Source organism: Pimephales promelas, chromosome 24 (assembly GCF_988280905.1).
Source record: "Pimephales promelas chromosome 24, fPimPro1.hap1.1, whole genome shotgun sequence".
In the NCBI taxonomy this organism is placed as follows: Eukaryota; Metazoa; Chordata; class Actinopteri; order Cypriniformes; family Leuciscidae; genus Pimephales; species Pimephales promelas.
The window spans coordinates 13,604,976-13,677,064 of record NC_142792.1 but is presented as its reverse complement, the minus strand read 5'-3'; the positions used below and the strand labels follow the sequence as shown (position 1 = coordinate 13,677,064).

At 39.3% G+C, this 72,089-nt stretch overlaps 2 protein-coding genes across 2 annotated transcripts; both read right to left on the bottom strand.

The window, feature by feature from the left end:
- Positions 1 to 24,309: 24,309 nt before the first annotated feature.
- Positions 24,310 to 34,591, bottom strand: cdpf1 (cysteine rich DPF motif domain containing 1). Its single transcript, XM_039668333.2, has 8 exons — positions 34,335 to 34,591; positions 27,378 to 27,489; positions 26,067 to 27,210; positions 25,652 to 25,965; positions 25,477 to 25,574; positions 25,220 to 25,348; positions 25,004 to 25,125; positions 24,310 to 24,801 (listed from the first exon to the last, which is right to left on the bottom strand). The coding sequence occupies exons 1-3, from the start codon at positions 34,442 to 34,444 to the stop codon at positions 27,064 to 27,066; spliced, it is 369 nt and encodes a 122-aa protein (XP_039524267.2). The 5' UTR covers positions 34,445 to 34,591; the 3' UTR covers positions 24,310 to 24,801; positions 25,004 to 25,125; positions 25,220 to 25,348; positions 25,477 to 25,574; positions 25,652 to 25,965; positions 26,067 to 27,063.
- Positions 34,592 to 34,679: 88 nt separating this feature from the next.
- On the bottom strand, positions 34,680 to 49,946 carry pparaa (peroxisome proliferator-activated receptor alpha a). The gene is made up of 6 exons (XM_039668330.2): positions 47,770 to 49,946; positions 46,590 to 46,747; positions 41,722 to 41,860; positions 38,340 to 38,539; positions 36,474 to 36,942; positions 34,680 to 35,918 (listed from the first exon to the last, which is right to left on the bottom strand). The coding sequence occupies exons 1-6, from the start codon at positions 47,996 to 47,998 to the stop codon at positions 35,674 to 35,676; spliced, it is 1,440 nt and encodes a 479-aa protein (XP_039524264.2). The 5' UTR covers positions 47,999 to 49,946; the 3' UTR covers positions 34,680 to 35,673.
- Between the last annotated feature and the right edge of the window lie 22,143 nt (positions 49,947 to 72,089).

Here is a 72,089-nt window from a genome sequence, read left to right as displayed (position 1 = left end):
AAAAAAACGACAGTGGTACCCCTTACGTTTTTTTTTTCTGGTCAAAATTTTGAGTTTCGATATCTCAGCTCTGGAAGGGTCTAGAGCCTCCATTGTTGCACTCAGGTCTAAGTCTCACGGCCCTCTATCAGAATCCAGAGTTTTGAGAAGATTGGGGATACTTAATTTTTTGCCCCAAAAAAAAAAAAAACGACAGTGGTACCCCTTACGTTTTTTTTTCTGGTCGAAATTTAGATTTTCGATATCTCAGCTCTGGAAGGGTCTAGAGCCTCCATTGTTGCACTCAGGTCTAAGTCTCATGACCCTCTATCAGAATCCAGAGTTCTGAGAAGATTTGGGAAACTTAATTTTTCACCAAAAAAAAAAAACGACAGTGGTACCCCTTACGTTTTTTTTTCTGGTCGAAATTTTGAGTTTCGATATCTCAGCTCTGGAAGGGTCTAGAGCCTCCATTGTTGCACTCAGGTCTAAGTCTCATGGCCCTCTATCAGAATCCAGAGTTTTGAGAAGATTGGGGATACCTAATTTTTTGCCCAAAAAAAAAAAACGACAGTGGTACCCCTTACGTTTTTTTTTCTGGTCGAAATTTAGATTTTCGATATCTCAGCTCTGGAAGGGTCTAGAGCCTCCATTGTTGCACTCAGGTCTAAGTCTCATAACCCTCTATCAGAATCCAGAGTTCTGAGAAGATTGGGGAAACTTAATTTTTCGCCCAAAAAAAAAAAAACGACAGTGGTACCCCTTACGTTTTTTTTTTCTGGTCAAAATTTAGAGTTTCGATATCTCAGCTCTGGAAGGGTCTAGAGCCTCCATTGTTGCACTCAGGTCTAAGTCTCATGACCCTCTATCAGAATTTGGGAAGATTGGAGAAACTTAATTTTTCACCCAAAAAAAAAACGTAAGGGGTACCACTGTCGTTTTTTTTTTCGGGCCGAATTTTTGAGTTTCGATATCTCAGCTCTGGAAGGGGCTAGAGCCTCCATTGTTGCACTCAGGTCTAAGTCTCATGGCCCTCTATCAGAATCCAGAGTTTTGAGAAGATTGGGGATACTTAATTTTTTGCCCCAAAAAAAAAAAACGACAGTGGTACCCCTTACGTTTTTTTTTCTGGTCGAAATTTAGATTTTCGATATCTCAGCTCTGGAAGGGTCTAGAGCCTCCATTGTTGCACTCAGGTCTAAGTCTCATGACCCTCTATCAGAATCCAGAGTTCTGAGAAGATTTGGGAAACTTAATTTTTCACCAAAAAAAAAAAACGACAGTGGTACCCCTTACGTTTTTTTTTCTGGTCGAAATTTTGAGTTTCGATATCTCAGCTCTGGAAGGGTCTAGAGCCTCCATTGTTGCACTCAGGTCTAAGTCTCATGGCCCTCTATCAGAATCCAGAGTTTTGAGAAGATTGGGGATACCTAATTTTTTGCCCAAAAAAAAAAACGACAGTGGTACCCCTTACGTTTTTTTTTCTGGTCGAAATTTAGATTTTCGATATCTCAGCTCTGGAAGGGTCTAGAGCCTCCATTGTTGCACTCAGGTCTAAGTCTCATAACCCTCTATCAGAATCCAGAGTTCTGAGAAGATTGGGGAAACTTAATTTTTCGCCCAAAAAAAAAAAAACGACAGTGGTACCCCTTACGTTTTTTTTTTCTGGTAAAAATTTAGAGTTTCGATATCTCAGCTCTGGAAGGGTCTAGAGCCTCCATTGTTGCACTCAGGTCTAAGTCTCATGACCCTCTATCAGAATTTGGGAAGATTGGAGAAACTTAATTTTTCACCCAAAAAAAAAACGTAAGGGGTACCACTGTCGTTTTTTTTTTCGGGCCGAATTTTTGAGTTTCGATATCTCAGCTCTGGAAGGGGCTAGAGCCTCCATTGTTGCACTCAGGTCTAAGTCTCATGGCCCTCTATCAGAATCCAGAGTTTTGAGAAGATTGGGGATACTTAATTTTTTGCCAAAAAAAAAAAAAAACGACAGTGGTACCCCTTACGTTTTTTTTTCTGGTCGAAATTTAGATTTTCGATATCTCAGCTCTGGAAGGGTCTAGAGCCTCCATTGTTGCACTCAGGTCTAAGTCTCATGACCCTCTATCAGAATCCAGAGTTCTGAGAAGATTTGGGAAACTTAATTTTTCACCAAAAAAAAAAAACGACAGTGGTACCCCTTACGTTTTTTTTTCTGGTCGAAATTTTGAGTTTCGATATCTCAGCTCTGGAAGGGTCTAGAGCCTCCATTGTTGCACTCAGGTCTAAGTCTCATGGCCCTCTATCAGAATCCAGAGTTTTGAGAAGATCGGGGATACTTAATTTTTTGCCCAAAAAAAAAAAACGACAGTGGTACCCCTTACGTTTTTTTTTTCTGGTCAAAATTTTGAGTTTCGATATCTCAGCTCTGGAAGGGTCTAGAGCCTCCATTGTTGCACTCAGGTCTAAGTCTCATGACCCTCTATCAGAATCCAGAGTTCTGAGAAGATTGGGGAAACTTAATTTTTCGCCCAAAAAAAAAAACGACAGTGGTACCCCTTACGTTTTTTTTTCTGGTCTAAATTTTGAGTTTCTATATCTCAACTCTGGAAGGGTCTAGAGCCTCCATTGTTGCACTCAGGTCTAAGTTTCATGGCCCTCTATCAGAATCCAGAGTTTTGAGAAGATTGGGGATACTTAATTTTTTGCCCAAAAAAAAAAAACGACAGTGGTACCCCTTACGTTTTTTTTTCTGGTCGAAATTTAGATTTTCGATATCTCAGCTCTGGAAGGGTCTAGAGCCTCCATTGTTGCACTCAGGTCTAAGTCCCATGACCCTCTATCAGAATCCAGAGTTCTGAGAAGATTGGGGAAACTTAATTTTTCGCCAAAAAAAAAAAAAAACGACAGTGGTACCCCTTACGTTTTTTTTTCTGGTCGAAATTTTGAGTTTCGATATCTCAGCTCTGGAAGGGTCTAGAGCCTCCATTGTTGCACTCAGGTCTAAGTCTCATGGCCCTCTATCAGAATCCAGAGTTTTGAGAAGATTGGGGATACTTAATTTTTTGCCCAAAAAAAAAAATGACAGTGGTACCCCTTACGTTTTTTTTTCTGGTCGAAATTTAGATTTTCGATATCTCAGCTCTGGAAGGGTCTAGAGCCTCCATTGTTGCACTCAGGTCTAAGTCTCATGACCCTCTATCAGAATCCAGAGTTCTGAGAAGATTGGGGAAACTTAATTTTTCGCCCAAAAAAAAAAAACGACAGTGGTACCCCTTACGTTTTTTTTTTCTGGTCGAAATTTTGAGTTTCGATATCTCCGCTCTGGAAGGGTCTAGAGCCTCCATTGTTGCACTCAGGTCTAAGTCTCATGGCCCTCTATCAGAATCCAGAGTTTTGAGAAGATTGGGGATACTTAATTTTTTGCCCAAAAAAAAAAACGACAGTGGTACCCCTTACGTTTTTTTTTCTGGTCGAAATTTAGATTTTCGATATCTCAGCTCTGGAAGGGTCTAGAGCCTCCATTGTTGCACTCAGGTCTAAGTCTCATGACCCTCTATTAGAATCCAGAGTTCTGAGAAGATTGGGGAAACTTAATTTTTCGCCAAAAAAAAAAAAAAAACGACAGTGGTACCCCTTACGTTTTTTTTTCTGGTCGAAATTTTGAGTATCGATATCTCAGCTCTGGAAGGGTCTAGAGCCTCCATTGTTGCACTCAGGTCTAAGTCTCATGGCCCTCTATCAGAATCCAGAGTTTTGAGAAGATTGGGGATACTTAATTTTTTGCCCAAAAAAAAAAAACGACAGTGGTACCCCTTACGTTTTTTTTTCTGGTCGAAATTTAGATTTTCGATATCTCAGCTCTGGAAGGGTCTAGAGCCTCCATTGTTGCACTCAGGTCTAAGTCTCATGACCCTCTATCAGAATCCAGAGTTCTGAGAAGATTGGGGAAACTTAATTTTTCGCCCAAAAAAAAAAAACGACAGTGGTACCCCTTACGTTTTTTTTTTCTGGTCGAAATTTTGAGTTTCGATATCTCCGCTCTGGAAGGGTCTAGAGCCTCCATTGTTGCACTCAGGTCTAAGTCTCATGGCCCTCTATCAGAATCCAGAGTTTTGAGAAGATTGGGGATACTTAATTTTTTGCCCAAAAAAAAAAAACGACAGTGGTACCCCTTACGTTTTTTTTTCTGGTCGAAATTTAGATTTTCGATATCTCAGCTCTGGAAGGGTCTAGAGCCTCCATTGTTGCACTCAGGTCTAAGTCTCATGACCCTCTATTAGAATCCAGAGTTCTGAGAAGATTGGGGAAACTTAATTTTTCGCCAAAAAAAAAAAACGACAGTGGTACCCCTTACGTTTTTTTTTCTGGTCGAAATTTTGAGTATCGATATCTCAGCTCTGGAAGGGTCTAGAGCCTCCATTGTTGCACTCAGGTCTAAGTCTCATGGCCCTCTATCAGAATCCAGAGTTTTGAGAAGATTGGGGATACTTAATTTTTTGCCCAAAAAAAAAAAACGACAGTGGTACCCCTTACGTTTTTTTTTCTGGTCGAAATTTAGATTTTCGATATCTCAGCTCTGGAAGGGTCTAGAGCCTCCATTGTTGCACTCAGGTCTAAGTCTCATGACCCTCTATCAGAATCCAGAGTTCTGAGAAGATTTGGGAAACTTAATTTTTCACCAAAAAAAAAAAAATGACAGTGGTACCCCTTACATTTTTTTTTCTGGTCGAAATTTTGAGTTTCGATATCTCAGCTCTGGAAGGGTCTAGAGCCTCCATTGTTGCACTCAGGTCTAAGTCTCATGGCCCTCTATCAGAATACAGAGTTTTGAGAAGATTGGGGATACTTAATTTTTTTCCAAAAAAAAAAAAAACGACAGTGGTACCCCTTACGTTTTTTTTTCTGGTCGAAATTTTGAGTTTCGATATCTCAGCTCTGGAAGGGTCTAGAGCCTCCATTGTTGCACTCAGGTCTAAGTCTCATGGCCCTCTATCAGAATCCAGAGTTTTGAGAAGATTGGGGATACTTAATTTTTTGCCCAAAAAAAAAAAACGACAGTGGTACCCCTTACGTTTTTTTTTTCTGGTCGAAATTTAGATTTTCGATATCTCAGCTCTGGAAGGGTCTAGAGCCTCCATTGTTGCACTCAGGTCTAAGTCTCATGACCCTCTATCAGAATCCAGAGTTCTGAGAAGATTGGGGAAACTTAATTTTTTGCCAAAGAAAAAAAAACGACAGTGGTACCCCTTACGTTTTTTTTTCTGGTCGAAATTTTGAGTTTCGATATCTCATCTCTGGAAGGGTCTAGAGCCTCCATTGTTGCACTCAGGTCTAAGTCTCATGACCCTCTATCAGAATCCAGAGTTCTGAGAAGATTGGGGAAACTTAATTTTTCGCCCAAAAAAAAAAACGACAGTGGTACCCCTTACGTTTTTTTTTCTGGTCGAAATTTAGATTTTCGATATCTCAGCTCTGGAAGGGTCTAGAGCCTCCATTGTTGCACTCAGGTCTAAGTCTCATGACCCTCTATCAGAATCCAGAGTTCTGAGAAGATTGGGGAAACTTAATTTTTCGCCAAAAAAAAAAAAAAACGACAGTGGTACCCCTTACGTTTTTTTTTCTGGTCGAAATTTTGAGTTTCGATATCTCAGCTCTGGAAGGGTCTAGAGCCTCCATTGTTGCACTCAGGTCTAAGTCTCACGGCCTTCTGTCAGAATCCAGAGTTTTGAGAAGATTGGGGATACTTAATTTTTTGCCCAAAAAAAAAAAACGACAGTGGTACCCCTTACGTTTTTTTTTCTGGTCGAAATTTAGATTTTCAATATCTCAGCTCTGGAAGGGTCTAGAGCCTCCATTGTTGCACTCAGGTCTAAGTCTCATGACCCTCTATCAGAATCCAGAGTTCTGAGAAGATTGGGGAAACTTAAATTTTCGCCAAAAAAAAAAAAAACGACAGTGGTACCCCTTACGTTTTTTTTTCTTGTCGAAATTTTGAGTATCGATATCTCAGCTCTGGATGGGTCTAGAGCCTCCATTGTTGCACCCAGGTCTAAGTCTCATGGCCCTCTATCAGAATCCAGAGTTTTGAGAAGATTGGGGATACTTAATTTTTTGCCCAAAAAAAAAAAAAACGACAGTGGTACCCCTTACGTTTTTTTTTTTCTGGTCAAAATTTTGAGTTTCGATATCTCAGCTCTGGAAGGGTCTAGAGCCTCCATTGTTGCACTCAGGTCTAAGTCTCATGACCCTCTATCAGAATCCAGAGTTCTGAGAAGATTGGGGAAACTTAATTTTTCGCCCCAAAAAAAAAAAACGACAGTGGTACCCCTTACGTTTTTTTTTTCTGGTCGAAATTTTGAGTTACGATATCTCAGCTCTGGAAGGGTCTAGAGCCTCCATTGTTGCACTCAGGTCTAAGTCTCATGACCCTCTATCAGAATCCAGAGTTTTGAGAAGATTGGGGATACTTAATTTTTTGCCCAAAAAAAAAAAAAACGACAGTGGTACCCCTTACGTTTTTTTTTCTGGTCGAAATTTAGATTTTCGATATCTCAGCTCTGGAAGGGTCTAGAGCCTCCATTGTTGCACTCAGGTCTAAGTCTCATGACCCTCTATCAGAATCCAGAGTTCTGAGAAGATTTGGGAAACTTAATTTTTCACCAAAAAAAAAAAACAACAGTGGTACCCCTTACGTTTTTTTTCTGGTCGAAATTTTGAGTTTCGATATCTCAGCTCTGGAAGGGTCTAGAGCCTCCATTGTTGCACTCAGGTATAAGTCTCATGACCCTCTATCAGAATCCAGAGTTCTGAGAAGATTGGGGAAACTTAATTTTTCGCCCAAAAAAAAAAACGACAGTGGTACCCCTTACGTTTTTTTTTCTGGTCTAAATTTTGAGTTTCTATATCTCAACTCTGGAAGGGTCTAGAGCCTCCATTGTTGCACTCAGGTCTAAGTTTCATGGCCCTCTATCAGAATCCAGAGTTTTGAGAAGATTGGGGATACTTAATTTTTTGCCCAAAAAAAAAAAACGACAGTGGTACCCCTTACGTTTTTTTTTCTGGTCGAAATTTAGATTTTCGATATCTCAGCTCTGGAAGGGTCTAGAGCCTCCATTGTTGCACTCAGGTCTAAGTCCCATGACCCTCTATCAGAATCCAGAGTTCTGAGAAGATTGGGGAAACTTAATTTTTCGCCAAAAAAAAAAAAAAACGACAGTGGTACCCCTTACGTTTTTTTTTCTGGTCGAAATTTTGAGTTTCGATATCTCAGCTCTGGAAGGGTCTAGAGCCTCCATTGTTGCACTCAGGTCTAAGTCTCATGGCCCTCTATCAGAATCCAGAGTTTTGAGAAGATTGGGGATACTTAATTTTTTGCCCAAAAAAAAAAATGACAGTGGTACCCCTTACGTTTTTTTTTCTGGTCGAAATTTAGATTTTCGATATCTCAGCTCTGGAAGGGTCTAGAGCCTCCATTGTTGCACTCAGGTCTAAGTCTCATGACCCTCTATCAGAATCCAGAGTTCTGAGAAGATTGGGGAAACTTAATTTTTCGCCCAAAAAAAAAAAACGACAGTGGTACCCCTTACGTTTTTTTTTTCTGGTCGAAATTTTGAGTTTCGATATCTCCGCTCTGGAAGGGTCTAGAGCCTCCATTGTTGCACTCAGGTCTAAGTCTCATGGCCCTCTATCAGAATCCAGAGTTTTGAGAAGATTGGGGATACTTAATTTTTTGCCCAAAAAAAAAAACGACAGTGGTACCCCTTACGTTTTTTTTTCTGGTCGAAATTTAGATTTTCGATATCTCAGCTCTGGAAGGGTCTAGAGCCTCCATTGTTGCACTCAGGTCTAAGTCTCATGACCCTCTATTAGAATCCAGAGTTCTGAGAAGATTGGGGAAACTTAATTTTTCGCCAAAAAAAAAAAAAAACGACAGTGGTACCCCTTACGTTTTTTTTTCTGGTCGAAATTTTGAGTATCGATATCTCAGCTCTGGAAGGGTCTAGAGCCTCCATTGTTGCACTCAGGTCTAAGTCTCATGGCCCTCTATCAGAATCCAGAGTTTTGAGAAGATTGGGGATACTTAATTTTTTGCCCAAAAAAAAAAAACGACAGTGGTACCCCTTACGTTTTTTTTTCTGGTCGAAATTTAGATTTTCGATATCTCAGCTCTGGAAGGGTCTAGAGCCTCCATTGTTGCACTCAGGTCTAAGTCTCATGACCCTCTATCAGAATCCAGAGTTCTGAGAAGATTGGGGAAACTTAATTTTTCGCCCAAAAAAAAAAAACGACAGTGGTACCCCTTACGTTTTTTTTTTCTGGTCGAAATTTTGAGTTTCGATATCTCCGCTCTGGAAGGGTCTAGAGCCTCCATTGTTGCACTCAGGTCTAAGTCTCATGGCCCTCTATCAGAATCCAGAGTTTTGAGAAGATTGGGGATACTTAATTTTTTGCCCAAAAAAAAAAAACGACAGTGGTACCCCTTACGTTTTTTTTTCTGGTCGAAATTTAGATTTTCGATATCTCAGCTCTGGAAGGGTCTAGAGCCTCCATTGTTGCACTCAGGTCTAAGTCTCATGACCCTCTATTAGAATCCAGAGTTCTGAGAAGATTGGGGAAACTTAATTTTTCGCCAAAAAAAAAAAACGACAGTGGTACCCCTTACGTTTTTTTTTCTGGTCGAAATTTTGAGTATCGATATCTCAGCTCTGGAAGGGTCTAGAGCCTCCATTGTTGCACTCAGGTCTAAGTCTCATGGCCCTCTATCAGAATCCAGAGTTTTGAGAAGATTGGGGATACTTAATTTTTTGCCCAAAAAAAAAAAACGACAGTGGTACCCCTTACGTTTTTTTTTCTGGTCGAAATTTAGATTTTCGATATCTCAGCTCTGGAAGGGTCTAGAGCCTCCATTGTTGCACTCAGGTCTAAGTCTCATGACCCTCTATCAGAATCCAGAGTTCTGAGAAGATTTGGGAAACTTAATTTTTCACCAAAAAAAAAAAAATGACAGTGGTACCCCTTACATTTTTTTTTCTGGTCGAAATTTTGAGTTTCGATATCTCAGCTCTGGAAGGGTCTAGAGCCTCCATTGTTGCACTCAGGTCTAAGTCTCATGGCCCTCTATCAGAATACAGAGTTTTGAGAAGATTGGGGATACTTAATTTTTTTCCAAAAAAAAAAAAAACGACAGTGGTACCCCTTACGTTTTTTTTTCTGGTCGAAATTTTGAGTTTCGATATCTCAGCTCTGGAAGGGTCTAGAGCCTCCATTGTTGCACTCAGGTCTAAGTCTCATGGCCCTCTATCAGAATCCAGAGTTTTGAGAAGATTGGGGATACTTAATTTTTTGCCCAAAAAAAAAAAACGACAGTGGTACCCCTTACGTTTTTTTTTTCTGGTCGAAATTTAGATTTTCGATATCTCAGCTCTGGAAGGGTCTAGAGCCTCCATTGTTGCACTCAGGTCTAAGTCTCATGACCCTCTATCAGAATCCAGAGTTCTGAGAAGATTGGGGAAACTTAATTTTTTGCCAAAGAAAAAAAAACGACAGTGGTACCCCTTACGTTTTTTTTTCTGGTCGAAATTTTGAGTTTCGATATCTCATCTCTGGAAGGGTCTAGAGCCTCCATTGTTGCACTCAGGTCTAAGTCTCATGACCCTCTATCAGAATCCAGAGTTCTGAGAAGATTGGGGAAACTTAATTTTTCGCCCAAAAAAAAAAACGACAGTGGTACCCCTTACGTTTTTTTTTCTGGTCGAAATTTAGATTTTCGATATCTCAGCTCTGGAAGGGTCTAGAGCCTCCATTGTTGCACTCAGGTCTAAGTCTCATGACCCTCTATCAGAATCCAGAGTTCTGAGAAGATTGGGGAAACTTAATTTTTCGCCAAAAAAAAAAAAAAACGACAGTGGTACCCCTTACGTTTTTTTTTCTGGTCGAAATTTTGAGTTTCGATATCTCAGCTCTGGAAGGGTCTAGAGCCTCCATTGTTGCACTCAGGTCTAAGTCTCACGGCCTTCTGTCAGAATCCAGAGTTTTGAGAAGATTGGGGATACTTAATTTTTTGCCCAAAAAAAAAAAACGACAGTGGTACCCCTTACGTTTTTTTTTCTGGTCGAAATTTAGATTTTCAATATCTCAGCTCTGGAAGGGTCTAGAGCCTCCATTGTTGCACTCAGGTCTAAGTCTCATGACCCTCTATCAGAATCCAGAGTTCTGAGAAGATTGGGGAAACTTAAATTTTCGCCAAAAAAAAAAAAAACGACAGTGGTACCCCTTACGTTTTTTTTTCTTGTCGAAATTTTGAGTATCGATATCTCAGCTCTGGATGGGTCTAGAGCCTCCATTGTTGCACCCAGGTCTAAGTCTCATGGCCCTCTATCAGAATCCAGAGTTTTGAGAAGATTGGGGATACTTAATTTTTTGCCCAAAAAAAAAAAAAACGACAGTGGTACCCCTTACGTTTTTTTTTTTCTGGTCAAAATTTTGAGTTTCGATATCTCAGCTCTGGAAGGGTCTAGAGCCTCCATTGTTGCACTCAGGTCTAAGTCTCATGACCCTCTATCAGAATCCAGAGTTCTGAGAAGATTGGGGAAACTTAATTTTTCGCCCCAAAAAAAAAAAACGACAGTGGTACCCCTTACGTTTTTTTTTTTCTGGTCGAAATTTTGAGTTACGATATCTCAGCTCTGGAAGGGTCTAGAGCCTCCATTGTTGCACTCAGGTCTAAGTCTCATGACCCTCTATCAGAATCCAGAGTTTTGAGAAGATTGGGGATACTTAATTTTTTGCCCAAAAAAAAAAAAAACGACAGTGGTACCCCTTACGTTTTTTTTTCTGGTCGAAATTTAGATTTTCGATATCTCAGCTCTGGAAGGGTCTAGAGCCTCCATTGTTGCACTCAGGTCTAAGTCTCATGACCCTCTATCAGAATCCAGAGTTCTGAGAAGATTTGGGAAACTTAATTTTTCACCAAAAAAAAAAAACAACAGTGGTACCCCTTACGTTTTTTTTCTGGTCGAAATTTTGAGTTTCGATATCTCAGCTCTGGAAGGGTCTAGAGCCTCCATTGTTGCACTCAGGTATAAGTCTCATGGCCCTCTATCAGAATCCAGAGTTTTGAGAAGATTGGGGATACTTAATTTTTTGCCCAAAAAAAAAAAACGACAGTGGTACCCCTTACGTTTTTTTTTTCTGGTCGAAATTTTGATTTTCGATATCTCAGCTCTGGAAGGGTCTAGAGCCTCCATTGTTGCACTCAGGTCTAAGTCTCATGACCCTCTATCAGAATCCAGAGTTCTGAGAAGATTGGGGAAACTTAATTTTTCGCCCAAAAAAAAAAAAAACGACAGTGGTACCCCTTACGTTTTTTTTTTTCTGGTCAAAATTTTGAGTTTCGATATCTCAGCTCTGGAAGGGTCTAGAGCCTCCATTGTTGCACTCAGGTCTAAGTCTCATGACCCTCTATCAGAATCCAGAGTTCTGAGAAGATTGGGGAAACTTAATTTTTCGCCCCAAAAAAAAAAAACGACAGTGGTACCCCTTACGTTTTTTTTTTCTGGTCGAAATTTTGAGTTACGATATCTCAGCTCTGGAAGGGTCTAGAGCCTCCATTGTTGCACTCAGGTCTAAGTCTCATGACCCTCTATCAGAATCCAGAGTTTTGAGAAGATTGGGGATACTTAATTTTTTGCCCAAAAAAAAAAAAACGACAGTGGTACCCCTTACGTTTTTTTTTCTGGTCGAAATTTAGATTTTCGATATCTCAGCTCTGGAAGGGTCTAGAGCCTCCATTGTTGCACTCAGGTCTAAGTCTCATGACCCTCTATCAGAATCCAGAGTTCTGAGAAGATTTGGGAAACTTAATTTTTCACCAAAAAAAAAAAACAACAGTGGTACCCCTTACGTTTTTTTTCTGGTCGAAATTTTGAGTTTCGATATCTCAGCTCTGGAAGGGTCTAGAGCCTCCATTGTTGCACTCAGGTATAAGTCTCATGGCCCTCTATCAGAATCCAGAGTTTTGAGAAGATTGGGGATACTTAATTTTTCGCCCAAAAAAAAAAAACGACAGTGGTACCCCTTACGTTTTTTTTTTCTGGTCGAAATTTTGATTTTCGATATCTCAGCTCTGGAAGGGTCTAGAGCCTCCATTGTTGCACTCAGGTCTAAGTCTCACGGCCCTCTATCAGAATCCAGAGTTTTGAGAAGATTGGGGATACTTAATTTTTTGCCAAAAAAAAAAAACGACAGTGGTACCCCTTAAGTTTTTTTTTTCTGGTCGAAATTTTGATTTTCGATATCTCAGCTCTGGAAGGGTCTAGAGCCTCCATTGTTGCACTCACGTCTAAGTCTCATAACCCTCTATCAGAATCCAGAGTTCTGAGAAGATTGGGGAAACTTAATTTTTCGCCCAAAAAAAAAAAAACGACAGTGGTACCCCTTACGTTTTTTTGGGGGGGGCGAAAAATTAAGTTTCTCCAATCTTCCCAAATTCTGATAGAGGGCCATGAGACTTAGACCTGAGTGTAAAAATGGAGGCTCTAGCCTCTTCCAAAGCTGAGATATCGAAACTCAAAAATTCGGCCCGAAAAAAAAACGACAGTGGTACCCCTGACGTTTTTTTTTTTGGGCGAAAAATTAAGTGTCTCCAATCTTCCCTAATTCTGATAGAGGGCCATGAGACTTAGACCTGAGTGCAAAAATGGAGGCTCTAGTCCCTTCCAGAGCTGAGATATCGAAACTCAAAAATTCGGCCCGAAAAAAAAAACGACAGTGGTACCCCTTACGTTTTTTTTTTGGGGCGAAAAATTAAGTTTCTCCAATCTTCCCAAATTCTGATAGAGGGCCATGAGACTTAGGCCTGAGTGCAAAAATGGAGGCTCTAGCCCCTTCCAGAGCTGAGATATCGAAACTCAAAAATTCGGCCCGAAAAAAAAAACGACAGTGGTACCCCTTACGTTTTTTTTTTTTGGCGAAAAATTAAGTTTCTCCAATCTTCCCTAATTCTGATAGAGGGCCATGAGACTTAGGCCTGAGTGCAAAAATGGAGGCTCTAGCCCCTTCCAGAGCTGAGATATCGAAACTCAAAAATTCGGCCCGAAAAAAAAACGACAGTGGTACCCCTTACGTTTTTTTTTTTGGGCGAAAAATTAAGTTTCTCCAATCTTCCCAAATTCTGATAGAGGGCCATGAGACTTAGACTTGAGTGCAAAAATGGAGGCTCTAGCCCCTTCCAAAGCTGAGATATCGAAACTCAAAAATTCGGCCCGAAAAAAAAACGACAGTGGTACCCCTTACGTTTTTTTTTTTGGGCGAAAAATTAAGTTTCTCCAATCTTCCCTAATTCTGATAGAGGGCCATGAGACTTAGACCTGAGTGCAAAAATGGAGGCTCTAGCCCCTTCCAGAGGTGAGATATCGAAACTCAAAAATTCGGCCCGAAAAAAAAACGACAGTGGTACCCCTTACGTTTTTTTTTTGGGGCGAAAAATTAAGTTTCTCCAATCTTCCCAAATTCTGATAGAGGGCCATGAGACTTAGACCTGAGTGCAAAAATGGAGGCTCTAGCCCCTTCCAGAGCTGAGATATCGAAACTCAAAAATTCGGCCCGAAAAAAAAAACGACAGTGGTACCCCTTACGTTTTTTTTTTGGGTGAAAAATTAAGTTTCTCCAATCTTCCCAAATTCTGATAGAGGGCCATGAGACTTAGACCTGAGTGCAAAAATGGAGGCTCTAGCCCCTTCCAGAGCTGAGATATCGAAACTCAAAAATTCGGCCCGAAAAAAAAAACGACAGTGGTACCCCTTACGTTTTTTTTTCTGGTGGAAATTTTGAGTTTCGATATCTCAGCTCTGGAAGGGTCTAGAGCCTCCATTGTTGCACTCAGCTCTAAGTCGCATGACCCTCTATCAGAATCCATAGTTTTGAGAAGATTGGGGATACTTAATTTTTTGCCCAAAAAAAAAAAACGACAGTGGTACCCCTTACGTTTTTTTTTCTGGTCGAAAATTAGATTTTCGATATCTCAGCTCTGGAAGGGTCTAGAGCCTCCATTGTTGCACTCAGGTCTAAGTCTCATGACCCTCTATTAGAATCCAGAGTTCTGAGAAGATTGGGGAAACTTAATTTTTCGCCAAAAAAAAAAAACGACAGTGGTACCCCTTACGTTTTTTTTTTCTGGTCAAAATTTTGAGTTTCGATATCTCAGCTCTGGAAGGGTCTAGAGCCTCCATTGTTGCACTCAGGTCTAAGTCTCATGACCCTCTATCAGAATCCAGAGTTCTGAGAAGATTAGGGAAACTTAATTTTTCGCCCAAAAAAAAAAACGACAGTGGTACCCCTTACGTTTTTTTTTCTGGTCGAAATTTGGAGTTTCTATATCTCAACTCTGGAAGGGTCTAGAGCCTCCATTCTTGCACTCAGGTCTAAGTCTCATGGCCCTCTATCAGAATCCAGAGTTTTGAGAAGATTGGGGATACTTAATTTTTTGCCCAAAAAAAAAACCGACAGTGGTACCCCTTAGGTTTTTTTTTCTGGTCGAAATTTAGATTTTCGATATCTCAGCTCTGGAAGGGTCTAGAGCCTCCATTGTTGCACTCAGGTCTAAGTCTCATGACCCTCTATCAGAATCCAGAGTTCTGAGAAGATTGGGGAAACTTAATTTTTCGCCCAAAAAAAAAAACGACAGTTGTACCCCTTACGTTTTTTTTTTGGGGCGAAAAATTAAGTTTCTCCAATCTTCCCAAATTCTGATAGAGGGCCATGAGACTTAGACCTGAGTGCAAAAATGGAGGCTCTAGCCCCTTCCAGAGCTGAGATATCGAAACTCAAAAATTCGGCCCGAAAAAAAAAACGACAGTGGTACCCCTTACGTTTTTTTTTTGGGTGAAAAATTAAGTTTCTCCAATCTTCCCAAATTCTGATAGAGGGCCATGAGACTTAGACCTGAGTGCAAAAATGGAGGCTCTAGCCCCTTCCAGAGCTGAGATATCGAAACTCAAAAATTCGGCCCGAAAAAAAAAACGACAGTGGTACCCCTTACGTTTTTTTTTCTGGTGGAAATTTTGAGTTTCGATATCTCAGCTCTGGAAGGGTCTAGAGCCTCCATTGTTGCACTCAGCTCTAAGTCGCATGACCCTCTATCAGAATCCATAGTTTTGAGAAGATTGGGGATACTTCAATTTTCGCCCAAAAAAAAAGTGGCTTTACATGTTAGATTTTTAACAGCCAGGTTCCCCGATCACATCCACCTACGCAATGTTGATCATATTGTGAATGAGGAAATTGTAATGCAGTAAAAAATTATTTACAGGGAACATAAATAATCACTTTACCTTCCGAGTCTTACGTTCATTTGTCACGTGACACACGCAATGAACAGATCGTTCATGAATCACCTGTCTGGGACTAATGCAGCAGAATGGCAAAGCGCAATATGGTGGATTGTTGTTATTATTATGATAATAATAATATGATAATATGAGCGCGCCAGGAGCGTTCACAGCCGAGGAGAGTGACGTTCTTGTCGTGGCCGTAAAAGACAGAGAAGTGACGTTGTATGGGGGTAAGTTATGTCCTTATACACATGCGTCTTGCCACTTTATAATAGGCCAAACAGGTCTGATCCGTCGTAACTACAATTAGCCTGAAAAATTTGGTTAGCCTAAATGTGTAAGCTTGAAGTGTTAATACGTTGTCTTGTTATAACGTATGATTTGCATTACTAAAAACGGCTGCATCTGTGATGATGAGAGAATGAAAGTGTACGCGCGTTGTGCACAAGCTACGTGCAAAGCGCCACTGACTAGTTTTTTACGCGTTCTGCGGCATGTTGTTCTTTGTTTGTCGTTGCTGGTATACGTTGCAAATAGAGGGGCGGCAAAATAGTTTTTCGCCTACAGCGGCAGAAGTGCACGCGCCGGTCCTAGCCGCAAACACTTGATGATGCGAGCGAAATAGCGGAGTGAACACGGCCGTAAAGGACTTTTGCTTCAGTTTGGAAAACCCCGGAATGTTCTCCATAACAGAGCGAATTGCATCCCGCGTCTCGTTTCCCATTTCTGCGGTCATTTGGGTTTTGGATTTCTCTAACCTGCAATGTAAAAGTCGGCGCTTAGAGCCTACGTCACGGCTCTCGAAAGCCGAAAGATAGGCTCACTGAAAGATATCTCAGATGGACTACAGGAGCGAAATGAAATTAGCAGAAGTAGGAAGTCTGACGTAGTCAGGCTATCAAAGTTGAGTCAAAGTTGAATCTTGTCACTCAGAGGTGTTTGTAGGGATATCTGACGCGTGGGTCCTAAACAAACGCACTTCAGTCCAAACGCATCACCAGTTATCTCTCTTGATCTTGACACGGTCAAAAATTGTTTGCTTCCCATTACACCTGGTGTCTCTTACTCGTTGCTTACCTTTACACCAAATAAAAGCCATACTCCACCCAGTGTTCACCAGTGGAAATACGATAGACATTACGTGAACACCACATGGAAAAATGAGCAGCACTACTCAGTTGAATTCACTACTCAGTTTTATCTTACTTTACTTTAGTGGCAACAAAGACAAACATGAGCAGGAAGTGGGATTCCTCGTTCACAAAGACACCTCGAATGCTGTCACGGGTTGTCGAGCAGTCTCCAGTCGACTTATTACCATCCGCCTGAAGGCATCACCCTTCAATATCACCATCAGGATGGAAGTATCACAACCAGATTGACTACATCATGGGCAAGCGTCGTTTCCAGACTAGTGTTAACATTGCAAAAACCAGGAGTTTTCCAGGAGCCGACATAGGGAGCGACCACGATCTTGTGATGATGACCTTCAGACTTCATCTCAAGAAGACTAAGAAACAGGGCAGCATAAGGAGCAGATTTAACCGTGACAAAGTTAAAGACACAATTGGAGGGAAATGTGCTCCACTTCTCGCTCTTGCCGACAATCAGGATACAGAGGTGGACAAAATGATAAGTACCTTCAATACAGCTGTAACTGAAACAGCAAATGCCATCCTGGGAAAATACTGGAGTTATGCGACAGACGCAGAGAACTGAAGTGTAAGAAATTTGAATTTGAAGGGGAAAGACATTACAGAGAAATCAACCGGCAAGTTAAGAAAAGCATGAAAAAGGAGACAAAGGAGACCTGGATTGAAGAACAATGCGAAGACATAGAAGGAAGTTTACAGAAAAACAACAGCAAGAAAGCCTACCAACTGGTGTAAGATCTGACAAGTAAAACACAAGGGCGAACAGGTACAGGATCACGAAGGTACAGTCAGCATCGGAGGCAGGTCGATTACAAACGTGCGTTTTGCCGGCGACATCGTCGGATTAGCTGGAAAAGAACGGGAACTCGTCAATCTCGCGAAACACCTTAACGTGACCTCGGCAGCATTTAACGGCATCGAGAGAAGGATTCAGGCGGTGGAGATGAGATGCTTTCGCAGAGACCATATCACCAATGCAGAAGTAAAAGGGAAGTAGACGAAGAGGCAGACCGAGGAAGAGTCGGGAAGATAACATTAGAGAGTGGACGCAGTGCGGAAAGCAGAGAACCGGGAGGAATGGAAGAAGTCGGTTGCCAAGTGTTCAGTGGCGATGGTATTTGAGCATTCTTCTGTTTGTTATAACATAAAGTCTTTGGAGTCATTCTTTACTTTTCCAGGCTGTCATGCAATAGACAAAGCTTGGTCACCGGTCTCTCGAGTACACCGGTCCCATCAACCAGGATCCACGTGGGGCTGTGGAGTCCACAATAACTGCAATATGACCAGGAGCAAAGCTCCCCCTTGAAGCAAAGGCAAATATTCATTTGTCCATCTTCTCCAGAATATCAGGTATCAGGAGTACTCACAGTATGAAATCCCTCATCATCCAGAGTTTTTCTTGACCATTTTGATCACACGCTCCCACCTCCTGGAGGATCGAAACTCCACTGAACGCCTTTCCGAAGCATTGCCTTTTGAATGTGGCTCTTGAATTAAGTGATCGTCTTAACTCTCTTTCTGCTCCAATGAAGTCGGTACCATTATCCGATCTTATTTGAACAACTTGTCCTCGTCTGCAAATAAATCTGCGGATGAATCAGATGAACTTCCAGATGAATTGCTCTACTTGCCATGCCATGGAGCGTCCTCTTTTGACAAGTCCGCCGTCTTCTGCTCACCAGCTTTAACTCCATGACGTCTACAATGGCCCCAATTAGATATTGTTTTTCTAGCAGCTGCGTTGCCTTTAATGATGCGATATGTCTTTCTCAGCTCGGAAAGCATATGATTTCTTCCGCCGTGACCCAATTGTTGATGAATATGCCGCAAAATAAGTGTGGCACAGAGCTAGGATGCTTCCTCAGTCGTCCTCCAACTCTTACGAGGCCATCTCAGATGAAGCTGATAAGGCAGCGATTTCCTTTCCAAACTGTCGCTGTTGACTAAGCGTAACAGTAGCGGTTTCCGCTTCAGTTAGGTCCTCCAAAGGGAAGTTCCTCATAGTCGTTGAGAAGCTCATTCTCCATGTTTTTGGAAGATGGCAAGTTTTGATTTGTTTTTTGCCTTTGAGTCCGTTGCCTAAGAACTGTCTTTGGCTTTTGTTGTCGTTCTTGATGTATTTTAGGCCAGATGTACCGATAGCTCAGTAGCTCAAGTACAGCGGCTGTCGGGTCAAGGCGTGGAATTGTCACACGCTTCAATGGCGCTACCCTTGATTTTCCAAGCAGGAAATGAACACGGACATCTGTGGGCTTGAAACGTCTAAACACCGTAAAGTGTTGCATTGTTTTTGAAGATTTGAGGGTAGCGGATCATCCCATCCATATCTTGTAAAGGATCACACACGGAGCACACGATCGACAAAACACCACGTCCGGCGCAAGGATTGCCTTTGACGGTCGTTTGAAAGTTCAAAGTATCTGATTGAACACACCACAACAAACCAAGAGCTCTCTCCACCGGTAGTCGGTCCTGGTCCAAATCCACAATTCTTTTGCCGTGTGCTCGGTGTTCTTCATCAATACGGCCTCTTCCTCCGAAGCCACACCTTTCAGATGTTCGTCCATGTAGAAATTGGCGTGAATTGTGTCAACGACCTTTTCTGGAAAATGGAACTTATTGCGTTTGGCACAACTTGGCACGAATGCACGTTCATTCTGCATTCCACAGGTTCTTGATTCAAGTCACCATCTGGCCACCACAAGAAAGGAAGAAAATTTGTGTCCTCTGTGGCATCTTTGATCCACGGTCAAATAGCACTCTTAACGTTCCTTTCTTGGGGTGATTGACCCCGTGGAGAGGGACATAGCAAACCTTCCCTTTATCCAATGGTACTCTTTCAGCATAACCTTGACTGATGAGCTCATCCAAGAAAGTATTGTAGTCTTGATGAAACGTCTTATTTTTGTCCAATTTCCTCTTTAATCCCACGAGTCTCTGTTTAGCCACAAAAAGGTTATGTGGCGACATGGGATTTTCCTTTTGAAATGGAAGATTCAATGTGTAGTGTCCATCCTGAAGCTTAATTGACCTTTTGCATAAAGGCATTGTGTTTCCGTTGTCCTTTCTTCCTCGGAGAGGTCCATTGACAACCCATCCAAGAAGAAAATGTCATCGTAAAGGCCAGCATTAAGCGTTCTGAACAGAAGCTAGCAGAACTTCCAGGATCAAGGAATGTTTGAATGACCTTTACAGGATTTCACTTGAAGTGGTCCAATTGATAATGCACATTCTCCATCACCGGCCCCTGCTCGAAGGGCATTTTGGACAAAGGCCCAAAGGTGGTGTCGGTAACAAGCGTTGTTGCAAAGCTGTTTCTAACGGTATTCCTAGGTTGAGGTGCCATTTTGACTTGACGTTCAACAAATGTGACAATGTCCCTGAACTGTGCTCTTCGATGGTGCCCTTCCATTAGTTCACGAGCAACAGTTCGGTTTTCAAATGGCTTGGCATCTACAGCTCCTTCGTGTACTCAATTTCTTCCATAGCACGAAAGCGGACTGGCTCTCGCACGCCTCTTCATTTGAGTGCGTTCACTTTGCTCTGTCTGGACCTCTGCAGCTACAAGCGGCCCTCGTCCGCCTAAGCCATCTGCTAGCTTCCCGGCCGAACATACATGTTGAGTCCAGTAATGCTTATGCTGCAGAATTTGCATCACTAGTGATAAAAGAAGTACTACTCTACAGTTCTTGGCAAGCAACAACATCAACCCAAGCGGCTTTTTTCCACTGTCAATCGCCTACTTGGCCCACCTGAGGCTGCTGGCGTGTGCTCCATATTCCTGTATTGCTTCCAGAAAAAGGTCGAAACCATCCACCAGCAACTGCAGCTGTCCACGGGAGTCAAGTTATCGAGCTAGTGTCAAAAGCAAAGGCCACGACCAGCGAACAGGATCCAGCGCTGACTGCTTTGGTCAAGGTGTGTCTTCCAACTGTGGGAGCCATACTGGAAAGAGCTGTGGCTTCCCTACTCAACCATCATACGCTATATCTGGAGGCAGAAACAGAAACTGCCCTTCTCATCTTAATTCTTGTAGACCTCTCTGCAGCCCTTCGATACAGTACACCGGTACTAAGCCTTCTACTGCACTTCCACCAGTACCACTTATCGACTGCCTGAGGGACATAGAGAACTGGCTGGACAGTAACCTTCTAAAAGAGCAAACAGAACTTTGGCCCGCTGTCAGTTGTTAAAAATGTTGATGAGTGTAGACTGGATGTGGATGGCTGCTCAGTGTCAGGAGTCAGCGTGGACTCCACTCTGTCCTTCCAACAACACATGAAGAACACACTAATAAACTGCGTTTTACCATCTTAAGAATGTCTTGAATGCCAATTTAAAGTTGTGCGTAGGGTGCGCGCAGTAGGTACGGCGTAGCATACGCACAGACGCGTCCCATTGCGCGTACCCTTCGCCGTCGCCTGACGCGCACCTCCTCAAAAATGTAACTACACGTCGCGACGACGCGGACCGCAAGATCGGTGATTGGTCGGCTTGGTAGCGTCGCATTTCCTCCTGCGCATTTCCCTCACTGTCTATGATTTCCACACGTACCATCTCCTCCGACGTGTTCTCTCATTTGTGCCTTTCAGTTTTAGTAATTTCACTAAAGTGAACTGTTTTTCCACCTCAATAAGCTCCAACTCCAACACGATCCGCTCTCTTTCAGTCGATATTGCTTGTAGTAACGTAGCCGCGAGGAATCTAAACACAGTGGACCGTTAAAACTCTCCGCCGCCAACTAGCGTTTCGGAGCAGTACTGCAGAGCAACAAGACCTGACCGCAGAAGTATAAACGCTCATAACGGCGTCGCATACGTGCGTAGCCAACGCCGGACATTACGGTGTACCCTCGACGCAGAAGTATAAATTGGCCTTTACTCACTTCAGTATGTACAGAACTCCACCCACCCACACCCACCCACACCCACCCACACCCACACCCACACCCACACCCACACCCACCCACACCCACACCCACCCACACCCACCCACACCCACCCACACCCACACCCACACCCACCCTCCCACACCCACATACATATACACCCACCCCCACCCACCCTCCCACACCCACCCCCACCCTCCCACACCCACCCTCCCACACCCACCCACACCCACATACATATACACCCACCCACACCCACCCACACCCACCCTGTCCTCTGTTTCTGACATGCTCTCCGCTTGGCACTGCTGTGGTTTGAAGATGAACCCACACTACACAGCATCCCACAGCCCAGAGCAGGAGGAAGATGACTCGTAGGAGCTGCCTGATGTTTCCATCCCAGCAGGGACTGCAATAAATGTGTTGGCTGCTACATGAGCGAATAATATGGTTTATTTTTAAGTGTGTTTATGCAGTGTGTTTCATAAGCACTTTATGAAGTAATAAAAAAAGCAAAGAATTGAATTGTGTGATGCCAAAGGTGAAGATGTGATCAAAGTGTGATGAATGCTCAAAAGAAATGATACAAGAGCAAATGGTGACATGTCAAAGTTTCAATGTCGTTTAATAAGACAATACATGAACCAGACTGAATCAAGTGGTTTTGGGGGGGGGGGGGGGGGTTGGCGGGCAGGTGGGAAAAAAATAAAGGAAAAAAAAAATAAAGAAAAAAAAAATAAACCAAAAAAAAAAAAATAATAAAAAAAAAAAATAAAAAAAAAAAAATAAAGAAAAAAAAATAAAGAAAAAAAAAAAATAAAAAAAAAAAACTTAAAAAAAAAAAAATAAAAAAAATTTTTCTGAGGAGTCAAGTCGTTAACCGTAGGTTAACGACTTAGGTTTTCCCCCAACGTTCCCTTTTTTAAGAAAATTATATATATATATAAGTATTACTCGACCAAAAAAAGCAAAAAAAAATCCAAAAGAACTTCGTTTTTCCAAGTATCCCAACCACTACACATTTTGAACATTTCAAACAAACCCCAATTAAGGGATTTGAATGAAATGTCCAAAATGCGTAGTGGTTGGGATACGTGGAAAAACAAAGTTCCTTTGGATTTTTTTTTGCTTTTTTTGGTCGAGTAATACTTTGGTACCTCTAGTGCAGTGGTTCTCGACTCTAGTCCTCTGCAAGTCTCCCTTACTTAACACACCAGATTCAGAAATGAGCTCAGGATCTGAATCAGTTGTGCACAGTAAGGAAGACTTGCAGACGACTAAAGTCGAGAACCACTGCACTAAAGGTACCAAGTTATTTTCGAGCAAAACAGGCCAAAAAACAAAAAAACAAAAAAAAAAATCCAAACAAAAAAAAATTTCCCTTCCCCAAGTATCCCAACCACTACACATTTTGATCATTTCAAACTAATCCCAGAGCAGGGATTTGAATGAAACGTCCAAAACATGTAGTGGTTGGGACACTTGGGATGGGAACTTTTTTGGATTTTTTTTTTTTTTGGCCTGTTTTGTTCGAAAATAACTTGTGGTACCTCTAGTGCATTGGTTCTCGACTCTAGTCTTCTGCATATGTCTCCCTTATTGAACACACCAGATTCACAAATGAGCTGAGGATCTGAATCAGTTGTGCACGATAAGGAACACACGCAGAGGACTGGAGTTGAGAACCACTGCACTACAAGTAGCAAAAACATTATTGGACAAATCATTCCTCAGAGACACCACCAAAAAAATACAAGACAAATCCCTCAAACAAACCATCCCAACCAACCACTACACATTTCGACCATCTCATTCAAATCCCAGTGCAGACTGCGGATTTCAATGACACGGCCCAAACGTTTAGTACTTGGCAAATGCGGGATGGTTTGCTCGAGACATTTTCTTCTGGTGTGACTCAGGAATGAGTTGGACAACAATCTTTTTGCTACCTGCAGTGCAGGAGTTCTCAACTCCAGTCCTCACGACCCACCGCTCTGCACGTCGTGCCAGTCTCCCTTATCGACACAGCCCATTCAGATCCTCAGCTCAAGTCTGAATCGGGTGTGTTCAATAAGGGACACTCACACAACACGCAGAGCGGCGGGTCGTGAGGACTGGAGTTGAGAACCACCGCACTAGAGGTACCAACAAAAGATCATTGTACAAGCCATTCCTCAGACGCACCACAAAAAGAGACACATCCCTCCAACAAAGCAGCCCAAACACTAAGCATTTTGGATATCTCATTCAAATCTCAGTGCAGACTGCAGATTTCAATGACAGGTCCAAAATGTTTACAAGTTCACAAACGTGGGATGGTTTGCTGGAGACATTTTCTTCTGGTGTGACTCAGGAATGACTTGCACAATAATCTTTGCTAGTGCTTCCAATCTTTCTTCCCTGTAGCCCAATCGCTATACTTGGGGATCAAACATTGGAAGCACTAGACCGCTTGTGTTCCCAGTCAAAAATTCACAGCCTTTGAATCCATTGCTACAATCAAAACCAAAGACAGCTTTTTCCCATTAGGATAGCTTTTGCATTTCTTTTACAAAGCGACTAATCAGCGTTACTGATCTGACCTTGCACAAACTCAGATCAATAACACCTCCTGTCACAAAGCAAATGCTAAAAGCCATCCCAATGGAAAGAAGACTGCTTAAAGCAATTTCCTCGAGGCTGCTCCTCCTCGACCAGGAGCACAAACGCACCCCGCTGCAAACTCACCTGGCTCCACTTCCTCTCGACGCTCAAGCAAAGTCCTGCAGAAACACAAAAACAAAGACCATTCAAACTACATGCCATCATGAACAAACAACTTCAGCTCCAACATTGACGTTCCGACAAGACGGTGTGCCGTCCGTACTCACCTAGCAGCTGCCGACAGGAACGTGTGCACTCCTGTGCGTCAGAATCCTCTTCCCTCTCGCATTCAACAAGCTTCAAACATTCATCAATAACACACAGACTTCTTCGCTTTTGTGATCTTTCACTTTATATTCAAATCAACACATGCCATTTACAATTGCACCACATACATCATTCCACATTGCATTTCGCAAGACTCAGAAACCTACACATACTGGGCTACACCTTACTAGTCAGCCTCTCAGAATACAAAATGCATACAAACAGAGCTACAAAAAAAATAAACACTCTTTAATCATTTACACACACATTGACACGTTAAGGCATCGGGTCACATCCCACACTGGGCCGTGAACGAGCGTTCACAGTAGTTGCACTCAAACACAGATTGTCACAGTAAAAACATCACATGCAGTGGCCGATGCAAGTCCACAAGAGTGCCATTTCAGACAAAGTCCACGATGTTGCATGGGTGGCTTAGTTGTGCGTTTTTTAAGAGTACTTTCCTCCCATGATCTCAAATCACAGTAGAGTCTTCACAGATCCACGTGGGATGAGGGTTTCACCGTCCTAGTGTGACCCGAGAACTTGACCCTTTTTCCTAGATGGCACATCAAACACAGAGAATGGAAAACAAATTCAATTACTCCTTTCATTACTTGTACCAATGTTTATCAACTAAACCTTTAGATGGAAAAGGTGAAGATGGAAGAAGTCAGAACATACACATGTTCTGACCTCTTCCATCTTCACTTTGCCTCAACAGAAACAGTACAGGAAGAAAAGGACCAAAGCTAGCTTACTCGGTCTGATCCTCAGAAGAGGACGGCAGCAGTGAGCAGTCGGGCGAAAACCGGACACGACGAACCCGGCTCGGGTGACCGTTGCGGTCGGCTTCCTTTTTACTGGTTTCAACGTTCCACGGCTAAAAACCCAGAGTTAAGAGAACTATTACGTTTGGAAGTGCTTGCACTTAACCTGCACATTTCAGCACTGTGGTGTGGTGTGGTGTGGCGTACCTCCACAGTGTCACGAGAGAGAGCGACGGCCAGCGGGCTGCTGTTGGGACATGCGTGGCAATACTGAATTGTGCTCAGACGACTCGTCTTCATTTCCGGCGGCAGGTCTGATGTCTCTAGGTCAAACACCTACATGCGTACAACAGACAATAAGACAGAACCAATGAGCACAAGCAAAAAAATCACCCAACACAGTACACTAATCTTTTCTGACAGCCCGAGTACTGAAAGAGAACGGTTCATTAAAGCTTCATTACCTTTCATTTGGCCTTAACAGCCGCCGGATACAAAAGAGCCCAGATTCGTCGTGAGCCTGAAGCTCCACAAGCTTCTCTCGAGAGCTCCTTTTAAACACCTAATGAGGACATGTATTGTGTCACATGAAACGGTCACATAAAACAGCACAGCGTCAGGACACAAACAGATATTTACCCGCAACGTCTCGTGGGGCCAGCAAGTGACAATCTTACTCGCATCTTTGGAGAAGCAAGCACGAAAGCCACTGAATGAGGCAGTCTGAGAGGGAGGGATACATACACCCAGTCCAGATAGAGCTGCCTGCCTGTAAACCTCGGAGCAAGCGGGCTGAGACAGAGCCGACTGCACCACGCCAGGAAACGGCCTCTGCTCCGGCTGATGTCCGCTCAGAGAGAGAGGAACTCCTGAAACTGCAGTCTCACCTCACTATTCTGTGTGGAAAACATCCTCAGCTAGACCGCTTTCAACAGCAACTTCACATCTTGGACCTTCACAAAAACAAACAGGATTAAACCTTACATTTCAATCAAATTAGAACATTCACTGACAAACCCACGTGTTGTGGGTTCAGAGATGCTTTGCTACATACCTCAGTTGTAACAAGGCGACTGCTGAGCGACTGTTGTGTTGCCTCTCCATCAGCTCCAGCCAGTCTGGCAATTCTCCTCTGATTTCAGCGAGGCATTTAAAGGCCCGAATGCATGAGATGCTGCTCTGTGATTGGCTAATTAGATCTGAGTTAACAAGCAGGTGTACCTAATCATGTGACAGGTTAGCGTATACCAATAACACACAGTTTCATCAAGGAACGCTACTTTTAGAACCGTTTCAAGTGGTACAACAGAATAAACAATGTTTCTGCACGCTGTGTGGACACAATTCTTTGATTAATATAGATCTGTTTATTTCAACACTTCTTTTTGTGAACATGCCTTTAGAATGGCAAGTATCAAATTGTGTATCAACCAAGGCAAAAATGAAAGCCATAAAGGAATAGTTCCAATACTGGCTTCTTATTGGTCAGCATAAAATCCACTAAATAGTGGCTCATATTTCTACATAGCAATGTTAAATCAAGCCAGGCACCATCTTTTATCAAGGGATAGTGTATCACAAATAAAATGTTACCCTCGACTTGGACCCAACCTGCACTTCTTAGTTAGGATCTTTTGAACAATTTGGGAAATCAGACAGTGGACAGCACCGACTGGAGTAACTCGCTACTTGGAAGTCAATGGGTGCCGTCAACTCGGTTTTCCAACGTTACTTTAACTGATATTTTGTGCATGAGGTTGAGTAAAAGCACATTTTCATTTTTTAAGTGAACTATCCCTTCAATGATAACATCTGCACCATACAACTGACTTTTTTCATATCTGATGTGATGTATATATTGGCCATGTTCACATCAATTCTGCACTCCTCCAACAACAGCTTCAAAACTCATCTATATCATTTTATCATCATGCAAATTAACATTATTTCTTTCATAGTTGACATATAGTACAAACACTCGTCACAGAACACAACTTCCATCAAAAGATGCTTTGTCAAAATGTATATCCCCTGTCTGGACAGAAGGCTCACTAGTGTCCTCTGTTCGTAACCGAACACGACGTCTTCTGGACGCTCTTCTTCCTCTGCACCTCATTCTGAACCTGCTCTGGAAACTGATGAAGATGATCCCGCACACATGGCAGACAAAAGCGTTTGGTGTAGAACAGACTGCACTCCTGTCATTGATGGAAAAACAAGATTATTGATGTGTTCAAATATACATTGTGATTGATTGCTTTCATATACACAATATATTAAGGACTGACTTTTTAGTTAACTCATCAATTCAATTCTTTTTTTGGCAGACAAAGAAGAAATGTTCCACGTAGTCACACACACGTACCGTTCCTACACACACCGTCTTACTGCACAGACAGCACTTGGATCCTAAAACGAGGAACTTCTCTCTCTCCGGGCAGAAAGGATCCTTCGTGCCGTAACATTCCTCCAAGAGCCTGCGGGACAAAGCGCATCTTAATCACTGACATCATTCAACCACACACGGAAAACCTATGCTCCTTTATGACAGTATTTACCTTTTTAGAGCTGTCTTAATTTACATCATTCACGACCCAATTCCATTTTTTTTTACTCTTACTCCAAACTCACATCCATAGTCTTGCACTGTAAATGTGTCAAATGTGCAATACAAATTCATAACACATTTCTATTTGCTGATAATTCCCATTTCTATGTTACATGTTACACAACCTAAGTAACTAAGTTAGAGGTTGAAAAAGTGGTCATGTCATTGAGGTCCTCAAGGGCTAAGGATATTTATGGTATGGATACACTCTTACTAAAAGAAATTAGTTCCTCAATAGTCAACCCTCTAACATACATCATTAATAAATCAATAAATCAAGGGATATTCCCTAGTTCTTGGAAACCAGCGGTTGTGGCTCCTATATTTAAGGGAGGTATTGGTTACCTTGTAATTATAGGCCCATTAGTGTCCTACCTACAATATCAAAGGTTTTTGAAAAAAATAGTGGCCAAACAAATTATTGATTATCTCAATAATAGTTCCTTCCAATTACATCCGATGCCATTTGGTTTTAGGGCAAATCACTCAACAGAAACTGCTATATGTTACTTTACAGAAAAAGTAAAAGCATTAATGGATAAAGGTGGGATGGTGGGGGCTGTATTTCTTGATTTACAGAAAGCATTTGATACTCTAAACCATAATAATCTTTTGCAAAACCTGTATGATTTTAACTTTTCTATACAATTTGTACATTTAATCAAATCTTACCTTTCTTCCCGTTCTCAATTAGTAAGAATTGATAATTTTAAATCTAATTTATTAGGTCTATCAACTGGTGTTCCACAAGGGTCCATATTGGGCCCAATACTCTTTAGCATGCATATTAATGATTTACCCAAGGAGTGTGAACAATGTAATATCTTAATGTATGCAGACGATACAGTCATCTTTACAAATGGTAAAAATGCAGAAGAGATTGCAAAAAAATTGACAGACGTTATGGTAAAAGTTACATCATGGCTTAATCAGAATTCTCTGAGGTTACATGTGGCAAAAACAGTTTGTATGTTCTTTTCTAAAGGACATAGATCTGATAAAAAACAGGACATTTTTATTTCAGGAGAAAGAGTACAAGTTGTTTTAGAATGTAAATATCTAGGGGTACATCTGGACTCCTATCTTGCTTTTAAAACTCACGTAAAAAAAAGTTTGCAAAAAGATTACATTTAACTTGGTTCATTTTAGGTTCATTAGAAATTGTTTATCAAATCAGGCAGCAAAGATATATTTCCATTCTATGATTCTTTCTCATGTCACATATTGTTTGACAAGCTGGTCAAACACACATTTGATAGTCCTAAAACCATTAGAATCACTACACAAACAAGCACTAAAAATTTTAGATAAAAAAGAATTTAGTTTTCATCACTGTCACATTTTAAATAAGTATAATCTGTTTAACTGGGAAAATCTCATCAAATTCAAAAATGTTTGTTTAGTTTATAGGATTATGCATGGTTTGGCTCCACCTCCTTTGGCAGATTTTATTACATCTAAATCTGTTGAAAACAGAATTACAAGAGGTGCAATTAGAGCGGATTGTATAATTCCACGTAGGAAAACATCGTTCGGTCAAGCTGTTTTCTCATACAAAGCTTCACATCAGTGGAATACAGTACCTCAACCAATTAGAGAGTGCACATCATTTAACTCTTTTAAGCTTAATTTTAAGAAATGGCTTCTACATAACCAACACTGTGAACATTAACACTGCTCCTCTATTATTATTATTATTATTATTACTAACCTTATTATTAATTTTATTATAGACCTATTCTTTCATACTTAATTAAATTATTTTTAATTTCTTTTTCTCTCTTTTTTTTTTTTTGGGTTTAATTGTATATCCAAAATTGTATATGTCTGTATATATATATACATTGTCTTTTTGTATACTTCTAGTTTCATGACTGTTGTATTGCTGTAATTTTTAACTCTTTTTTTTTTTCTAGTTAAGAGCCTAATAACATCTGGCAAAGGGACTACCAATGAAAACTAGCCTTTGGGCTAATTTGGGTACATTTACATTTAAGAATGTTTATTAATGTACACTGTCCCTTTTCTAAATAAATAAATAAATACATTACCTATTTATTTTTCCGTTTATCACAAAAATCTACATGCAAAAATAAAAACACCTCCATATTTCAATAAGCAGCACAACCATTCTCAGCTAATAATAATTACTAATATTTACTTTTCACCAAATCCACATTTAAGTTCTGCAAGATCTTGAACTGACAACTACAGTAATGGAGCTTTGCCTTCACAGGAAAACAAATGCCTATGTTTTATAATACATTCAATATTCACTCAATTCCATATTGGTATGTATAAGAGACTTCTTTCAAACAACCTTCCAGGCCTTACTGAGTATTTATGTATTTTTATTTATAATTTTTATTTTGGGGGTATATTATTATTATTATTATTACTAACCTGTATATCATATAAAAGAGTATAGAAATTATATATATATATATATATATATATATATATATATATATATATATATATATATATAACACCTTTTATTCTACATCTTTTATGTATTTTAATACATCATTTTAATACATCACTATTGAAAGATCCAGAATTTGACAGTTACTTCAAAAGAGAGTGGACATCCTTCCTTGAAATAAATGACTCTCCAAAGTCGTCAGCATCGCTGCTCTGGGAAACATGGAAAGTAGTTTTACGGGGGAAAATTATATCATATTCAGTACATAAAAAGAAAAAGGCGTATTACTTTGCGTATTTTACACGCAAATAATCAATCAGAAAGCATCTATAAAGAAATTACAGACAAAAAAATGTTGCTCAATGAAATAATAAACAAAAGAAACCAATTTCTGATTCACAGGCTCCGTCAAGAAACTTTTCACCATAGCAATAAATCTGGAAAATGTTTAGCTAGTCAAATTAAAAGAAATAAAGAAAGAACAGCTACAACCTCCATCAGAAACTCGCCAGGGAAGCTAACCAATTCACCAGTTGAGATAAACAGGACATTTCTACATTACTATACTAAACTATACTCATCCGATCTTGAGCCCAACCAAGAAGACATAACCCAATTCCTCGATAACATCATTCTACCAAAACTCAACATGGAACAAATAAACACTTCACTCCGCATTGAAAAGCATGCAAAATAATAAGGCACCAGGTCCAGATGGCTTCCCTGCTGAGTTCGACAAACATTTTTGGTCAACCTTATACCCACTATTTAGCAGAACAATAATAAAACACAATGCAAAGTTCCCTTCCCACATGAATACAGCACTTATATCACTCATTCCTAAACCTAACAAAGACCACACCTTCACATCTAACTATCATCCTATCTCACTCATAAATGTGGACGTAAAAATTATCAGCAAAGCATTTAGCCCATGGAATTGAACAAATTATTCCATATATAATCCATCCTGATCAGACTGGCTTCATGCATCTAATAACACCCGCAGATTATACAATTTCATGCACTACTCACACCCTCATTGCCACATTAGACGCCGAAAAAGCTTTTGACAGGGTCAACTGGAAATTTTTATTCACCACGTTACAAAAAATTCGGATTTGGAGAGTCATTTATTAACTGGATCAAGATATTATAATATACACGTCACCATCGGCCACAGTCACAACGAGCGGACTAACGTCACAAAGCTTCGCACTGCACAGGGGGACGAGGCAGGGATGTCCACTCTCTCCATCCCTACTTACCATTTTTATTGAACCTTTAGCAGCAACTATCCGTCCAAACCCAGCAATCAAAGCTATTGAAACACCACAACAAATACATCAAATCTCACTTTATGCAGATGATATCCTACTATATATACAAGAACCCCTAACATCTACTCAAGAAATAATCAAAACAATCCAGTCCTTCTCAAAAATAAACTGGAATAAATCCTCCATCCTCCCTTTACATAAAACCAAATGGGATGTGGCACCCCATCAATCACCAATACCTATTTGTCAGGATCACATCACTTACTTGGCCATTAAGATTTCCTGTCAGAGTTGGTAACACTCAACTTCACACCACTGCTAAAAAAATAGAAGACGATTTGCTCAGGTGCCTCGGCAGGATGGCAGCAATAAGAATGACTATTCTACCAAAAATGAATTACCTATTCTCAATGATTCCAACCCACCCCACACTCACCTGGTTTAAATCACTAGACTCCACTACAACTCGCTTCTACTGGCAAAATAAAACGCCAAGGATAAAACTCACTACACTTCAAAAGAGTAAGGTTCAAGGAGGACTAGAAGCACCAAATTTCCAATATTACTCAATGGCTAACCAACTGCAATACATATACAAATGGATTCACCCCACCCAATCTGATATTATATGGCTAGATATAGAACAATCACTATGCAAACAATTAAATATAGCTGACATACCGTTCCTCACCAAATCAATTAAACAACACACATGTTTTAAGGCAGTGACTATAGCCGCCACTCTGACAGCCTGGTGGAAATTTCACCAAATCACAAACTCTACACTAGCTCCATCTAACCTCACCCCACTGTGGAACAACCGTGACTTTATAAGCAATCAAAAAACATTGAATTTTCACACATGCGGAAAGGGGTATCGCCCACATCAAGCATATTTTCAAATCCAACACATTTAAACCATTTCCACAACTGGCTCAGGAGTATGGCATCGGGAACAACGAATTTCTAAAATACCTACAAATCAAATCTTCTGTCCTGGCAAAAATAAACATCAGAGATACAAATTTAGAACTTCCACCCGCAATATCAGACTTGGTCAACATTTCCTCTCAAAAGAAACTGCTCTCTCAAATATACAAAATTATCTCAAATCACCTTCAGACTATATACTTACCAATAATAAAATGGGAAAACGATCTTTCAGTAGCCCCTGATGCCAACTTCTGGACCCAAATCTGTAAAAACATCTATTTCATGTCCAAAAATGCCAATCTTCAGTTAATACAACACAAAATACTCCACAGAACACATTAGACAGGCAATAGATTAGGTAAAATGGGTTTCACATCAGAAGTTTGCACACATTGCAATCAAAATTCTACAGATACATACATCCATGCAACCTGGCACTGCACTCCAATCAAACACTTTTGGGAAGAGGTCACACAATTCCCTTTGCTTGCTGGGGGACCTCACAATAATCACTGACAAAACTATAAATTCTAAAATACTCCTCATAGCGCTAACCATCGGCAAGAAAACTATCCTCGTGAACTGTAAAACCAGAAATAAATTACACATTAACATTTGGAAAAATCTTATATAACAGACTTCATTGCAATGGAACTCGCATCTCCCCTTCATAATTACACATCTGAAACTGACCTCTGCCGTCCAACACTTTCTGACCTCTTACAGCTATGAATCCTCTCTCTGTTCTTACTCTGACTCCACCCACCTTCTGAACCAACCCACGAATATTTGTGCATTTTAGTTGTTTGAACTTGTTTCTATCATCATTGTTATTACTATCTTTACTGTCACTGTTATGATTACTATTTTCACTTTTATTTTATTTTTTTGTTGTTCCATTGTTGTAATTGCTGTTGTTGCTGTCTTTTGCTCTCACCGTTGTGATCACCACTGCCATCATCATTGTCATTTATTATTATTATCATCATCATCAATATTGCCATTGTCAATGCTGTAGAATTAGAATGTAGAACTAGAATTAGGAAGGTTGTCTTATATTATATTATCATATTTTATTTTGTACAGGATTGACAATGCCAATTGTTACATAGGAGGAAGGATGGAAATAAAAATCTACAAACACAATATGGGCAGTATGGTGGTAGTGGGATGCAAAAAGATGCAAAAGCCTCTAAATGCCATTTGAAATGTTCTTCTTTAATGATGATTTTTATCAAACTTGTATATTTAAGTTCAGTCATTTCACTTCCGAACTTAAATATACAAGTTTGATAAAAATCATCAATAAAGAAGAAAATTTCAAATGGCACTGTTTTTTTCTTACAAATTGTGAATGAACAGTAATATATGAATTTATGACAAGTGCGCCTCACCTTTGTCACAAAAGGTCGACTCACACACTTATAATAAATGAAATTTTCTTTTTTAGTGCTAAAAGTTCATCCTAAAACATTATTAGAACATATCGTTCAAAATGTATTATCAAAACCTTTTATAATCTTGACAAAACACATATTGTCAGAGAGGTCTGAGTCTCAAGGTTCCATATTTAGTATTTTGGATACAAATTTATTTGTCAATTCAATGGAATTGCTACTACGCCTAAACAAAATCTCATGGGAACTTCAGTTTTTTCTGATATCCACTTTACATTTGGAACACAACTTGGTTAGCTGTATAGCTTTCATTTTATAGTAAAACACATTTTGTACAATATTTATTTTATATTAAACCATATATATTGATAAATTATATTTCATTTACTGTAAATTATAACTTCCATAACTTTCCCATACATTCATTTTTTGAAGTGCTTTCACTTAAGTAATCTGCTGATTGTTTTCTTTATATTACAAAGCATTCTTCAATTACAACCATGTGAATAGTGCATTTGAATGTCAATTATCAAAAGGGGAGTGGGGGTGACAGGTAAAGGGTTAAAGCTTTACAACAAGTAACGTGACAAGACCAAATAACATAATTGTGTCAAATTAATTAGAGCAATGAGCGACTATTCTCTGCGCTAAGCAACTTGACAAATCCTTGTGTACTCACACTATTGCTCTGGTGTTTGGTGGCTTCTGCCCGTAGAAACTGTATGGGCTGGACAGCTCGCACAGCTCACAGGTGAACACGCCCAGCGCGGATCCTTCGCTCAAATCCATCCGCTCTAAAGTGCCGTCCTGTTGCAGCACAGTTCCTATTCCCCGTTTCTTTTACTGTCTATGGTTCAAACAAACCCTAGCAGCTACCCGTTTGTTTTGAACGACCACGCGTTCTCAAGGCACTCCATAGATCTGTAACGTCACTACGGCGCGTCAAACAGGACAAACTTTCCAGTTTTTACTTTACGCTTGCAGTACATCAGATGACCCAGAGGATGGCGCCTGTAATCAAACACTTCCACGCCGCTGATTGTACGTTTTTTAGAAATAATGTTTTTTTTTTTTTAATGAACATTGTATTTCATTTCAAACTACAAACAATTACACCTCCACAACTGAAAATTACATTTTTCATTCAAATCAAATAACCAAATGTTGGCCCAAGTCTACAAAGCATTTTCTGATCATCAAGGGACTTGCATCAAAAAGTACATTGGCTCTACATTTTAAGAAAACAACAAAACAATAATTTACCAATCAAATACAAGTACTGAGTCAAAACAAACAACACATTTCGACTACAAAATTACAGTTGGAGTGCTATACAGCGTACGATGATATTTTTTATACAAAATATTTTACAAACGATGTTCAATATACAAGCGACTCAAATGAGGTAACAAACAATCTGATTTATATGGCTCTCTCATACATTTCTTTCTAGCATTAAAACATGACAAATCACGCCTTATTCGGGAGAGGCAACTGCCGGATCCTAAATCTTTAGGTTGTTTGCCAGAAGAGCTGATAGCTGATGCGACGTCAACCGTTCTGGAAGTTACACTTGATTAGCAACGCCCCCAATAGTACATTAAGGTGGAAAAGGAAAGCACCACCACATCATCTCGATGTGGCCAAATGTGTCAAAAGCTACAGAAAAAAACACATGCTTAGAACACTCCAAATGGCACTTTAATGAGCTCTCTCTCTTTCTGTGTGTGTGTCTGTACACACTGTTTGCTTACTACACTCGAATAGCATTCGCTCCATTGGCTCCTTTTACGACAATACATTATGGCCAGAAAGCATGTATTGCACTTATTAGGGGACTATAAGCATCATCCTTGTAAAGGTCAATTCCCTATTACATATTAACGAGTCTACATTTACACTGGCTTTGCCCAGCACTGCTTGATCCAAAAGCAAGTCTTTCAGCAACTCAAAGCAACCTGTCCCAAACACATCTGTCGTGCATCAGCGCTTCCTGAGAACGGGAACGCTTCGAGCTCTCAGTACATGTCTCTGTAGATCTCCTGCAGAAGAGGATGGAGTGAAGCGTCTTCTGTCTTCTTGATCTCCTGGACCAGCTCTGCGTGCTCTGTCACCAGCTGCCGCAGGTCGGCCAGTTTCTGCAGCAGCTTGGGAAAGAGCAAGCCGTTGTCCGGGTGGTTGGACGACAGGTGGAGCCGAAGGGCGTGAACTATGCTCTCCTGGATGTGCTCGATCCGTGACACGTTACTCAGTCCTGGACGGTCTGCCGATGGAGATCCAGACAGAGAGAGAGACAAGAGAGACAAAAGCAAAAACCCAACACTAATTAAAGGCTACATGCCATTCTTTTCTCCTAAATTAATCATATTTCCATAATTAATACTAAACTTTGGAAAAAAGGGACACTGACTTTAACTTCCATTTATCTGTACAGTGTGTCTTTATCTGTAATGTTGTCTCTCTTTAGCATATAGGCCTTCTCCAGGAAGCTGTGGTTTGAGGTACTGTCTGTGTTTTTGGTCCCCGCCTCACCATCTCACTCTGACCATTATTGTGCGGGACTCAAGAGGTGACATAAAAACAACCTGAACCACAACTAACCTACTTACAGTTCAGCAAAAGAGGTGAGATATTAACATGTAGGATTGCTCGTGAACAGGGGAAGTTTAGGATCTAATTTACTTTCTAATTTACTTTTTTTACCCCTTGTGACCCCAGTTTAAAAAGAAGCATGACATAAACTGCATGTCAATCATTTCATTTCCGAGTAATGCCCATTTTTAAAACTGCCTCTACTTCACTTCTCCCAGCGCCTCACCTCCGCAGCAGATAATGGCAGCCACGAACAGCGCCAGGTCGCTGTCGTCCAGCTCGAGAGCGTTGAACCTCGTGGCGAACTGAAATTTGGGCTCCATCATGTCACTGAAGGGCTTGCGTAGACTCTTCAGAAACTCGCGCGTGATGAAGCCTCCGCCGCGAGCCACCAGCAGCCCGTCTTTATTCATGCAGGACGCCAGCAGGGCGAAGAGCGCCTCGTACGCGCCGTACTTCAGCAGAGTCACCTGGTCGTTGAGGTCCAGGGTGGCGAAGCCGGGCAAGGCCTTGGCGAACTCCGTCAGCTCCGTGACCGTCGCCACCGAGGCGTACTGACAGAACAGGAAGAGCCGGGCCTCCGCTTCTCTCTGCTGCGGAGTGGAGCTGTCGCCGGACGCCACGTTGCCCAGCAGCTGGGTGAGTAGATTCTGCTCTGCGTGCTGGAGAGAGTCCATGTCGTGGATGACGAAGGGCTTCAATGAAGGACAGAGAGAGAGAGAGAGTTCTTGATCAGTGAAGCTACTTTGAATCCACAGCTTGCCCAGCTACTCGGTTTATAGTCAAGCCTTTTGTAAAAGTACTTGCCTACTGTGAACTACAAACAAATAAGAAAACTACACTGAAATGGGTTAACATTTTTTAAGTAACATTTCTTTTCTCTGACCTTAAAGGGGTAGTGCACTTTAAAAACAACTTATGCTGCTAATTTACTGATTTACCCCCATGTCATCCAAGTTGTCCATGTCATTCTTTCTTCGGTCGTTTGATGAAAACATTCCAGGATTTTCTCCATATAATGGACTTCATTGGGAACCAAACGGTTCAAGGTCCAAAAGACAGGCTTTTAAACGATTCCAGACGATGAATAAGGGTCTTATCAAGCGAAACGATCGCTCATTTAAAAATACAAAATAACAAACTTTAACTTTTCAACTTTTTTGAGTCAATTCGTTCATTTCATTCATTCAAAAAGTTCAAACAGGAGAGTCACGAACGCGCATCACAGAACAGAGCAAGGCGAGCATTTGAGCTTATAAAACTTTATTCATCTTTAACTTTATTTATAAGACCCTTATTCATCGTCTGGAATCGTTTAAAGCCCTTTGAACAGTTTGCACTGAAACTGTCTTTTGGACCTTGAACTGTTTAGTCCATTATATGGAGAAAAATCCTGGAATGTTTTCATCAAAAACCTTCATTTCTTTTCCACTGAAGAAACAAAGGCATGGACATCTTGGATGACATGGGGGTGAGTAAATGATCACCAAAAGTTTTTTTTCAAAAGTGAACTACTCCGTTAATTTTGCTAGTACAAAAACCATTAGGGATTTCCAATTAATGAATCACTGTCAAAAAATTACAGATATTTACAAACTAAAGGCTGGACTGCATTACACAACTATTTTAAAACGCTACATATAAACTTGTCGACTTGGCAAATGTTACAGAGAAAAGCTGGCCCTCAAGTCTCTCCAAACACAACAAACTCAAGCGTAAACATGCCTTTTTTGCTAGGAGGCGCGTGACAAATTCAAATAATGGGACGGAATCATTCTCAGACACTACGTGAGTTTGTCATCTCCGGCCTAAAATCTGCTGACTGGCTATGACTTTTAGCAACTAACAATGACCCATCCAGTCGTGTAGTTTATTCCTGCCTTAAATGCAACAAAAAACATAATAATTATAATCTATAATCAATATAACCATGATTACATACAAATGGACAGAAGCATTTAAATCAAAACGCCTACAATGGTGTGAATGTTATTTTTTCCAGTGCTTTTAAAGAGAGATTAGGAGATTTTGATTATCGTCTCATTTTACTCTGCTTTTGTGAGCAACACACCGTGAACAGTGGAGTACTCACCGGAGTGCTGGTCTTGCCCGTGAGAAACGCGCGTGCTTTGGCTTTGTTCATGTGGAAGTGTTTGAGGTAGGCTTCATGCGTCTGCCTGGCCAGACTCCTCGTGTCCGGCTGCAGTGACTGGTGCTCCTCTTTCCCGCTGACATCCTTCTCTGCTTTCAGCCTCTGCTTCTCTGATTGGGGTATCCGCCCAAAACGGATAGCTGTCAGACGCGCGCGCACACACACACATTACCGATAAAAATAGCTACAACCTCATGCATGCTGCCACAGTCAATGTACTGTATACAAACAAAACAGGAACACGCTCACACACACACACGTCTGGTTCACTATCTTTGTGGAGACTTTCCATAGACGTAATGGTTTTTATACTGTACAAACCCTTAAAAAAAATTTATGCAGTTTTACTTTTTAGGAAATAAACTCATTCTGTATGATTTCTAAGCTTGTTTCCTCATGGGGAACTCAATTTAGGTCCCGACAGTGACACGAGTCCCCGTGAGTCTGAGTTCATTCAGGTTGAAGTATCCACCGGGATGGAAAAACATAAACACACACACACACACACACCAGTGTAAGGCGATACATGCTTAACAAAATGTTCAGTAACACTCTATTTTAAGGTGACACAGTTTTATGCATAATTACAAGTAACAAACCCTATCTCTATAGTAAGTACATGTAGTTAATTAATATTACCTTACAAATAGTGTAACCATGCTGTTATTTGATTTTTTTTTAAAGGTGATGTGAAATAGGTCAACGTTGTTAGGTCAATTTGTTTTGTACGTACGTTTTATTCCACATCACTGACCTCAGAAGGTAACCCAGTTCTAATTTGATTTTTGGAAGTAAATAAGATTTTTTCTTTTTTTTTTTTTGAAAATAAACCCTTCAAATCTGCCTATTCAGTTTGTGTCGTGTAGCTAGATGCCCATTTTCTCCAAGTTACATTTTTTCCAGTTCTGTGAATGATGGTCCATCTATGAAAAAAAGACCTACACCAGAGCTTCATTTGGTACAGAAAGACAAAGCTTTTGAAAGCATTTTAGCATTGTAGTTCTGAATAATAGTTCTATTTTCCCAAATAAACCATAAGTTCCATACATTTAATCATCTGCTTTGCCAGTGACACGACAGCCATCAGACAGATTGTGTGATGATGCAATTATCAGTAATGAGGATTTCCAATGTATAACATATTGTTTTATTTGAACTCACTGTGCTGAATGTTTGTTCCATTTCTTGTCAAAAGTAACTTATAGACATGGTAAGCTAGGCTAGTTATATCCCGAGTTCACATTTTCTCTACTAGGGAAGGGGGTGAGAGGGCGAGTCACGGTTTTGTTCGTGTTGAAATTGCATTTATCAATCCGAGGCGCGTCGTTAGACATGGGCTAACGATAAACATTTTTATAGCCCCGGATCTAAAAAAAAATAAATAAATAAAAAAAATTCTTCATCATTATTAAATTTTAATAATTTATTAAAAAAACGGGTATTTTAATCTGTCTTTTGGAATCGTGTATTAAAGACGATTAAAATGTTCAAGCAGATCAAATTTACAATTCGGTTAACTTGCAGCTTTAAGGCTTGACTGTCATTGTTGTTTGTGGCTTCTGGTGGTAGCTATTATGGTCATTAGACACTTTTTAAAAGTAAAATAAGGAGTCATGAACGATACGAGGCAAGAAGAGTTATCTCATTTACTGGTGCCGTTCCCTCATCAAAGCTCAGGGCGGTGAAGACTCTTCAGCAAACCCTGGTCGTCTAACTTAACGTTACCCAAGTTAGCCCTGTACTCACTGTGGTTTTAATGCAGAACATGTAAAGTATGTGGGACCTTACTATTTCTTATTATTCATCTGATTTGGCGATTGAAACACGATGTGTAAATTAACTATTCCCCTCAGATGGAGCTAATAATTAGATATCAGGGGCCGAATAACAGGAAGAGTCTAAGATGCGATTTGCAAATACTAAATATCTTCAGGAATCATCTTGCTTCATCCTATCTTATTTCAGGTTAGGAAAATAGGACTGTGACTGTCTTTATGAGAGAACAATTGAACTTTAACTTAACTGATTGGTGCAAAAAATATTGATTAGCTAACCAGTTGCTGAAACCAATCTTTAATTCTAAAATATAAATTGCTCATTTTCCTCTGGACACAAAAAGATTGCACTAGTGTTTGATTGAAATAACATCTATGCAAAATCATCATTGAAAGAATTCTCGTTAAGGCCATTCCTGTTAGGAATATGGATTGTGGATTGTCAATAATAAGCAGAAACATTCTGCATTTGCATCCAAGCATGGATCATTCATTTCAACATTTATCCTCATTCTCAAATGTAAGAATCTGTAATTATGCTAACATGCTTTTAAAGCTATTGTTATACCACTTTTATGACCTTCAAACACCTTAAAATGCACACTTGTAGGTCTGAGAAATCCAAATTTTCTCGGGGGAGAACCCCCCTAACTTCGTCGCCTTTGAATGTGCGTGACTGTCTGTGGTAATGTGGGCTCGGCTGGTGTGATTACAGTGCCAGGGGTGTTTTTTTTTTCTTAACTAGTCTGCCCCCGCATATAGGCCTGCAATATACATTATTTTCTGTATCGAATCATGTTATCTAATTACCCACCCCAGCCCCTGATGTTTCGGATTCAGCCCCTGATGTTTTTAAAACCTAGAAACGCCCCTGATCAATCCGTCTGAGAAAAACTTGACATCACAGATCGGATGATAAATACCAGAACGGGTGCTTTTTGATTGTTGTTGTATGCGCAGATCCACACTCAAATAGTTTGGGTGGTAGAAAAATCCCCAAGGCTCAAATGCGGGTCAGAGGGCACCGGTTGCGTTAATGCGTTTGCCTTTTATTTATTTGTTTTAGAATTAATTGCGCTGTGTAAACGTATTGAATCATCGGCTCCGGTTTATACGCAAACCACGAGAAGTAGAACTTAAGGTCATTACACTGCTGCCACTTCATCAGTAGCGGGACAAAGGGCAGACATGGGAGGGGGTGTATGGCGTGATATGATACAGATCTAACCTCTGAAGGGATTGCACCAACACTAGCCCTCGCTAAAAGAAGAGACTACCCTAGATCCAGGTCAAAGTCCCGTGATAGCCCTTGGATGGCTTAGATTTGTGCTACCTCACGATGTCAAAGCTAAGACTGTTTAAAGGTTGTTGTTTTATATTTTGATTCTAATCTAAATGTACTGACTTTCAAAGAAGCAATTACGATATGTGTTACGAAATATTATTGTAGTAAACCTGAACACCATCTTGATTACCAATAAAACTTTCATCATCAAGCCATAAACCGACTCTAATCTATAATCGTTTGCTCTTTGTGAAGCTCTTACCGTTGTGGGACATGCCCACTGCAAGGCACTTGCGGAAACGGCAGTATTGACATTTGTTTCTGTTCTTCTTCTGGATCTTGCATTTGCGTTCGCACTTGTCGTACTCCAGTTTGAGTCGGATGGTTCTCCTGAAGAAGCCCTGTGGAAAATTCATAAAACACTTTCAAAAAATTGTAAATCAATTTCAATATTTTTATATGAATGTTTTGGAAAAGATTAAAAAAGACTTAGGGAAGTGGACACTAAGGCCTACAAGATTTTTTTTCAAGATTACAAGATCTAATTTATGCACAAGTTCCATTAAAACAAGCCAAAATGCGCTTTGGGCCTATTATTTTTAATCTTTTACTAACTTGGAAGCTTGCAACCAATAATACTTATTATAAAAAAAGTGGCATTATCATACTCCAATATTTCATAACCATAATTTATTGCTGGGCGGTCGGACAGTGGCTTACACGATGTGGATGAATAATGGATTTATTTAATAAATAGATAGATTAATAAATAGAAAATAAATAGATTTATTTACTAGGACAGTTATTCAATACCAATGGTCTCCGTACATTTCAAGATTTGAAGGGAAGTTATAATTTACCTGGACTCTCTTTTTTTTTAATATATATATTTGCAGCTTCGCTCTGCCTTAAAGGAAAATGGAGTTCCATGGGATTCTAATCTTCCCAGACATGACTTTACAAAACAACTGTATAATGTGAATACCAAAGGAACTGTATCTACAATGTATTGCCAAATAACCAATTGCAATTCAAACAATTTGGCAAAACCATTACAGCCTCATTTCCCCTGCAATACCTTGGGAAACCATTTGGAATAACATTAACCGAGCTTCTAAAAATCCCAATCATAGAGCTATTCATTTACGATTTGTATATAGAACCTACTTAACACCTAGAATTAGACATTTGATCAAATTAGAGTCCTATTTTATGCTTGTTAAATGATAACTCTCAGGTTCCGATGTCTAGACATGAAAAAAAGAATTTGGCTTTCTGGCTTAACTGCTGCAAAGAAAATGCTGGCAACAAGGTGGAAACCACCACATACTCTTTCATTACATCATTGGTGGAACTTGCTGTTAGACAGGGCAGGCCATGAGGTCTTGGTCAGAAGCTCTCAAAGTTACAACATTTCTTGCCGGGGGTGGGGGTTACGGTAGATCACTCAGTAGGGAGGGTAGAGGGGGGATTAGATAAGGTATAAATTGTTTAATTTTATGCATATTCTTGTGCGTGTAGGAGTGTTGTTGTTGTTGTGTGTGGGTAGGTCGAGATGTGTGAGTGAGAGAATGAGTACGTTGTATTTTTGGTGTATATTATGTATATGTTGGTGGTGAATAAGTATACGTTTGTCAATATGAAAGCAAATAAAAAAAAATAAAAATTCTTCACAAAAAAAGAAAATTCATAAAAGACTGTGAATGGTCAAAAAAAAAAAGTATGATACCAAATTGTACATTGATTCTCATTTTGTAATATACAACCGATTCAAAATGTAAACATAAATATAAGGACTTTACTCCCTAAGGCTCAGAATGTGCGATAGGATTCACACCGTAACAATATTTATTTCTCAATAACACTGCATATCTACCAACAGATACAGAGAGTGTGCATGTGTGGCAGATTGTCAAAACACCACAACTGTTTATTTTTCAGATTAGGCTACACAATATTTTAGTAACTCCAGAAGGTCTAGAATTGATGAATATGAAATTGCAATGAAGACGCAGTGAATGATATTTGTCATCATTTCTTCAGAATGGTAGGGTCACGGTTAAAGCCCATTTGTATTTAACAGGGAAAAGCAGAACACGTGCCTAACAATGGAAACGGTATCAGATGAGAACTCATGACAGACTGTCACGGATCACCTCCAAAGCTAAAAACAGAACTGATGACGCATCTCTACACACCGAACAGGCCAAACGATAAAACCGGACTGAGGGAACAGCTCTGAATACCAACCTTTATAGCACGAAGCATTATTTCCTACTCAAAAGCTGTGGGAAGTGAAGTTTCCCAATATAATATCGGCACGCTGCAAATGACTAATTTATTCTTCCAGATTTACCACAAAAGAAAACACAAGCTCAAATGTTAAATGTATCATGTAGAATTGATTTTTTCAGGGCAAATAAACCCTTAAGAAACACTTTACAATAAGATTCTACACGTGAAAAAATTAACAATTTTGCAGATTTTTGAACATTTGGGTGATCATTCATTTCTCATTACACTCATTACAGAGTTCTGCAGTGCTGGCGTATATTTCTAGGAAGAATCACTATGATTGGCTTTTTGATTTTTGCAGAAAATCAGCTACAAAAATATATAATTCTTACACGTTTTGTTCATCAAGGTAATCTTCGCCAATGAGAAACTTCAATGAATTCCGGTGCCTTTGTAAATACAACTGCCAGAAGTAAAATGCTAAAGTCAGACAATAAACAACACCTACACAATGGTCACACGACTTCAATGTCACCACCACTAAGCCTCTGACAAATCTTTTAATCTTTATTCAAAATCTACAAGTTGGAAAGTTAGAAAAGTTTTGCTAGCAACCACCTTTTTCAGGACTTGAAAAAGGCTAATAACACAATGAGTGTAGTTTTACTGATATATTTCATGCCGTAAGGTAAAACACGATGTGAAAATTCCTTGAACTTGTGTTAAAGGGATAGTTCACTTTTGAAATAAATTTTTGGTTTGTTTTAGCTCACCTCAAGGGCATCCAAGATGTAGGTGTCTTTGTTTCCACAGTATTTTCAATTTTGATATTTTTAGGGCAGCCATATAATGGGGGTCTATGGTCACCACCTCAAAGAGCATGCACAGAGAAGTCCAAATTAAACATGATTTAATGACTCGTAAATGTAAGTATGCATTGATGGCCTAAGACACGAAGCGAGTATTTATATCGTTTTTACCTCTTGTAACCACAGCCACGTCCAAGTGATCTGAGGTACGCAATCCAATCTGATCTACGCAAGCGGCGGAAGTGATCTCTCGCGCATGTACGTCACTCGTTGTTTACACACATTTCGGAAGTGTTCACTTTCACCGTGAAGATCTAAACATCCGGGATAAGCGCAAATTAGTACCATTTTTATAAGGCGTCTTACCTACAATCTCTGTTGTGTGTAAACAATGAGTGACGTATATGCATGAGAGATCGCTTCCGGCGCTTGCGCAGACAGAAGCGCCCGCGCCCTCAGATCTCTTGGACGTGGCTGTGGTTACAAGAGGTAAAAACGATATAAATACTGTTCGTTTTCTCACACAAACCGCTCGTTTCGTGTCTCAGGCCATCGATGTGTACTTACATTTACGAGTCATTAAATCATGTTTAATTTGGACTTCACTGTGAATGTTCTTCGAGGTGGTGAACGTAGACCTCCATTATTTGACTGATAGACCTAAACAACCTTTGACCTAAAAATATGAGAATTGAAATTGCTGCGGAAACAGACACCACTTAATTTCAAAGTGAACTATCCCTTTAACCATCTTATTTCAGGTATTTATAACACATTTAAAAATGACTTCAGGATGAGCGAACCAGAAGTGCAAAAAATAAAAATCTGAGATTCATGAAAAAAAAAAAAATCTCAAGAAATCTGAGTTTTAGGACTTAATGCTGCAGCACTCAATACTTATAACATGTATGCTCTGTTTTTACTTTGTTTGTTTGTGTGTTTGGTTCTGTCCTGTTCACCCGTGTGCCCTTAGCCTGGATGCCAGCTGAACTAAGCCCCGCCCACAACATTTGAGGTTGGGAAGTTCGATCTGGACTTTATCCGTTGTGAAGCAAGTATACCCGAACCAAAGCTGTTCGGACCAATCAAATTGTCAGGGCGGGCTTTATATGATGATAGACCGCCAGATGATCAACAGTAACGTAATCATAACCAAAGTGGGAGGGGCTACAGAGCTCAATGCCATGCAGAAACAAAATACTTGACGGACAAAATGTCCCTTCCTTGTTGCAGATTCACTTGAAAGAATAGCTTTTAGCGCTTGTTACTTTATCATATTGCTCCTAGTTAGGAGGACAGGACACTGTGCAAATCTCAAACTGTATATTTAACTAACATGAAAATGAGTTAAACCAGAGCCACGTGTAACTTGAAGAACCAGTGAACTGAACTGAATAATACACTTAATCAGTCCAGAGAGATCCTGATTATGTATGACTAGTTCCACACAAAATATGTTTTTTTAATTAGCATTTCATTTATTTTAAAAGTAGCATAACTACAACTACCATGATTCCTTAAATCAAAACACATATAAACGTATATTTTAAAGTGCAACGTGAAAAAGTGGTAAACTGCATTAGCAGTCAACCTTCGGGTGTAACTGTTCCAGTTTAATTGCACCCTGAGGGGTGCCAACGGTCAAAGTCTGCCCTTGCTGGACAAAAACACATGGCACATGGCAATAACTGGACTAGTTAACTTTAAAGGAAAGGGAATGGCTGTGACCCAGGCTCGAGTCAGCTGGGCTGTGTGGTGCGGAGGTACGCACTAAGTCCTTCTGATTTTGACATGCACCACATGAAGCAACAGCTCTTCTACACGCTTCACCTCACATGTACGAAGGGGGAAACAGCCTCGGGGGAACTCTCAGTCTTTTTGCAAAAGTAGCTATGAAAATACTCCCAAAACTTGCGTGCTCTCTGTTGACACTGGTGTGCTCGCTCAAGTGTTTTCTGTCCCGGGCAGATTTGTGGTTATGAAAGTGTAACACGGAGTCTGTACTACTGGCAAGCAGGGTGCTTCGATATTGACTCTTGGCCCTCGTGTGAGAATTTTCCACTGTACACTATGCATGTGCGCTTACCTTACATCCCTCGCAGGCGTGCACTCCGTAGTGGAAGCCTGAGGCTCGGTCGGCGCAGACGCGGCACTCGAGGGCGAGAGAACCGGAGGAGTTCTCGTCCTGACCTGTGCTGGCCGCGAACGCTTCTGAGGACGGACTGGATGCCGGGGATAAGACATCTACAAGACAAACACACATGTGCACGCTCAATATCACAGATTTATGCATTTAAGATGATGTCCTGATTTAGCACAAATAAAAGTGTGGGCATATACGAAGAGTTCAGATGCAAAAGCCTCTTTAATGATGATTTTTTATCAAACTTGTATATTTAAGTTCAGTAATTTCACTTAAATAACAATTAATAGGTAATTATCATTGCCATTTCAGTGAAATCACTGAACTTAAATATACAAGCTTGATAAAAATCATCATTCTAGAAGAAAATTTCAAATGGCACTTAGAGGCTTTTGCATCTGAACTCTTCATCATTTCCTTCATTGTTTTGTTTCATTTAATAAATTCATACAGTTGGCACAAATTTGTATTTAACAACAATATGTACAATTTTAATAATATTAATAAAGTAATTTAATTACATGACAACAAAATTTATGGATAAGCCTTTTGATCAAAATGATGTTAAAATTGTCAAGCATGTCCAAAGTTATGTCTGGCTGTTTATATACAATCAAATGAATACAAATGGTTCATTCTTGACAGATTAGGGTTGATTTAAATTTTTTTGTTAACACTTTATTTTGATGGTCCCTTTTGAACTTTCTGTTGACTAAAAATCACTTTGCAACTCCATGTCAACTAACTCTCATTAGAGTATTAGTAGATTTATATATACAGTAATGTAACGTTAAGTCAATGGCGTTCATAAACAGGCTGAAAAGCGATTATGCGTGTTGATAGCACGCCGAAAATGGAAATGCGAATTGGCGTGTCATACATTCGCCATTTCATGAGATCAGTAACTTTTCATCTAGATGTTTCTGTGGTTATTCTAACCCTACCGGTCTACTAATACTCTTCTAATACTCTACTGAGAGTTAGTAGACATGTAGGTGCCGTGCAAAGTTACTTATAGTCGACAGAATGTGTTAAAGGGACCAAAAGTGAAACGAAACCCTTTTTTTTATAGACCTGATTGGTTGGGATTATTGTTCGGATTGCGTGTGTCCAAATGCTCTACCTAAGACAGTGGAGTCGTCTACTAATGTGTTCCAGCTCTGGTATTCCAGCACGTGAAAGTTGAAAGTATCGTCGCTGAGAGACTGAGAGATGTCCACCAGCACCTCCATGTCACCGATGAGTTCTCCACACAGAGGGCTGTCCAGGATTTGATCGCCCAGCGGGGACAAGGGACTGTACAGGCTCGGCATATCTACCATAGCGCTGGACCACGGCAAGCTTTGAATCATTCATCCGTCTGCGAAGACAAAACAATGACAAGAAAGGTGAAGACTGAGTGAAGAAAATATTGTTTCATATCTTTTAAATAACTGCAAGACACAATCCCTACATTAAACTGGGATTATTGGTTAAATGATTAAAGCCAGATGAAAACAACAACCAGGGATTTCAGACGCTATTGAATTTAACGGGCGGCTGTGAGGGATAGACTTACAGTCTTTACAATGGCACGCACTGAATAAATGTCCTGGATCACGCAATTTTAATTTGTTTTATGGAGTTTTTTCCACTGAATGAAAGTTGTTAAACATTGCAATCCATTGAACATCCTGTAATTCTATCCCTCACAGTCTTGTTCTCATTATTGTCAAAATTGAATATGGTTCTGCTACCCTGACCAAAGTCCATTGTCATCAAAATGTCTTTGTATATTCAAAACGTTACAATAATTTTAGAGCAACGTGAAAGTTCAATTATTAAAAAGAAGAAACAATAGCAGTTATTTTGCTATTTTACACATCACTGTGTAGACTCAATATCTACTTGGTATGCAAACTGCAACCTGGCCTCTGTGAAACACTGGCTAGAAGAAGATCCATTCAGAGCAATGCTAAAGAAGTAACGTGTTTAAGAGGGGTTGCCACAGAAACCCCAGGCACAGTTATCGCAGCGTTTTATTCAGACACGAGGGGAGCGTTTCAAAGGCTTTGGCCCGCTTCATCACTGGAATGTGATCTCATTCGTCCTGCCATGCGAACTTGTCAAAGAAACCCACCAAAGACAGATTGCTTACCCGATTGTGGTGATCTCAAGGTCGGGTCGAGGTCAAAAGACCTTCCAGGGCGTTGTTATGTGGTTGCTAAGGCGTTTCGAGAGGTTGAAGGGCAGTTGTTTGGATGCACTTCATTTGCTTGATATCACAATCACTGTGGCCAGGCACTTCAAGTGCATTGCCGGGCAGGAGATAACAATCCCATTCAAAGGAATTACCTACTCAAATGGATTCGGACGCTCTAGAGGGAATTCTTAAGGCAGCTCGAGGGGTCTTGAGGACAACGGTTCAAATGGCATTGCACTCAAGCCTTTAATTTCTTACAGCAGTGACATGGAGAAGGCTAACCAATGCCAGACTTGGCATTCGAGCACTTTTGCACATTTTTTTGGAGAAAGTAACGACACACTTTACCTTCAAGCGACAAACACAGCCAATCTAAAATGAACTGCAGATGCTTAAGAGCTGACAAAACTGCGCACTAACATCGACTACCGATGGTAGACGAGCTGTTTCTAGCACTGTCATAAATCAGTGCTTGGCAGACAAGCCCAGTTTCCAGCTCTATCTGCGAGGGGAAGCCAGCCAGCTTTCTAAACTTATACCTGATCTCTCCGTTCTGTAGATTTGCCCGAAGCAGAACAGCAAAAATCTTACCCAGCTGTTTGTCTCCAGCTGTTGAGGCTATGTGAAACCTGAGCTGAGCATGATTCTTCAGTCAACGAACGCACGCCGCGCTCTCTCAGCCGCTGTGCGACAATCATTCCTGATTCTGCCCTTGACACAACATGCACAGACGAGTGCAGTAACAAGCGTTCCCATTGGAGAAACATACAGACTGTTAGAAGGACTACATTTTAGTTAATACACAGCAAAAAAAGTTGTCCTGTTTTCCAGTAAAAATATATCAACATGCTTATATCCCTAAAATAAGAGTCATTTTCTGGTTAAAAATTGCATAGGGAATGAGAGGTGGGGGTTATACTTAAAACAAGGGCGAAAAATCTATGACAAAATAGTAAAGGTGTACTAACAAAAACTTGTAATACTATATGTAATTTTGCTGGTCACGTACATTTATATTTTTTATTGATATTTTTCACATGTAAGGTGAGTATTTTTCATAAGGGATAGAGAAGGATTATAGCATATTAGTCAAGAGCCTGCAAAAAAAAAAAAAAAAAAAATCAAAGTCAAAAGTAAAAAAAAAAAAAAAAAAAGTTTTGTGTCTTGTTTTCCAGTAAAAATATATACACGTTTACAATTTGGTTGAGAAGCAAAACTGCTCGTGATCTAAAACTAATCGCAATTAATCAGATGCAAAATAAAGGTTGTGTATATACACACATGCATGTATATTTAAGAAAAAAATATTTGTATATAAAATATTTATATTATATTTAATTTATATATAAATCTATATACAGTATATGAAAATATTTCTTAAATATATACAAGCAGTGCACGAACATACATCATATAAACACAAACTTTTATTTTGGATGCGATTAATCGCGATTAATCGTTTGACAGCCCTAATAGTTTTTGTCTTGTTTAAAGCTTAAAACTCATACTGTCATGGCTCCGTCATCAAACAGAACTAGTAACAAAGCATACAGGGTTTCTGCAGGTTTGATGAAGGTAAATTTAAGACTTTTAAAAGATATTTTATGACAAAAGGAAGGAATAATTAAGGACAATTAAGGAATAAATTGAATAAAATGCAATAAATCAATGTTCTCTAAATGTCTAGGGAGAAAAACAATGAGTTGTATTAGCAACACTTCAAAGCTTGAAAATACAACTTCCAACAGATATCCATTACTTTTGTTTAATTCATTTTACAAAAAAAAAAAAAGCTTGAATGACTCCCAACCACTAGATAATGGACATAAGTTTTACTGTACCTCCTACAAAAAAAAAAAAGAAGAAACATTTTTTTGATTGGAAATGTTTTTGTCTTGTTTTTTAAGAGAGTTCCAGTTTCTGATTAAAACAAGAAATATCTGTCAGTGGAGTCAGACAAATCAACTCAATTCAAAGGGAAGTTTTCATAACTCACTGACAGGTATTTACTATTTAGCAGTAGTATTTTTTTTTTTTTTACATTTTTCTTCTCCAGTGAATGTGTCTTGATGTAAGAATGTTTAGATATCGTTGTACCGGAAAACAAGACAGAAATACTGAAGAAGAAAATCTTCTCATATCTGATTTACTTCAACCAAATTTACTTTTAATTTCTTTTATTTAAATGTATTTATTTATTTTTCAATAGAAACGAGACAAAATCTAGCAGTGATTCCATGGTAAACAAGATTAAGCGCATAGCATGCATTTGACTGAGACTGTATTTTACTACATTATTTGCGTATTAAGGTGTGTGAAACAGCTACTATATTTATTCAGTGTAAACCTAGACACTCACGTGGGCACACATGCACATGACTTCAACCTCATGACGAGTCAAGTGAAGTGTAGGAGAAATGCCAGCGTCCGCTCTAATGGAAATGTGCCCATGGACACCAGCTGAGCCATTAACCGGCAAAAACCAAACCCCATATCATGCTTCCAATCCAAACTACAATATATTCTCAATGGATGCACAGGGTTCAACACCTCGCTTTCCACGACACATTATATCCATTGATTATGAAACAAGACAACACATATGAATGCACAAAAAGAATCCTCAATCCAGTCCAAATAAACAAATGGAACAAGTAATGTTTAGCAACTCTGAATCACGGGACAGTTGTACAAATAATACAAAATGAATCAGTATCTTATTTTCCAGTAAAAATATCTGAAAATCCTTGTAAATGTCTGCGAAACCGCTTAATAAAATGATTTTTTGCAGCGCAAGGTGTGTTTCTGAATCTGTCTGGAGAAGGACACACAGGCGCATCACAGCACAACATCGGCCTGTTGTGGAGGGTCACAGCTGACAAGACTTGGAAACCAATACAGGCTGATTTCCCACCTCCTTCCTGAATCCTAGTTGATCTTTACCGGCTGTCTGACCCGTGTAGTAACAACAACACCTGGGGGTATTTAAGATCCACAAGAAGACAATGAATATAAATGTATTTTAACCTAGTATCCAAAAAAAAAAAAACTTGCAGAGGCCACTTTGATCATGTGTTCCCCATTATTATTTTCACATACTGTATACAGAAACAGCCTTGGACTCACTGTATTAGACAACACATGTAAAGCAAACACTGTCTGTGTAGAAATTTCCACTACATCAGCCAACAATGACGAAGCAGAATCTCTACATGCCCCATAGAGACAGCGGATCTGAAGTATGAAGATTGATCTGTGACAACAGACCATTTGTGAGTTTGTTTTTGAAAGAAATATTGATTGTGGACATGATGAAGCGCACGTATTCCTAGCCTTTCTCATCTGTACGTGCAACTGAACAGTTTGGGTCAAATTTGGCAAAAATAAAGACATAAGGTCAGTTTCCTCTGTGTTGGTAAATAAAGGTTATTTATCAAAAAGTAAACATGCAAAGATCCAAAGTGTTGTTAAAGGGTCAAAGACATGACAAGTCAATCCACAAAAATACAATAAACATGAACTGACTACACCTCTTCTGTGATGAGCACGCTTTTAATTTCTGAATTAAAATGTTTTTTTTTTAATTATTTAACAAAGTAAAATCATTTTGAAAAATCTCCATTAAAATCATTAAATTCTTGAAAAAACCCTGGTTTGACATTATTTATTTATTATTTGTTTATTCATTAATTGATTATTACTATTATTTAAGAAAAATATTTTAATAATTAAAATTCGATCACCAAGTCAAACTCATGTGATGCAACTGACATGCAGAAACATGCAGAAAATATATAAATATATCCTGAAGTCCCTCACGATTATGTGTCAAGGTCAATAAGTCTCTTAAAATGTCTGGACAATATCTCTCACATTTTAAGAGATTTAAAACCTTAAAAGTTTCACTTAGTTCAGGCTGTAAAATATTCGACTCCAAAAATATTATATGAATATTTATGGATTACTAATAATAAAACATTTATCCTCAAAAACATACTTAAAGGAGCAAAACGCAAGTATCTGAGTTTTTGCAGATCTATGCCCCCTCTGGCGACAAGCGAAACTGCGATTTTCTTTGTCTCACGTGGAGTTTGCGTTGGGGTTTGGAATGAACTACAAGCCGGTCTCACAATGCGTTTTCTCAGATCGGAGAGCTATCTGATTTATCAAAACGATTCCATTACACCTAGTCACATAAATGTGTTTTTGCAAAACGGATATAATCTGATCTTCAATTCCCGCGCTATATAGGCTACAGATACAGAATTCATGAAGTGGACGTCACCGAAAGCAACAGATATCAGCTGCATTTTATTAATCATCGGCTAATTTCAAAATCAGCAAAGACCACAATAAGAGAGAGCGACAACAGCCCTGGTAAAGATCAGTTCATTTCTTTACTTTTAATGAAGATGGTAGTGTTAAGAGTCTGTGACTTACTTTCACTTTGATTTGCGATAGATTGCGGCGCGCTGGCTTGATGAATAGGCGCTCATCTGCTCATCTGATTTGATGCGCGTCATCATCAATAACATGACATAACCTATAGCCTGCTTTCAACAACCAGATGCATTTACACTTACGGCCCAGACCACGTCCTCAAGTGATTTGAGCGATCGGATTCAAATCCGTCTCTAATGCGTTTCGGAGGGCAACCTGGTCTTTTCACGATCGAATAGCTTTTCCGATCACAGAAAACGCATGAAGTGACCAGGTGTAGGCTAAACAGCCCCTTTGAATTCATCTTCTACTTTTGTGGAAAGTTGACTAAAGTTGCGTCGCTCGATGCTGCGTCCCAATTCGCCTACTATCCGTCCTAAATAGTATTCGAAAATAGAATTAGTACGTCCCAAATCGTAGTATGTTGAAATGAGTGTTTCAAAGATACCCGGATGGTCTACTTTTTCCGGTCAGAATCCGAAGTGTAGATCGATGCACACTCTAACGGCTGATATTGCCCACAAACCACTGCGCGTTGGACGAGGATTCGGTTAGAACTACAAACACGAGTAAAAAGTGTTAAAACTACAGACACGTAGTCGATGCGGAGGACGCGCGAGTCCCCGCGGTTGTGTAGAGGTTTAGATAAAGAGCTTTGAGTGATTAATTATCAGTATCTAACCTGACGAAAATGAATTTATTCAATGTTGTCCACATTATATTGCATTTGCAGCAGCATTGTGAACTTTTGTAAAGACGCGGTTAGCCATTACGTTTTAAATGCATCATTATATTCACATTGCAAACACGAGAAGAGCATGAAAGACCCACAACTGGCAGATGAACGTGCTCTCCGAAACGGTAGGAAATAAAATTAGATAGAATGGAGGATTTTAACTGTGACAAGATGACTGACAGGGCAGAGTTTACGGTGACAGGATGCACGCAGCGACAGCGACAGAGCTGTCCGTTAAAGATGACGTGATAGTATGTCCCAAAGCTTGCCTACTCTTTTGCTACACACTCAAAAGTATGTACTTTTTCCTCACAAAAAGAGTACATACTTTTAGGGCGTAGTATAAGTAAGCGAATTGGGACGTAGCAATAGGCACATAGCCAGGCGAGCGTGAACGCGCATGACGTCACGGCCAGTCTCAGATTCGAGCCCGAATCCCTCTTATTTATTTTACTGTACAGGATTATAGAGGCGATCTCAGTGATCCGAGAAGGGCTCATTCAGACCATCAGGCGATAGTTTAAGCATGTATGGGTTAGAAAATGGCTATTTTCAACATGAAATGTTGCACAATGCACCTTTAAAATAATGATCAAGATGTGTACACTCACGTTTTTTTTTAAAACTTGAATAACAAGAACATGCAACGTGTTTTACTACAATTTTAAAATCATTTGTCATTGACTCAAGTACAGCTACAACAAAGCAGCACAAATTTAGGATAAGGATTTCAATCAAATCAAATTCAATCATCGCCTAGCTCAGAGCAAAGCAGAATGAAATCAGTGCTTACCAGATCACGATTCACAGTTCTGCTCTACCAGCTGCCAATAAATACATGCACCCCTTTCAGGGCCAAAGTCCGAACACACACCCCCTGCATGCCTGCCTCTCTCCGGTCAGGAGTTTGCCTGGCGTTACACTAACAACTGAACGCATCAGATAAGAGAACCTTAATGTCTGGATGGATGCATTTATAAACAAGACAGCTGGGATTTCAACAATAGTGGGAGGAATGACTTCGCTCCACACACCCAAGAAACATCCTGTCTGTTTAGTGCATTCAGCCTCTCCAGAGAGACAGCTCAGCGTTACGTGAAGGCAGACGGATTCACGCGGACTATGAAATGCAAACATGGAGGATTGCAAGCAGGTGCATTTATGTAGGCCAGATGTTTCTACAGACTTCAACGGGCTGTCAATATAGTCGTGGCCAAAAGTTTGTGTCTGTGTTACAACAAATTGAATACAATAATCTCTCCACAGATATGCATAATTATCTAATCTTATATAATGATATATGATAATAAAAGGTGTTGATAAAGCCAGTAGTGTGAGAGAAACTTGCCCAGAAAGATAAAAGGCTATAAAATAACTAATTACTAATTCATTTTAAGGGAATACATTTCAAGGGTATCGGTGCTTTTGTAATTGTATAGGCTTTCAGACATCTAAGATCAAATACATTTTAATGTTAAGTAATGTAAATTTAAAAAAAAAATAGCATTTAATCATTCCGAAACTGACTTGATAAGACTTATCAACTCAGTTTATGAATGATTGAAATTATATTCTTTATAATCTGATATTCCTCTGATAGAACCTCTTCAAGAATGAGACTCTTAAAGTCCACACAAAGACAAGATGACACGGGGCATTAAGATATGCGTGACCCTTTCAGCAAATTACATAACACAACTGAATAGACAAGTCCTTGTGACCCTAGTCGCAGACTACAGGGTACAAAAGCTGTGCTAAACTCCCTTTGGGGGATGCCGGAGTACACGCACTGAAAATATTACATTAAGGACATTACAGAATTACTAATTCATTAACTCTTTAAGATCATTTATGTAAAGAATGCCGAAAAGGGAGTCCCTGCAACTGCACAGCAGGGTTACAGTTACGGTACTTTTTTGTTAATAAATAAAATATACATTAACTGAAATAAAAATAAAATCTAACATTTTTACTTCATTTCTCATTTTCATGTAGTGTAACTTGTACTTAATTTGCTATAAATTATACATTTAAAAATAAATAAAAATAAACTATACAAATTAAAAAAAAAAATAGAACAAAATGGCTAAAACTTGAATTCATGAATGAAATTTGGATATAAGATTAATACAAACTATAAGAGTATCTCTCAATCTCAACTTTATATCTACAATTAACAAGTTAGCATGTGGTGGAACTGACCTTCCAAGTTATATTTTACATGTTAATTGGAAATAAAAGCATTTATTTTTAAAGAAACATTCAATTGGATTGGAAAATATATATTAAATGTTTTCTCAAAAGTGGTTTTAATGTTCCTAAAGGGTTAAAAAAATGTTTGTTTGTTTTTTGTTTTTTTAAAGTCATGGTAACACTTTATTTTACAGTGACCTTGTTACTCGACATTACATGTAGTTTCTATAGGCAAGTAATTACTATAAAATATGCATAATTAAATGCAACTAACCATAAACCAAACCAAACATAATCCAAGTACAAGTAGTTACTTCATTTACTTAGTACTTAAATGTATAATTACACTGTAACAAAGACACCTTAAAATAAAGTAACCAAAGTTACTGATATAACTTGGAAACTCCTTTTTCGAATTCATAGATGAAATGAGCTTCCATTTATTATATTGTTCCGCATTCTAATGGATTCTTAACAGAATTCTATAACTGTAACAGTATAGAATTATATAAAACTTCATATTATTTTATGAAATTATAAATGATAGACTGTTAAATGATAAAATGATATATGATATAATGATATAAATATAAATGATAGACTTATATTTGACACGACTTGACAATATTTGACAATGATGCTGTTATGCATGATTATGTTAGTTAACAGTAACGTTAGTGTTTACACTACGGGAAAAAAAAATATGCTGCAATATACTTAAAAAAAAGGCACCATAACAACTAACTAACTGACCAACCAACTAACCAGGAAACCAACCCGATGGCTGAATCAGCGACCAACAGACGCTGTAAAGTTTCGCTTCGGTTCCAACACGAGTTAAAATCTTGATAAACTGTAGCAAACGCACTGTCTTCTCCAGACTGTGATAAGAGCCTCGCTGTGAAAATAGCACAGACATGTGTTCTTATGTGAATGTTTACTTTGCTCCAGCTAAAAGCGTAGGACCACAGTAATTACGGCCATAAAACCGGATAAAACATGATCATAATGTTACACAAGGGCTTTGTTTACAAGAGCTGCGCGTCTACCTCCCAATCCCAGGCCGCCATGCAGGCAGGAATAAAACACACGGACTGTGACACTGCCAAATCTCAACTCGGTGGTGCGATTGAGGCTGTAGTACTCCTTTAACATCCTATTTAAAATTCACCGCAACCACTGCTGTCAAACCGCTCTGACACAAGTCGAGCTCGCGACAGCGCACACCTACCGACACACCACAGATTCGGCCAATCGGCGCAGCCTTTTTGAGAGAAAGCCACTCCGACCGATTTAAGGTCGCGTTGCTGGGCAACAGATCTCATTGTGAGGATAATGATGATAAAGATGATGGAATTATTTCATGCTCCGTAATGCCTAAATAATATCTCGGTACATGAACCCTTTCACAGATAGAGGTCACTACAGTAAGTACACAGCTATTCAAAAAGCCATTTTCTTGGTTTTTGAGTCATTGCTGCACATTAACCACTCGAGTGGACCAACCCATCCTTCCTATACACTCACATACATTACTTCTATCCTAGGAGATTCTTGTAGGTAAAAAGGAGTCATATCACTGTTAAATTTTCCAAGTATTGATTTTAGATTGGGAGGAAAATCTGATTAATCACCTGTCCACTATATAAGAAATCATGCATCACAAACTATACAGTATTTTAGCTTTTGGGGGCTTTACAAAAATGTATTTGTGTTATTAGAATGAGTTTGCAGTTACTTAATGCATTAGTTTACTGGTGGTTACATCAAAAAATAATATGATTACCTAATGCACGTTACTTCTAACGCTTTACTCATTAAATAAAATGGTAATCTGATTACGTAACACATGCCACTTGTAATGCTTTACTCGTTACATTAAAAGTAATCTGATTACGTAACGCAAGTCACTTGTAATGCTTTACTCGTTACATTAAAAGTAATCTGATTACGTAACGCATGTCACTTGTAATGCTTTACTCGTTACATTAAAAGTAATCTGATTACATGATGCACGTTACTTGTAATGCTTTACTCCTTACATTAAAAGTAATCTGATTACGTAACGCATGTCACTTGTAATTATTTACTCGTTACATTAAAAATAATCTGATTACATGATGCACGTTACTTGTAATGATTTACTCGTTACATTAAAAGTAATCTGATTACGTAACGCATGTCACTTGTAATGCTTTACTCGTTACATTAAATGTAATCTGATTACATGATGCACGTTACTTGTAATGATTTACTCGTTACAATAAAAGTAATCTGATTACGTAACGCATGTCACTTGTAATGATTTACTCGTTACAATAAAAGTAATCTGATTACGTAACGCATGTCACTTGTAATGATTTACTCGTTACATTAAAAGTAATCTGATTACGTAACGCAAGTCACTTGTAATGCTTTACTCATTACATTAAAGTAATCTGATTACGTAACGCATGTCACTTGTAATGATTTACTCGTTACATTAAAGTAATCTGATTACGTAACGCATGTCACTTGTAATGATTTACTCGTTACATTAAAAGTAATCTGATTACGTAACGCATGTCACTTGTAATGATTTACTCGTTACATTAAAAGTAATCTGATTACATAACGCATGTCACTTGTAATGATTTACTCCTTACATTAAAAGTAATCTGATTACGTAGCGCATGTCACTTGTAATGATTTACTCCTTACATTAAAAGTAATCTGATTAACTAACGATGTCACTTGTAATGCTTTACTCGTTACATTAAAAGTAATCTGATTACGTAACATGTCACTTGTAATGCTTTTGTCCTCATATTAAAAGTAACGCATATTATTTGTAATGCTTTACTCCTTTCATTAAAAAGTAATCTGATTACTTGTAATGAGTTACTCCAACAATGCTCATTTCAGATGAGATTGAAAACTCCTGATCGCTAGTTTTACCGGTCTGAAAAAATCAACAAAATCAATGAAGATTTCAGTCTAAGGTTTTCTTAGAGCTATGGTAAATATTTGTCACAGGGAGTGTGGGGGTTTTCTACATAGTCTGAGTTGGGTTTCCAAAGGGTTGTACCTTCACTGGTTGTAGAAATCTTAGATGGAATCACATCATCATGTTCTGATAATAAATATACGTAAAGATCAACTTGTATGAGGTTCTTTATCTGCTGGCCGAACAGGAACAAACTCAATTGCGTTCACAATAATTTAAGCTGTTATATATTTTTGTTTTCACCTCATTTTATATAAATTTATTAATTGGTTTGTTAAATACACACATTGTAACCTTGTTATTACTGTATTATGTTTAGTACAGTATTTATTCAGTTAAAATAAAAAATGCATAGCCAACTGTCATTCAAATCTTGTTTTTCATGCCCTAAGAGCAAAAACTACTCATACTGAATTAAAATAATCTGGCTCATGTTGTCTCAATAATAAAGTTATGTTTACATATAATAAAGAGGATTTATCTTTTACCTTTTTTTTCACACTGTCACATTAACACGCCTCTCCTGACACCTACTGGTGATATTCTATTTTTATTCATAAATATGCCCTCAATGATGTACAAATACCTCTGCCAATTATCTGACTTATCATCGTAAACGAAGACTTTATCATCTTTATATACATGGGACAGGTAGGTCCATGGAGGCTTCCATGTAGTTCCGCCATCTTGAAAAACTATAATAGCAGAGAGGGAAAAAAGTACTAGGTCAACGAACTACATTTTTTTTCACCGCTAGATGGGAGAAATTCCTACACATTAAAGACAATTTCCCATTTGTATTACATAGTAGCTTACCGTAATTCGATTTGGTTATTTAATTTTGTATTTGTGAAGACATAAAAAAGCTCTCGAGGAGTGAAAGGGTAAAACCGAGGCAGTCACAGGGGAAAAGTATTAAACTCTTAATGAATTACTGTAATGGGCATAAAGTAGTTTTTCTATAACAACAATGGTGTTGCAGTCCCCTAGGTAATGCTGCCATTAGAAGCATGCATAACACCTGTTTCCAAAGAAACAAAACTTTTTCAAGGTGACATTGCCATCGCATTCTGTCCTTTCTTGCTAATACTCCTCTCCTGTGAGTGCCAGTCTAGGGGTGCTCCTGTGGAGATCTGCCAGCCAGTGCCCATAAATTGTGCAACAGTGAAAGGTCAGCCTGCCTACCAGCCCTGTAGCTGTTAACATCGGCTAATGGCCGTCTGGAGCCATGGCCATATTTTATTTACAATACAAGCTATGCTGGCAGAAGCACTCTGCCTGGCTCTGCATTGCATCTTTAATACACTGAAAATAATGCAATGCCATAGTCTCATTACATCCTCGTGAAGGAGACAGAATATACTCTATTCCGAGCCTCAAACCGGAAATAAATGTGCCATAAATATAGTCATACCACCTTCACTTCATTATAATGAAAAGAATGGCAGGGGATATTCTTAAAAATGCACCTTTTTTGTTTCACAGAAGACAGACGTCACACTGGTTTGGAGAGACAATAGCAGTAAATGTCAGAATTGAACTCACAATAGAACATCACTAAAAGATTACTTTTGACGTATCCTTTAACATCCATATCATGCTTCAGGCAAAGAAGAAGAAAAAAACAGTCAATCTTTAAAATATAAAACGGTTTATTTCAGTTTGAAGTATTACACATCTGTGATGTATCAAGTAATGCTAATGCAGCTATTGATGGCAAGATCGTCACAAGTAGCTTGGAAAACCAAGACAATTAAGAAAAGAAAAAGAAAAAGTGAATGAACCGTGACTGGCGACGTTTTGCTGCCCTTCAGGGAAGGCAGTAGGTTGTATAGTTATCTCCTGTGGGGTAAAAACACAACCCTGAAACCACACAACCTACTACCTCACCCTGTACGAACATCACTGCTGAATATTCCACGACAAAGCAGCGACTGGTATTTTAACTACAATTCTTTTCTATTATCTATGATGTTCTGTAGCTCCTATTAGATTTGAACCTATCCCATCTACATGCTTGCGTTTTCATAGAAGATTTTCTTTAAAAAATTTGGGGGCGACAAGCTTCACTACACTGATATTTTGTCCAATCAAAATCAGTTGTGACTTTGATGTAACTGACGGAAAGAAAAAAGATTTCATGTCTCTGTAATTTAAAATTCTCTCTACTTTTTCTTTAAATCACCATACATGTTATCATTAGTATCAGCTTATACTGTTCCCTTTATGTAATCACCGCAAACTTAAATGCTTGCATTATAATGCATCAAAACTGCATTACATTGATGTGTACCTAACACAAATTTCACAAATTAAAACTTTTTTTGAAATAATCTTTCATTGTGAATATCTGATAAACATTTAAACCTACGTTAAGCATAAAAGCATTTAATGAACACAGATTAATGCTGGATCCTGGAAATGTGTCATTTCTTCCTTCCAGTTGACGTCCTCCATGTGATGCGATGGCACTACGGTCACTTCGGGAAAGACAGTAAGTTGTATAGTTATCTGACAGCAAGGGTTAAACCCTCAAACTATACAACCTACTACCTCACCCCAAACGACAGTCTCTTTATTCCTCTTCCTGCAATGGAGTTTCCATTTCCAGTGTACCTTCTTGTTTTTTTAAATCTAATATCCAACTAACCTCATTAGGCCGACGTAAGACACTAAAATGTGAATTGAAGACCCTGAAATGGTAAATATGTGGGCTAAAACTGTTTACCATTCAACACTCTTTGCTGTGCACTAAATACACCCCCTATCACCTCTATCTCCAAAGATTCAGTCTGGGATCCTTCAAAACCATCAAGGTCACCAACATGAGAAAGGTAGACAGTCACCTCCTGGGTTTGCCATCTGTGAAAAGACGAGAGAGAGAGAGAGAGAGAGAGAGAAAATTAGTCAGGCACAGAATTCACATACTCGAGTACCTACATCAGGTCCATGTCCTGTTTGACTTTTATCATCTGTTGTGCTGTATGTCTGTCTACTGCTGACCCTGACAGTACACAGGGGTGCATGAGAGGATTAGGACTGCGGTGTTTGGGAACTGGTTTGTGTGTGTGTGTCAGATCGGGGAAGGTTCAGTGTGAGTGAGTAAAGCTGTGGGCAGTAGTATGGTTTACCTCAGACAAGGGGGAGGCACACACACACTGCTGACTCACACAACCCACGAACCTCACAGGGTTGAGTGGTTACACACACTCACACACACACAAATTAAGAAAATATTAAGATAAGCTTTCTTGTTTAAACCTGACAGTTTTTTAGATTTACTAAATTGTAAATAATATCAAAAATAAAAATTCAATATTGCACTCTGAAAAGAAGTTCCTTTTAAAACAAATTCACATATTTTTAATGAGGTTCAGATATTTATACTGGAAAACAAGACAAACAATTTAAAAAACATCGAATTGATTTTTGCAGGGTGGGATTTTTATTTATTTATTTTTTAAATAATGAAATTGTAAAATGAACGAGAAATAAATTAATGTCCACTGTCCAGCACTATTCCTAGGTCATCTATCAAATTTGATCACATTAATCTTGACCATACAGACGGTCAGATTTAGTTGGACTAAACTTCAAGATGCTCTGGATCATCTCAAATCATGCTGGAGAACATGAACCATGATGTGGAGTTCATAAAACGTTTTACTCAAATCGTTATTATATTGTATTTTGTCAACATGACTGACAATAGATTTTGTAAAGTGTTTGATTTAAATAAAACGCAACAATAAAGTCATTTTTTCTTGTGGTTTTTGATTTGGATCAAAGATTAAAATCAATCACTGCTACATGAATTGACATCCTTCAGTCACTGGAACAGTTACATCTCACTGTATGTCATGACTAAAGTGTAAAATTGTTTATTTGTTGTGTTTTTTGTTTTGTTTTTTTTGTTTTACGAGAAAGAGCTAACAGCAGACATCTCCGCTTGGACTTCACCTAAAGCTGGTTCATCAAAACCACCAAAGCCTTATGCACATTTGATTACTAACATCATTAAGAACATTATGGGATTATTAAAAGCATCGCTACTGATAAAAGCAGGCAGGTTGCAGTTCACATTAGTAGTGAAACAAACCATAAGCTCTTGAATTACGGGTACACTTGAAAGCTTATGGAGTAGCTAACAGCCTTAAGGTGGCGCTGTATACCAAAGACTGGATACACATTTCCTCAGAGTGAAAGAGCCGTTCAGCGACAATAGGCCTATTATACCGAAATGCAGCTAAACAGTGATTCTTATTTCCTTTAATCACCGTCTGATGCACTTTGTTTATATCCCTATTTGCTTTGCATCAATACTGCAGATACAAACGCCAGAGAAATCTGCCGCACGATCTTTGAAGCAACATTTTGTTTGTTGCATGATTTAAGAACTGTTGACTGACAGAATTATGCTCTGGCTGTTTTATCGCTCCTAAGGCAAAGCCGTCTTGAGTGCTTGTATTATACATCTGTTCAAACAAAATCATAGAAAGCTATAAAATAAAAATAAAAAATGAATAAGACCTCATGTGACTGGAGGGGGGGAGACATCCCAGACTGATTACAGCAGAGCGTGAATACAATTACAATGTCTGTAGTGGACCTTGAGCTTGAACTTTAAACCGCAGATTACACAAGTGATCGGTATCATAATATTATTATGCTTTGTCTGGGCAGCAGGCCATGGCTTCTTGTAATATTTTTTGTTGCAATTGTAAAAAATAAGAACATCAAGGTAAAAATCATTTAGTTTTGATATAAAAACCTAAAAACGGTTAATATAAATGTCAGTGAGACAAAGCGCAAACTATCACAATCATACGACATTCAAGCCTTTGCTAAGACTGTTAGCGGCTCTTGGTCTCAAGACTTGCCCATGACATCATCTTAGTGTTGAACAATTACTCAGCTCCACCCCACCTTTTGTCACCTGCCAATCATGTCTGGCTCACGTTGTGCCCATGGGAAACAAGTTAGTTGAGTACTGCTATCCCTAAATGACCCCTCAGTCTTTTACTCCGCTCCTTTTCACTTCATAGTGTCTATAAGAGTTTACTGGCTTAAGGTTCTTGATTGTAAAGAAATGTAGAAGAAAATGTCTACTTCTGCCATCAAAACCAAATTCTAAAAATACATACAGTGTTAAAAACTTAAATAATCGAGTTATTCATACGTATTCATTTAAATACTTTTTCTTCTTGTTCTTGTAATTTATGAACGGTGTAAATTAGATATGGAAACTGCACTACACTTTTCTGTGGGTCTGCTATACAATTCAGAAGTGACATTTAATGAATTGCATATAAATCGAAAAGTTGAAAAACACTAAACGGATACATTTGTCTTTCATTCATTTTCAGTTTAAAATTACACAGATTTTATGGTATTTCCAGAACACAAAATTATTAGCAATACAGCAAACAATATTTGTAATATTTCTAATTCATCTGTGCGCATTCTTTTTCCCAAAGGAAGACATTTTAAAGTCATAAAAATATAAGCATAATCATAATCAATCATCACTCCAACTTAATGCTTTAAAAAACTAATCTATATCTCAAACACTGTAAGAACTTTTTGATTATGATTCTTCAAAGTATTAAAAATAAATTGTCTTTAGTTCAAAGTCAAAATTCAAGTGAAATATCCATTCACAAATTAAGTTGACTAAATAAAATGAAAAAAAAAAAATTCTGCATGAATGTGAGTGAATCTACAAATGTGTTCATGAAATTATTTTAAAATATTGTAGACATCCATACAAAAGTATGCAAGTGTCCATCACCTTTCTCTGCTAGAAAATGTCAAAAAAGTACATAAACATAATTGATCTTTTCTAGCTACGTTTTTCCCCCCAATAATAATTATATACTGCAATCGGATGATCATTATACAATTGCTTTTGCATCAGTAATGCTGTAAATCATCTTATGTGGTTGAGCTGAAATTACACACAGTTCCATTAAACTGACAATTTAAAATAACCCGAAATACAAAACATTAAAAAAAATGTAAGTAACACTGATGAGAATCCACGAGGCTTCTAATTGTTTCGATCACTGTCACATATCCTGCATTAAATTCAACCCTTGGAACTTCATCCGAAATCAACTAATTATCAATTCACAGTGTGTAGCTTCTAAAATACACCTCTAAACAGAATGAAGGAGACATCTTTAGTCTAGACTGTGTGTGTGAGAGTACACAAGTATCTTTTGAAAAGGGTTTGGGGGGGGGGGGGGGTCCTACACCCTTAACTATTACACACACACACACACACACTGAGGCGTGGGAACTCTATTCAGGGCTGAATCAGAGGTCTATTATGGAGCACATGGCAGCAAGTGTGTCTGGGTGTGTGTGAGAGAGTGTGTGTACGTCTGTATGTGACAGCGAGGGCGGGTGTCTCAGTTAGTGCACACATGCTCGCTGCTCTTCGGCATGTCTGGGAATGCCTTGCCCCAGCTTGACACACATTATTTTCTATTTTCTCTGCAAAATTGTATAAAAATGATCCCACACAAGCACATAAAAAAAACTAATCCTTAAAATTATAATTTCAGTTCATTTTTAAGAATCAATGTTTAATCTTTACAGAGTAAACTAGTCAGCATATATGTTAAAACCACATAAATTTTCTCACACACACACACACACACACACACACAAAAAAAAGACAAATCTGTAGTACAAATGACTAAAAGACGTAATTTTCTCCTGAAAATCTGTTCCTGCGCCAACCCCCCTCATTGTTCTTTAGATGATGCCACCTGCTCTGTTCTTTACACTATACATCATCCCTGGAACACTCCATTCACATCCCAAAAAAGGGGTGGGGGAGGGCACTGCCAACCCAGTGTGCATTTTCTGTGCCAACACACTTCATCAGCACTGCCCCTGGCATTCTCACTCGTGCTAATAAACAGCCTGCTATGAGCCAAAATCATTAGTTTGAACGATGAAACACAACTGTTTACTTTTATGCCCCTAAATCCTACATGATAATGTATTAATCAAACACAATGCTATTTTATGTCTAATGATCCTTTATCATCACCCAGAGATCAGCTGTTAAATTCTGAAATCTCAGCGAACCTAAACATGATTTTACTTATAAATTATTCAAAGGGCCTTAAGAGAGTTTTTTATTATTTTTATGTGTGTGTGTGTGTGTGTGTGTGTAACAAAAAAGAAAACTGTGATTATGAATTATTTTACACAAGCATAAAATTTAAACAAAAGACATCTTTACAAAACATTTTTCTTCAAAGGAAAAAAGACTTCAAATTATACATAAATCGTTCAGATTCAGCAAATGCCTCGAGTACACAACTAGAATGTATATTACAGGTTAACATTTTTTTTTAAATTGCAAATATTGTTCTCTGCTAAATTCAAATGAAATATGGGCAAAGTCAACATATTTATATATGTGTACATTTAAACAATAATATATTTTAGAGTCAAATTGACAACTTTTAGTTGAATTTGCATGCCTTTACATCTCCATTGAAATAATTTAAAATAAGCAACCCAAAAAAATGTAAAAAGAACACTCATTGACAATTCAATAATTAACGCGACATACTTCCTCATTTCTTCTAATTTTAATGCACAATTGCACAAACTAACCTCTGATGTGACGTATACAGTGCCTCTATCCATAAGCGCCCATGTTATAATTCAATAACTATATAAAAATAACATTAAAAATTAATCGCAATGAACAGTTCGTAAGATAAACGACAGTACAACGTGCTAATCAAACACAAGGCCCTACACAAATAGCTGAGGTCCATTCACTGCTAAAGTGCTTCAGTTAACACACAAGGAATGCATCAGAAAATTAAAGGTTAATTTTTAAACACATTTTCCCGATAACACGACTCAAAACTCTTACTCCCAAAAAGTGTACCTCTTCTCAGTCACTAAAACATTAACCCCAAAACTATGCACTGTGGAAGGTCGATCATGTACATCATGTCAGTTACGTTCTGATAAGAAATGCCTTTACATTTCCTTAACGCCATTTTCCTTAGGAATTGTATCATTCATAAATCGTCTCCCCCATCCCCCCCTCCGTATAAAGCGTAAAACCAGAACGAAAAACATTTTGCACACATTCTAAAGACAAAAAAACCCACGTTTTGAGAAATACATTGGCGAAGCGAAAAAAGACCTAAATATGCAGAAATACCACATACAACAAAAAAATTGCAACTTACCCCATAATATTGACATGCATCAGTAGATAGAAACATTCCAGGACAAGTGCTGAAGGCCTTTTCTACTCACTTCACCCGTCCTGTGTTGAGAGAAAGAGAGAGAGAGACAGAGAGAGAGAGAGAGAGAGAGAGAGAGAAGGAAAAGAAGAGGCAGTGAGCTTTCCATAGCAGGCACAAGGACCAAAGGAGGTAGGCCGGGGGGCCAAGACAATCCTTCCACCCCAGCTGCGTGTCCCCAGTGCTAGGCTACACGTCTGCCTGCGGTCCCCTGATCTGGGACAACCGGGCCCTGGCCACAATAGCAGCCTGAGAGACGCGTGTGTCGGCCCATCTAGCAGTTAACAAGTCTTTGAATGAGGAATGTTAGCAAACAGACAAACAGAATGTCCGCTGCATGTTAATGTCCCAGCCAGTCCGATCGCAGCATTGGCCCAGGCGTATGAATAATTCAGAAGCTTGAAAACCGAGCCCCCTCCCCTTTCCACCCCCCATGACTGAAATGCCTTCAGTGGCTGAAGAGCGCCAGAGAAATGAGAGTGTTGTAAGAGAGATGGAGAAGAAAAGTATTTCAAATCTTAACTCCAAACATTTCTATTCAGCTGAATGCACGCAACCACGCACGCACTCGGTCACCACAAACTTCTTTCGTTTCACCGTGCAACATATTTCTTTCTTACGATCGAGGCATCTCTCATTCAGTGCCTTTTTATGTCTTTTGTTTGGAATTGGCACCTGTCCCAGAAAAAGCTCCAACACCGCACCGCCCTCCTGCTCTCCTTTCAGAGAGAGGGAAGAGAGGGAAAGAGCAAGAGATAGAAAAAGAACTGTATGTGTGTGTAAGAGAGAGAGAGAGAGAGAGAGAGAGAGAGAGAGAGAGAGAGAGAGAGAGAGAGAGAGGGGGTGGTGCCAAAGTGATAGAACTCCAGGCGCCTCCCTTCTCCGAGACACGCAACAAGCAGGGAGAATACAGCCATTTTCAAAGCTCAGCAACAGAAAGGATCCGTTAACCCCTGGCGAGGACGAGAAATGGCACACACCTCCATCTACCGTAAATGCACCGTTTGAAAGTGTCTCAAGGTAACAAAACCGCAGAAGAACACGACCACGAGGTTTAGGGAAGTGGCGGAAAAGACGGCGAGGAAAAACTGAAGTGGCAGAGAAGCTGCTTGAGCCAATCGGTTGCGCTACAGGGTTAAAATCCTATGAGTAGTAGAAATCCCTCCTTCTCTTGGCACAGACTGGGTGAAGGGGTGGGGACTGTACAGCGGTAGAGGCTTTTTTTTCATTTCTATCTGCACAGAGAGAGAGAAGGAGGGAGGGAGGAAGGGAATTAGAGGAGAAGAGAGAGGGAAAACTGAAGTGGGGGGAAAAAAGTTGATGATGAAACCGAGAGGCAGTGGAGTACGTGAGCAATCTTTTTGGTTTTTTTTTTTTTTTTTTTTTTTGAATCATCGCTCCAGCCAGTGAGCGAAAGCTCGAGTAGGGAGGGAGGGAGGAAGGGCTGAACAGTGGAAGGAAGCGTGACACAGACTCCGGTTCACCCGAAGAGTGCACAGAAACATACGCTCACACCAGTACAAACCATTCAAACCTAATTTACAGAGCGTGCACACGCTCCGTCGCCAAAACCAAACTCAATCCTTGAAGCTGTTCTCTGGTTCGAATGCACTGAACAACAAAACAAGTAATCGGAAACAAGAAAGAGAAAGTAATACAATATATACCATGATGTGGGATGCTGGGAAAAGTGAAGTGCGCAAATGTTGGGGTGTCTTTCTACATCTGCAAACATTAACGGGACCTCATCCCACTGCCCCGAGAAGGAGTTGAGAAGCAACAGGCGTATGTGTGAGACGGTCTGGAGGTGAAACATCTGTCGCAGTTTGCAGGGAGATATGATCTGCAGTGTTCGCATAGACACACACACACACACACACACACACACACACACTGCACCCACGGCCTACCTGAGATTTCGCCCGGTGGAGGAATAATTAGCCGAGCGCGCCATCAATAGTGTTTTTCACTCTTTTAAGGTGCACCTCGGTCATGCCTCCATTTCGAATCCAAATTCGAGCGGTGGTGAGGATGCAGAAAACAGACTCAAGATTTCGTTATTCTGTAGCTTATTTTACTAACAATCCTTTGTGCATCTACTGCACGCTCATGTAAGCGTGCCAGTACTGTCTAGTGCAAAACTTTTTTTTTTGTTTAATCAATGCGAATTGATACAAGTTCAAACAGGTGATATCTTTACTGCAAACAAGCTCAAAAAGAATGCAAAAACACATACCAAAACATGCTAGTGTGGGGCCTGTGCCTGATTCTGTTCCTCGGACCGCCAGTGTAATATCACAAACAGCTTTTCTGTGTTTAGCGAACTAAACATTTGATAAAAGACTGCTCGTCAACCAGTGAACATGGCTGCGCGGAGGGTGCTGCTGCTCATCAGGCTGTCACACACACACACACACTGACGTGGAGGAGGGACCGAAAGCACCCGATCCGCCCAGATTTTACTGCCTCGTTCTCGGCCTTCTCTTTCTGGCTCCCTCATGGCACTGACCTCTCATTACACACACACACACACACACACACACACACACGTACATATTTGGTTCCTCCTACATCCCACATACCACACCCTCGATTCAACACCAAAACTGGGCCGAGTCGCACCCGTATAAAACCGTTACAGCTAAATCAAATTCCAAGCGCTCAGCCCTCTCCTTTTTAAAGTCCGATTCCCTAATTTCAACAGGTCGTGCTCTGGCACGAGGTATGACGCGTCCACGTCACATTGCGCCACGTCTGTCGGCCAATCCCGAAGAGGGCGCGTCTCACAAGACAAAATGTGCAACGAAATCCAACCGCCTCGTTTTTTTAAACCACTTTATCTCTATTTTACTTCTCATTCTCTGTTGCTGATTCCCAGGCGTTCATTTTCCTACTTGTTTACTATAGGAGTTGCTAGAGTGGGGAGTCGCAAATTGGCGCACGTGTTGTGTTGTACATTGCATTAAAGTTCATTTGAGGATACAATTTTGGTTTTGGGTCGGCTGCCAACTCCCAAACAGTGAGCTGTTCTGTAAGGCCCCATCCTTCACAAGGCTCAGAGACTATGATCAAACGCCAATCAAAACAAACTCTTTATGGTACTTTTCAGGGCTCAAGCTCAGAGCACTTTAATGCACCATCGCTGAGATCATTTTAAAAAGACTCTCATGTGATTTGAAAAGCGTGTATGCTGTTCTGGGGTTAAAGTTACCAAAGAGCGATAACGGCTATAGCAAGTTTCAAGTTGCTGTCGACGCAAAGTCAAACAGCGGACAGGGGCTTTTTCCAAATATCAACATTTAATAAGTGCATTCGACACAGTTTATAGATGCATATCGAAAATTATATATTTTTTGTGGAGCTTTACATCTATGGAATAAATGTAAAGCTGACTCTTCTACTCCACAGCAGTCCACATTTAAATTAAAGTCGATGGGTGGTCGCTCCTTTATGGTTACCGCCCAACGCTTGTGGAATAAACTTTCTTTTGCGATTAAAAATTCCCCAACTTAGGACTGCTTTAAGAGGTCTTTAAAGAACCATCTTTTTAAAAATGTTTATTGTCTTTTATGTCTGGTATTATCTTGTTGTTTGATTTTACTGTTTTTAATTATTTTTTAATTATCTTATATTTGTCTACCATACTGTGTGGGACTTTGGGTTGGAGAAAAGCACACTACAAATAAAATGCATCATCATCATCATCAACATATCAAAAATGAGGCACAGAGATCAAATTGGTCCCCATACATATGCATGTGACCTTCTGAATAAACATTGAAGCGGATTTCAAATTCACAATCTAAAATAATGAAGTATGCTTATAAACAATGTAAAGCCATTCACCATCACGGACTTTAATAACCATCTGTAGGAGCTTTACAGTAACATCGTGCTCTCCAGCTCAATCAACTAGAAAAACTTTTGAAGGAATGTGTTACACATGCACATCATTGAGCTACAACTTATAATTATGCTTTTATAGAGATGGCAATGAGTCAAAACTAATAACATGAGCATCTTTAACCTACAATTTTTTCATCTGAGCTCTGGGAGAGCAAAAAAACAAAAACAAGTGTCTCACCACTCCCATGAAGCAAAAACTTAATTAAAACACAACAAGAAAAGCCTGGCACAGATTTTAAAAAGCATCTCAGTCCTTCAGTCAGTGGCCTAGTTCATCAACTGAGTTACGCTTCCACTTTAAGAGAAAAAAGTATAAGATCTGAAAAGTCCGTCAGCATCCAAGTCTCTGCAAACGTCTAGTATGCGTATAGGGGGGAATATTCAATGGAAAAAAAATTGCCCCTATAGATAAACATGACCAAATGGACTGTATGTGAAGCCACAGTGTATCTGTAGAAGATATTACAGCCAATTAAGCAGTATTATTTTGCACAACATGACAAGAAACAAAACAACGGGAACTGGTTGCATAAACTGTTAAGACTACACAAGTCATCAAATTTTGTTTATAACATTTTGAATCCAGTTACATAAACACATAGATTGGTCTAATTTAAAAAAAAAAAAAAAGTAACAAAAAGTAAGACTGCTTGCCACTTCGCAAACTGGTAGTTGGTCATACTTGGTCTTAAGACACAGTCTTAACATAATG

Bases quoted from the DNA above. Each gene is read 5' to 3' on its own strand.
- cdpf1 (XM_039668333.2), bottom strand. From the start codon at position 34,444: ATGGATTTGAGCGAAGGATCCGCGCTGGGCGTGTTCACCTGTGAGCTG. The intron at 27,490-34,334 runs GTGAGTACACAA...TTTGTCCCGCAG, and splicing joins CCAAACACCAGAGCAATAGT to GCTCTTGGAGGAATGTTACG. The intron at 27,211-27,377 runs GTACGTGTGTGT...CATCAATGACAG, and splicing joins AGACGGTGTGTGTAGGAACG to GAGTGCAGTCTGTTCTACAC.
- pparaa (XM_039668330.2), bottom strand. From the start codon at position 47,998: ATGATTCAAAGCTTGCCGTGGTCCAGCGCTATGGTAGATATGCCGAGC. The intron at 46,748-47,769 runs GTAGAGCATTTG...TTTGTCTTGTAG, and splicing joins AGACGACTCCACTGTCTTAG to ATGTCTTATCCCCGGCATCC. The intron at 35,919-36,473 runs GTGAGGCGCTGG...CTCCATCGGCAG, and splicing joins TGCCATTATCTGCTGCGGAG to ACCGTCCAGGACTGAGTAAC.